The following is a 72,089-nucleotide window of genomic DNA, read 5'->3' as shown; positions in this document are numbered from 1 at the left end:
TCTGTCTAAACTCCAGCGGGTATAAGCCCAAACTGTTCAATCTCTCCTCATCCGTCAACCCTTTCATCCTGGATTCAGTCTGCTGAACCTCCTCTAAACTTCCTCTAATGCCACCACATCCTTCCTCAACTAAGGAGACCAAAACTGGACACAAAACTCCAGATGTGGTCTCAACAACATCCTATACAATGCAACAACACTTCTCTACTTTTATGCTCCACTCCTATTGCAATAAACACTGACATTCTATTTGCCTTTTTAATTACATGCTGTACCTGCCTATGGACCTTCTGTGATACATGAACAAAGACACCCAGATCCCTCTGCCCAGATACATTTTGAATCTGCTTTCCATTTAGATAATAATTTGCCTTTCTATTTTTTGAGTCAGTCTTTCAGTCGGTTTTTTTCAGTCAGAGTCTGACACTCTGAAAAATTATGGAAAAATTCTGCCTATTACTTTAGTGCGATGCATGCATTGTGCAAACACCTCCTTTTATATGTTGCCTTTATCCTATTAGTGTGTACCATGCACCTTGCATTCAAAGAACTTTAAAAACATTCCAACACTATAGATAGATTCTTAGCATCATATGACAATGGATATATATTTTAATGCAATACTGTGTATGGCAAAGATATCTATCTCTATGTAGAGCAGAAATAGCCAGACAAAACCTTTAACCTGTCTCTGGTTTTCAAAAGTGTGACAATTACTTACATTAAGGGAATCCTTATCCCTAAAATGTAATGCTTGATTTTTTTTATATTTCACCTAATTATATCTGCAATCTTTCTCAGTTGCTCATGAAAACACTCATACAATTGACAGCATTATTTATTCTCACAAGGGTAATTTCAGGGTAATTCAATCCGCAGCATTATAATTGGACTTGATGGAGTGTCTCCTGCTGGCAATGACGTGACTCTTCCAAATTCTCCTGCCAGCCAAATATTGGATTAGCATCAGTGTCACAATTGTTGAAAATATCCATTATTTCCTTATCTGTTATTCAACAGCAAAGTCAAGGTTATGATTATGTATCCCAATAGTAAACCCTTGTCATATTTTTAGGCTTGGTGTTTTAGTTTCAATCAAAGCCATAATATGGGAAGAATACAGGAAGTATGTGAATATATTGCGGCATACTGGCTAAAATTCTGCTCATTTTCCATGTGTCACTCAAGTTGTGGAATTCAAAACAGTAACCTCTGTAGCATAACACTATAAGAAAGCTTGCTTTAGTGTTGCCTTACATGGGCCAACAGAAACTCCCAGACAATATCAAAACACAAAGAGGATCCTTTGAGCATTATCAACATGTCATTAATAAAAACATTTATTTTGTCAGTAGCTGTGCTGCACAACAGACAATCTACAACAATTACAACAAGTTACATTTATATCACACTTCTGATGAAATAAAATTTAAAGTCCACCCATTCCTGACATTTGATGCCCTCAAAAAAAAACATTGGTTTGGACGCTAATTATTTTTACTGCAGCTCCAACAGGTCTGAGTGATTCTGTTCACTCTGCAGATGTTGAACTCTGTCGCATTTAGGAACATAAGGATATCTCTTGCTGGCGAGGTTGACAGGATTCTCCATCCCTACTGCTATTTTGAGAACACCAGCTGAAGTGGGTTTGGCTTCCGCCAATATTTTCCGTTATATCAACCTTTCTTTTAACCCATACAAAGCATCAAAGTCATATGTTCCAGCTTCATCAGTTTCGTCATGAACTGAGAAATATTTTCACCATTGCTTCGCCTCTTCTGTGTGTAGTTTAACCTTCCCCCAATAATGAGAGCCTTCATTATCTTTGACCCCTTGGACTAATCCTTATACGTTTTACATTTAGGTTGGACAGGAGGAATTAAATTCTTAATCAAAGCCTATCTTTCAGGCTTGCAGCTAGAAAGTAGAACTGTCCGTTTACATTCTGTTGTAATTTTATTTGCATCAAACTAAACAAAATAAAATTGAAGTCTCTCTAACTATTCACTCCATGTGGACCCCATTCAGCACTCTTTGATTTTTTTTTAACCATTGCTGACATGATTAAAAAATCAGTGATAGGTCGATAAATGCTTAATTAGCAAAGACATCCTATATTTCATTCCAAGGCCCATGAGAGTGTTCATGGAAGAGTACATGCCCTTCAAGTATGTAAAGGCCATTTGAATGCAGCTTACTGAGAAGGGGAGCGCAGTGAATCCTAAATTTTGTGAATCCAGAGGGGTTCCCTATGTTAATAAGGTAAGGGTATCAACAGAATTACATCAAATGGAATGTGAAGATATAAATGAGAACATTGTGCTGTAGCAAAATCTCATGGTGATGTATAAATTTGTGTGATTATTTACCCTGCTGGTGAGCTGAACCTTTGTTTCTATACATATTTCATTATCACCTAATGTGTCTTCCATTATCATCACTTTTCATTTAATCACTCTTACCCTACCGCCTATTGCAGACCACTCACTACCTGTTATTCTTAGGAGCATCTGCTGTGGGGACCAGGAAATTCTCTTGGTAGTTTTTTCTTCCAAACATTGACTGGCCAACTGAATCTTTCCAACATAGTTTGTAATTACAGGGGATCTGTGAGAAGAGTTGACTTGAAGGCTCCAAACAAAAAACTGTGCTGTGTTCATTTAACCACCTTTACTGCAGTCTCTCAGGACCTATGCTGAAGCATTGTGGTTTCATATCTGAATTCTTAAAAAAGTTTGCTTGTGAGTGAATCGATCAATCAGTGAGGTAGACTTTCTATTTACCAATCAAGAGAGTTAACACTGCTCTTTGATTTTTTAATGAAAGCAACCAATTTAGATTTAGTGATATCTGCGTTGGACTGAAAGATTCAATATTCATATATAGCTGTATAAGAACATTTTACAGAAATATTCTTAATCTAAACGAATTAACTCCAGGGAAATCTAAAGCTGTAGGACATTTATTAAAAAAAAACATTATTTTAGTACCACCGTGAGGATTTAATCATTATTAAGACCATAAGACGTAGGAGCAGAAGTAGGCCCATCGAGTCTGCTCCACCATTCAGTGAAATCATGGCTGATCTGATATAATCCTCAGGCCCACTCTCCCGTCTTATCCCCATAACCCTTTATTCCTTTACTGATTAAAAAAATTAAGAAATAGAGCACTGATATAAAGACAGCTATCAAATCTTTGACTATAATGCATTGATGGAGGTGGTCCTTTAAGAAAAAAAGATATCAAGAAAGAAAAATCATGCTGAGAGGTTGTCACATGACGTATAAAGAGATTTTTTAGCTCACGCCCCGACCTGTAAAGAAACCAATAGTCTGTTAGTGTTTCACCATGACTGCATTTTAGAGCCAGAGGAATGTGATCTTCTGCTAGGACTGCCTCTCACATTAGAAACACAAAACAGCATCTTTCTGCCTCTACAATTTTTATTTGGAGGCAAACGTAATTTTAAAAATTCTGTCCTCAGAGATATTTGAATTTGAATGTCCTGACAGCTCCAGGATTGCCACAGATGAATTGGGAATGATACCAATCATGCTCCTGTAATGAGGGCACTTTTTGACAGGCCTACCACATTCATCAACAGAGCAGCTTTCTCCCGCTTTGAAGCCTGTCGAAGCAGGTCTCCGGAAAAGTGCCAGCGTATCAACAGAATTAACAATTGATCTCTGCACATTGGAAAACAAATTAACTTTTCAACTTTTCTTTAATAAATCATATGAAGGAGTACAAAACAACGTCTTGGATTGGTTCAAAGCAACCAGAATTATTGATCCAAAAAATGGCCACAGAGAAAATAAACAACAATGTGTGACTTACACATTTGTAAAGACCCTGTCATAAACGGGGGAAATTTCATCCGCCCTGCAGTTCATCAGAGCTGAATGTGCCCTAGCTTCCTTTCAGCTTCTGATTATTTGAACAGGGAGACTATAAGAAAGAAATTCCAAATATTTCCACAGAGTTCAGAACATAGAATTTTACAATCATAGAATTTTAGAGCACAGAAAGAGGCCTTTCGGCCCATTGAGTCTGCATCGGCTCCCGAAAGAGCTAAAAGAACATATTTGATCCTTCAGCTAATCCACAACAAAATATCTTATAATTGAATGTAATTACCTTCTTTGGAATGTAAATGGTTTTGTTTGAGGTTTCTTTCATAGTTAAGTGAAAGAGGTCACAGGAAATGGAAGCTCTAAAGGGGGAATCAACAACAAAACATGCTCGACAGTCTTTGCAGCAACCATTTAAATCAAAACCTCAGGAATCAATCAACTATACCTGCTTTGCATTGGCAGATGCGTCTTTGCACAACATGTGTAGAAAACCTGTCTGCGATGTTTTGTTATGTTTCCTTTGTAACATAAGCGGCTTCCTTGTGTTGCATTTGTCAAGGAAGATCGAGACGTGTAAATAACTTCAACTCATTTATTTACACTATGTACACTTTTATAACTTGAGTTTGACACTACTGTTAATCCTATTGTAGCTACCTAAACTGACTGACCAGCTGCTGTCTTCCACGTGGTGGGTGTGATACTGAATCAACCCTGTGCCTCTCCTCACTGACTGTCTCCACTGGCCGAAGGGGGCTGATCATGTGAGTGGTGTCCTTTATGTATGGGTTGGTGTAATGTCCCCCTGTGGTCGTGCCACCTCCTTGTGTATCGTGAATGCCCATTGGTCGAGTGTGTGTGTGTGATGTTTCTGGTGCTCCCTCTAGTGTCTGTCTAGCTTACATGTATTTACAGTGATGCAAATCACCACATGCGGCACTCTGAAGAATAAATGTGCATTTCAGAGATATAGGGCAGAATATTATTGGGGGGGGGGGGTCGTGGATAGTCCCAAAAGCACCAATAATGCATTAGTGGGTGCTGTCAGGACTGTAACAGGGAATATTGGAACCCCAGAAAGTGGTAAGTCTGGGATTTTATTCCAGATGATTTGGGCAAGTTAGTGTTATAACCCCCACGGGACCCACAGGGATGTTTTGGAGATGTTTTAATTCCAACGCCGTATCTATTGTGCTTAGTGAGGGTTACGGTATGTAGGGTAAATAGAAGTAGCAGTGGTTGCTTAGTAACTGGGGTTCTTTCAAGGTAGAAAGGCTTTTAAGTTTTAATTTTTAGCTGAATTTGTTTGCAGTTGGAGACAGGACACTATGGAGTGAACTTCTCTCAACTCTGCCAGAAGACACAGTTAGCAGGACAAGGGAACTGCAAAGAGGCAGGCTTCCCAAAGAACCAGATGTGGTCCAGATAACCAGGGAATTGGGAGACAAAGACTGTCTGAAGAATTCTAAAGTTAAGAGAACAGTGAGCAGGATATTGTTCAGGAGAATTTAAGGAGTAAAGTAAACAAAGTATTCTGAGTTAAAGAGACAGTTGCAGTAGCCAGGTTTAAAAGTGGGAAAGCAGGCTTCAGGGGTAAATCAAAAGTTTGATGCCACTTTAATAGAGTCTGGGCATTGATAGTTAAAGCAATGGGAATAGTTTGTACAACAGTCAAGACAAAGAAGTCCTAAAGGAGAAGTGTTGAAACCTGGATACTGGATTCACTGTTAAAATTGGAGTGGAAGCTTAAAAAGGGTCATTTGGAAAACCTGAACTGGTTTTTGGAATGCAAACCACTAATGGAAAGCATTATTGTGAAAGAAGACTTTAAAGCATGTTTTTGGGAATTGGGTTTGGAACTCTCATGTGACAATAATCTGGGGGGAATTTGAGGAGAAATCCACAGACATTCACCTGAGGTTGAGAGTGAAGAGTGATTTGACCACAATCATCTCAGGTGTTTAAAGGGATGTTAAGGTATGTTAGCAGGCCAGTTCCAGAGGGAGGCAGCGGTAAAGGAAATTATTCAAGTGAGAGACAGGGCAGGGAAGTTGGTGGTGGCTCCGGATCTGATTAATAAGGTCTTTGAGGAATTCTATGAGAGGTTGTACAGATCAAAGCCACCTGGGGGAGACCGGGAGATGCAGGAATTTCTAGATGGGCTGGAGTACCCGAGGTTATGGGCGCGGGGGGGGGGGGGGGGGGGGGGCGGTACAGGGCTACATTACAAGGGGCTCTAGTGGAGCAGGAGATAAAAAATGCAATTGGGAGGTTGCTGTCGGGGAAGGTGGCAGGGCCGGATGGGTTTCCGGTGGAATATTATAAAAAATTCAAGGATAAGCTGGCACCCCTCTGCCACAAACTTTGGGGCAGGCATCGATTTCCCTGTTGCTTAAAAAAGATAAGGACCCGACGGAGTGTGGGTCGTATAGGCCCATATCACTTTGAAACGTGGACGCAAAAGTATTGGTGAAGGTATTGGCGGGTAGGCTGGAGGAGTGCCTCCCGAAGGTGATAGGTGAAGATCAGACGTGGTTCGTGAGAGGGAGTCAGCTCTTTTCAAACGTTAGAAGGGTATTGAACGTCATTATGGCACCGGCAGAGGGGAAGGAAACAGAGGTGGTTGTGGCATTGGATGCTGAGAAGGTGTTTGACCAGGTAGAATGGGGGTACTTGATGGCAGTTCTGGAGCGGTTTGGGATTGGACCAAGATTTGTGGACTGGGTAAAGCTACTATATAAGGAGCCGAGGGCGAGTGTCCGTACAAATAACATCAGCTCTTTCCTTTCCACCGTGGGATTAGGGAGGGATGTTCTATATCCCCCCTGCTGTTTGCACTCGCGATTGAGCCATTGGCCATCACATTAAGAAGTTTGGGGGTATTAAAAGGAATAGTGCGGGAGGCGGGGGGGGGGGGGAGACAGAGCATAGGACAGAGCATATGTGCCGATGACTTGCTGTTATACGTGTCGGAACCGAGTGTGTCGATAGGGGAAATATTGGAGCTGCTTCGGGTGTTTGGGTCTTTCTCAGGGTACAAACTAAATCAAGACAAGAGTGAGTATTTTGTGGTGTCTCAGCCGGGGTGGGGGCGGGGTTGGGGGGGATGCCATTCTGAAGGGCAGGGACTGACTTTAGATACTTGGAGGTGCAGGTTGCCCGGGGGGGCGGGGGGGGGGGGTGGGGGGGAGGGGGCTCCGCAGGTACTACATTTCTAGTTCGGTGGGGAGAGTGAAAGCTGATCTGACAAGGTGGGATGGTCTCCCTCTGTCACTGGCAGGTCGGGTAGATGCGGTTAAAATGAATGTGTTGCCGTGATTTCTGTTCCCGATGACCCAGGGGAAATACTCAGGGAGTCTGGTAATAATAGCTTAATTGAGAATTTGGAGGCAGTTTCGCCAACACTTCGGATTGGGGGCAGGGTCAAGGGAAATGCCGATTCGAGGAACCACAGATTGAACCAGGGAAGTGGGATGGAAATTTTCGGAAATGGGAGGAGAAGGGGATTAAGACACTGAAAGATTTGTTTCTTAGGGGTTGGTTTGCAGGATTGAAGGAGCTGGAAGCGAAGTATGTGCTGGAGCAGGGGGAAATGTTTAGATACATGCAGGTTCGGGATTTTGCCAGAAGGGTGATACAGAGCTTCCCAGTGGAGTCGGCCTCCACATTGCTGGAGGAGGTGCTGACGACAAGGGGACTGGAGAAGGGGGTAGTGTCGGCGGTTTATGGAGCTATTTTGGAAGAAGAGAAGGCACCACTGGAAGAGATCAAAGCAAAGTGGGAGGAAGAGTTGGGAGAGGATATGGATGAGGAGTTCTGGTGTGAGGTGCTCCGGAGAGTGAATGCCTCCACCTTGTGCGCGAGGTTGGGGCTGATACAGCTGAAGGTGGTATACAGAGCACACCTCATGAGGGTGAGGATGAGCCGATTCTTTGAAGGAGTAGAAGATGTGTGTGAACATTGCGGGGGGAGGGGGGTGGGGGGGCGCTAATCACGTTTATATATCTTGGTCCTGTCCAAAGCTGGAGGATTACTGGAAGGAGGTTTTTAGGGTAATCTCTAAAGTGGTGCACGTGAAACAGGACCCGGGTCCCCGGGAGGCATATTTGGGGTGTCGGACCAGCCGGGGTTGGAAATGTGTGCTGAGGCAGATGTTGTAGCCTTCGCCTCGTTGATCGCCCGAAGGCAGATCCTGATGGGTTGGAGAGCAACCTCTCCACCCTGTGCCCTGGTGTGGTGGGGGGACCTGTTGGAATTCTTGACTCTTGAGAAAGTTAAGTTTGAACCGAGGGGAAAGATGGAGGGGTTCTACAATTCATGGGCATTATTCATTATGCACTTTTAAGAACTGGATAACATGGAACATTAGTTGGGGAGGCAGGGGGGGGGAGGGTTGGGGGGAGGGGGGCAGTGTGTGTTAATGGTGACTATGGGTGATTCCTGATTCTTTTTTGTCATTTATTTGTGTGAACATGCGGGCTAATGTTTGGGTTTGGTGGGAGGATGGGATCGTTGTTATTGATATGGTAATTAACATATTTGTTACTGATTATTGTTTATTGTTGGTGGGTGTAAATTTGGGAGAAAATGTGAAAAAGGAGAATAAAAATATTTTAAAAAGGGATGTTGTGTTACCGAACCTGTTGTAGCTTAAGGTATACTTTGTAATCCATGTTCATCTTAAATTTTTTGTACATTTGTTAAACTAAAGGGGGTGTAAAGGAATATTGTGTCATAAACCAATCGTTTCATGATTAATAAGTGTTTTTTTCCTTCCTGTTAAAACTGCGTAGCAGTCCTTCGCCTCTTTTGCCTCAATTTTTATTAAAAATCGTAAAAGTTATGGGGCGGGATTCTCCATTTGCTGATGCCGAAATCGCGAAATGCGATTGGGCGGATAATGGGTTCCGACGCAAACATTGCGGTTGCCGCCAATTTGATGCCAATCGCAATTCTCCGTCACCTCGACAACGTCGCCAATGCATTCCGGAACGTACATACAGTAAACACCGTTTGTATATCATCAACAGGCCAGGTATTCTCCCTAACCTCTGCGATTGTCACCCTCCGATGTGCCGCGTTTCCGACGGTGAGGTTCACTTGTGCTTTTAAAAATTGTGAAACCGCCGTCGTGGCTGCTGAGGGAGAGAGAGGGGATACAGAAAGTGTCCAACATTGCAATAGTTTGCTGACAGTTGTGCTGCTGGCCGGAGGGGCTTCTACTTGGGCCAAGGGGGGCAGCGGGGCATGGTCAGGAGGTGAGCTGGGGGATTGGGGTTGACGGTTACGGAACATCATTGCCGCAGCCGGCAAGGCAGCTATGCAGCTGTACACGCCGCTAACAGCCCACTGTGAACTTTGGGCCACGGGCCGTATAGGTGTCCCTCTGGGGCACCCCCTAGGTGCCCTCTGGACCCAGCCGACCTATCAGCTGTATGGGTGTGCTCCACCACAAACAGTACCACCTTGCTGGTTGGGATGAGTGTGCATGGGGAGTGTAATGTGTATGTGCGGCTGCAGCTTGTCAGCCTCCCGAGTGTCAATCCCACACCATTTTTCATTGGAAATAATTGTGTTCCATCCGGTGCTAGCCCCTTAATAGTAGTGGAATCAATCCAGGTTCGGCGTCAGTTTTTCTATCGTGAAAGTCCACAAATTCTGTGTTGACATAAACACTTCGTCCCAGAAGCGGAGAATCCAGCCCATGATCTTTTGAGCCAGGGTATTCTGGAATCTTCTCATCCAGTTATAATATCAACTTGGATCGTAACATTAGCCATAATTACTTATGCTGTTCCTGTTGGTTAAAATGTTTCTGATCATACCTTTTATGCATTTGCAAAATAAATCTATATTTGAAAAATGCAGCCAGCAATTCCATTAATGTTGGAGTCTAAACGACAGCTGGCGTACCGAAAAAAGATTTTTGTCATTAGCATAAGGCATTTTGGCATCTTTCCTGGTCTTTCTTCATTTATCTCATACCATTCCTCCACATGCCTGATGATCTCAGCAATTGTTTCTCTTTTATTTCTCGTTATGATGCTGTCACTTAACTCTACTTTTGTTTCATTCATGCATATGCAACGCACAGCACATGTTTATGGGCCAATGCTTTCTGCATCTATTCTGTGGTGTGATAGTAATTTAACTTTTCAATCCTGTGCTAAAACTTACCACTGCATTTTGTTTCCTTCAGGTTAACCAAATATTTTCAAGGCAAAGCATGTGATTTCCTCAAAAGAGAAATTTAAAAGGCGGCACGGTGGCGCAGTGGTTGGCACTGCTGCTTCATGGGGCTGAGGACCCGGGTTCGATCCCGGTCCAGGGCCACTGTCCATGTGGAGTTTGCACATTCTCACTGTGTTTGCGTGGGGCTCACCCCCACAACCCATAGATGAATTTGCATTTTGTACTTATCAGGACTCATGCAAGAACACCTAGATCCCTCTGCACTTCGGAATTCGGTAATAGTTCTTCATTTAAGTAATACTCTGCTTTTTTATTCTTCCTGCCAAAGTGAACAACTTCACATTTTCCCACATTATACTTCATCTGACAGATTTTTGCCCACTAACTCAACCTATGTATATCCATCTGCAAACTCCTTTTGTTTTTTCACAACATACTTCCCTAACTAACTTTGTATTATCTGCAAATATGGTTGTATCTGCAAGTATAGTTATCATGCCTTTGCTTCCCTTATATATATATAATAATAATAATAATCTTTATTATTGTGGATTGGCCACGCTAAATTGCCCCTTAATTGAAAAAAAAGGATTGAGTACTTTAAATTTATAAAAAGATAAATTTAAAAATATTTGCACATCAATATACTTTCCTCATTACAGTGAATTGTGCGTAACCATCTCTTGTCGTAACATAACTTTAAAAATGTTGTTTTACATATATATGTATCTATCTATATATATACTATGTATGTTAGGATTCAGTAAGTTGAGGAAAGCAGAATAACTTGTTTTGGAATAGTGATCTACAATATATTGCATGCTGTTTCATAAATACCGTTATATGACCTGTTTCTCTGCTCCTTTGACAAGTTTATTAAGGACTGACATTGTGGTGATTTTCACAATTCTGGGGTATATCTTTGTATATGGTTAGTCAAATGATTTGTTCTTCATTGGTCTGTTTTTAAGTATGATGTGGAGATGCCAGCGTTGGACTGGGGTGAGCACAGTAAGAAGTCTTACAACACCTGAGGAAGGAGCAGTGCTCCGAAAGCTAGTGATTTGAAACAAACCTATTGGACTTTAATCTGGTGTTGTAAGACTTTACACTGTTTTTAAGCAGACTGAGCTTGGTTCAGGGAATAATACTCTTGCCCCTGAGACAACAGGTAAAAAATAATAATAATCTTTATTAGTGTCACAAGTAGGCTTACATTAACACTGCAATGAAGTTACTGTGAAACGCCCCGAGTCGCCACACTCCGGCGCCTGTTTGGGTCCACATAGGGAGAATTCAGAATGTCCAATTCACCTAACAAGTCTTTCGGGACTAGTGGGAGGACACCGGAGCACCCGGAGGAAACCCATGCAGACACGTGGAGAACGTGCAGACCACTCACAGACAGTAACCCAAGCGGGAATTGAACTTAGGTCCTTGGCGCTGTGAAGAAACAGTGCTAGCCACTGTGTTACCTTGCAGCCCGCATTACCGTCAAGCCCATTTCAAGTTCCCACATTCAGACATTTCAATGCAGCACTAATGATGTTAAATGTTTCTTTGGCTGGACAGAGAAAAACCCCGGGATACGATTCAAAAAAGAGCAAAAGCGTTCTTCTGCTGTACTGATCAATACATTCTTCAACCACTGCCATGAAACTAAATAAACTCGTTATTCATCTCAGTTGCTAGGTTTGAGACCTTGCAGTGCACAGGTTGGCTGCCATGTTTGCAGTCACTAATTGACTGATGGTGAAACAATGACATGAACCAATTGATGATATGAAGCCATTATATAAATGTAATTTCTTTCTTCTCTGTTTCCACATACCATGGAATCATTTGAATTAGGTATGAATTAATCTGGTTGTTCTTGCATTTTGTTGTTGTTTATTCAATGTAAAGCAATCATATATTATTTTAAATTCATGAAGTGCTGCCACGGTATTAACATAATTTTTATTTTTTGAAAGGGATTGATTAATGACCATTACCGCTGTTCACTTTATCTTAACATTTTTTTCCTTACCGAAAATATGATTGTTTGTTTTTATGTTTAGCTGCTGGGCTCCAACCTCAACCTGACCTTTCCTCACACTTCATATTACTTGTCTTGTTCCAAGCTGTGTTAACAGTTAAAGAGATTGATGTTATTATTTAGCTTGGGTCAGCCGTCTACAATTTTGCTATCTACAGAGATTTTGATGAAATTATATAGACTTGACTTGTAACTCCAAATACACCACTTTTAACAAAAAGATTATAGTGAATAAATAATTCATTCAAAAGGCTCTTCTGACATAAAGAGAAATGGTATGAAGGTCCTGCAAGATAAACTTTGAGTTCTGCTGAAAAAAAGACACATGCTGTTGAAGCTTTACATATTGCACTTATCAGGATAATTTGTAAGATTATTACATTAGAAAGGGAACAGGAATTTATACTGCAGGAGAAGAGATTGGTTGGCAAGTGTACTCTGATTGGTAGAGACATTGCCATGGAGAATGCACCAGTTAATTGATGCTGAAAGTTAATTGCCAATCTTTGTTTAAATTCAAACAATGCAGGTTGTCTCTGATTGCCCTGGGGAACGAAGCAGGTAATAGTTGTCACCTCTGACAGCATCTGTGGAGAGAGAAGGGAGCTACCATTTCAAGTCTGGATGACTCGTTGTCAAAGCTTTGACAAAGAGTCATCCAGCCTTGAAACATTAGCTCCCTTCTCTCTCCACAGATGCTGTGAGACCTGCTGCGATTGTCCAGTATTTTCTGTTTTTATTTCAGATTCCAGCATCCGCAGTAATTTGCTTTTCTATTATTATAATGGTTACATAGATACATAGAACATACAGTGCAGAAGGAGGCCATTCGGCCCATCGAGTCTGCACCAACCCATTTAAGCCCTCACTTCCACCTTACCCATTCACCATCCCAACCTTTTTGGACACTAAGGGCAATTTAGCATGGCCAATCCTCCTACCCTGCACGTCTTTGGGCTGTGGGAGGAAACCGGAGCACCCGGAGGAAACCCACGCAGACACGGGGAGAACGTGCAGACTCCGCACAGACAGTAACCCAGTGGGGAATCAAACCTGGGACCCTGGTGCTGTGAAACCACAGTGCTAGCCACATGTGCTACTGTGCTGCCCTTAGGTTGTCGCCTATTTTGTTTAGTTGAAAAAAGAACACTGTGTGTCCATGTTCTTTCTGTCTGCAATGGACAGGGCCCTCTGTATTAATATTAATTGCTTCTAGCACGACAGTGAAACCGTACTGCTAATGTTAGACATTATATTTTGAGTTTTGCAAGGGTTGGTTAGGTGCTTCGCCTGCTGTGAACATCCAAAGTGACAGGACCTGACAGTCTTTGGGAAGGACGGCTTACATACGTGCATCACACTGGCGCTGGAATTCATACACCATGTTCCTGATTTGTGTAGTAGGCCAAGATATTTCTTGATGGCAGCATTATGTTGGTGGTGAACACCACTTGTTTTGCTGCTGCATAGTAGCAGTGTGAATTGGCTTGCTTCACCTGGTATTCACATTTTTGAGATACCTTAACCTTCCAGGTTAATTTGAGGTAGACTGGGTACTTATCAGGACTATGAGCAATGCCTTTGGCACATTCAGTGCTTTACCAAGATACACCAAGCAATATTCTGATCAGGAGCTGCATGGTGATCAAATGCCTCAAGCCCTATTTACAAGGTTATAAATATGACCAATCCTATAAGCGTGTGCAACTCTAAGAATCCCAATGCATATATTGACCAATGAAGGTAAGCTTGTAGTAGAGAACCTCCTGGCAGATTTCTCAAGGATTCCAAAGTCACACAACCCTCTAAGAGGAAAGGTTTCTCCTCACCTCTATCCTAAAATGGCGACCCCTCATTTTAAAACAATGCCCCCATTTTTGGACTCATCCATGAGAGAATCATCCTTTCCACATCTACCTTAATAATAATAATAATATTATTATAATAATCTTTATTGTCACACGTAGGCTTACTTTAACACTACATTGAAGTTCCTGTGAAAAGCCCCTAGTTGCCACATTCCGGCACCTGTTCAGGTACACAGAGAGAGAATTCAGAATGTCCAATTCACCTAACAGCACGTCTTTCGGGACTTGTGGGAAGAAACTGGAGCACCCGGAGGAAACCCACGCAGACACAGGGAGAACGTGCAAACTCCACACAGACAATGACCCAAGCCGGGAATCGAACCTGAGACCCTGGAGCTGCGAAGCAACAATGCTACCCACTGTGCTACCATGTCAATACCATTCAGGATCTTATATACTCCAATCAAATTAGCCCTCACTCTTGTAAACTCCAGTGGCTATAAGTCCAATTTGTCCAACCTTTATTCATAAGACAACCCACTCATTCCAGGTATCAATTTAGTAAACCTCCTCTGAACCTCTACAATGCATTTACACCGTTCCTGAAATAAGGTGGTCAAAACTGTACACAGTATTTAAGATGGGGAGGCCCCATATACCTGACACATAACATACTTACTTTTATGTTCGACCCCTCTCACAATAAAGGATAGCAATCCATTAGCCTTTTTGGTTACATGCTGTGCCTACATACCTACGTTGTGTGACTCATGCAAGAACACCTAGATCCCTCTGCACTTCAGAATTCGGTAAAAGTTCTCCATTTATTCTTCCTGCCAATGTGAACAACTTCACATTTTCCCACATTATATTCCATCTGACAGATTTTTGCCCACTAACCCAGCCTATGTATATCCATCTGCAAACTCATTTTGACTTTTCACAACCTACTTCCCTAACTAACTTTGTATTATCTGCAAATATAGTTGCATCTGCAAATATAGTTATCATGCCTTTGCTTCCCTTATATATATAATAAGAAAAATCTTTAATATTGTGACAAGTAGGCTTACATTAACATTAACACTGCGAAGGAATTACTGTGAAAAGCCCCTAGTCGCCTGTTTGGGCACGCCGAGGAAGAATTCAGAATGTCTAATTCACCCTAACAAGAACGTATTTAAGGACTTGTGGGAGAAAACTGGAGCCCCCGGAGGAAACCCACAGAGGCACGGGGAAAACGTGCAGACTCCGCACAAACAGTCACCCAAGCGGGGATCAAACTGGGACCTTGGTGCTGTGAAGCAACAGTGCTAACCACTGTTCTACCGTGCCGCCCTGTGAATTGTAAAAGGTTGAGGTCCCAGCACAGGCCCATGTGGGGCTCCACTTGTCATATTCTACCAAGCAGAGAGGGACCTATTTATGCATACTCTCTGTTTTCTGCACCCAGTCAATCTTTTACCCAGGCTAATATGCCACCCTCTATACTATGATCTTTTAGTTTCCAAAATAACCTTTGATGTTTCAACTAATCACGGGCGTCATTCTCCGACCCCCCGCCAGGTCGGAGAATGGCCGTTAGCCACCGTGAATCCCGCCCCCGCCGAAGTCTCCGGTACCGGAGATTGGGTGGGGGCGGGAATCCGGCCGCGCCGGTTGGCGGGACCCCCCGCTGGATTCTCCGGCCCGGATGGGCCGAAGTCCCGCCCAGAAATTGCCTGTCCCGCCGGCGTAAATCAAAGCTGGTATTTACCGGCGGGACCAGGCGGCGTGTGCGGGCTCCGGGGTCCTGGGGGGGGCGCGGGGCGATCTGACACTGGGGTTGCCCCCACGGTGGCCTGGCCCGCGATCGGGGCCCACCGATCCGTGGGCGGGCCTGTGCCGTGGGGGCACTCTTTCCCTTCCGCCTCCGCCACGGTCTCCGCCATGGCGGAGGCGGAAGAGACTCTCCCCACTGTGCATGCGCGGGAAACTGTCGGCGGCCGTTGACGCTCCCACGCATGCGCCGCATTTCCGCGCCAGCTCGCGGGGCACCAAACGCCATTTCCGCCAGCTGGCAGGGCAACAAACACCATTTTCACCAGCTGGCGGGGCGGAAATCCCTCCGGCGCCGGCCTAGCCCCTCAATGTTGAGGCTCGGCCCCCAAAGATGCGGAGGAATCCGCACCTTTGGGCCGGCGCGATGCCCGTCTGATTGGCGCCGTTTTTGGCGCCAGTCGGCGGACATCGCGCCGTTGGGGGAGAATTTCGCCCCACATGCCTTCTGGAAATCTAAGTACAGCATATCTACAGGCTGCTCTTCACCCACAGCAACTTACTCATTCAAAAAACTCCAATAAACTGTTCAAACATAATGTGCCTTTAAGAAAACCATGCTGACTCTTCCCGCTACCTTTAGTTTTTCAAGTGTATATTCAAAATATTGAGTTTGATTTAAAAACAGCTTCTTCCTCGCTGTTATCAGACTCCTAAATGACCCTCTTATGGACTGACCTGATTAATACTACACTCCTGTATACTTCACCCGATGCCGGTGTCTATGCATTTACGTTGTGTACCTTGTGTTGCCCTGTTGTGTTTTTTCTTTTCTTTTCATGTACTAAATGATCTGTTTGAGCTGCTCGCAGAAAAATACTTTTTACTGTGCCTCGGTACATGTGACAATAAACAAATCCAAATCCAAATAGCTGTAACCTTGTTAATGATTGATTCTAACAACTTCCCCATGACAGATGTCAAACTAACTGGCCTATGGTTTCCTGCTTTCTGCCTCGCTACCTTTTTGAATAGAGGGGGTATATTTCTATTTTGCAATCCAAAGGAATCTTTCCAGAATCTAGTGAATTTTGGAACATTAACATTATGCCCTTATTTTGAGACCCTAGGATGGAGTCCATCAGGATCCGGAGTCTTGTCAGCCCACAGCTCCATCAATTTGTTCAGTCCCGCTTCCCTAGTGATTGCAATTTCAACAAATTCCACTCTCCCTTATAACTCCTGATTTACCGCTATTACTTTATCGTTTTTGTATCCTCGATAGTGAAAAGCAGAAGCAGAATTATTTCTTCATTTCCTCTTTCATTTCCTTATTATCTACTATTAACTCCCCATTCTCACTCTCCAGAGGAACAGCACTCGCTTTACTCACTCTTTTCCTTTTAAATAGCTGTAGAAACCCTTGCGATCCATTTTTATATTTCTAATCAGATTCTTCTTTATTCTGATTAACCTTCTAATCATTCTCTGCCATTCCTTAAATTCTGATCAGTCATTTCTCCTGTCACTCATCTTTGTGCATGATATGTTTTTTCCATACATTTGATGTTTTCCTTAACTTCTTCAGTGTTGCTGAAGCTGAACTCAACTGCATGAGTTGCTGAGTTAATATGTTCAATGAATACTAATTCACACAATGATGGTGGGTCTAGATTGCCATGATATAGTGCTGCAGTACAGAGGTCATTGGCTTTCTTGAGCGGTAGATTGATAAATAGGCTAACAATGTCAAATGAGTACATGATATAGCATTACTATTGATATGCAAGTCCTGTATGGTCTTTGCAAAGGTGAAGGAATCCTTTATCGTGTATGTGGAAAAACTGCTCAAAACGGGTTGTAGCAACTCACCCAACCAGTTAGCCAATTCATGCTGTGCAAAACCAATCATAGATAAGATAGGTTATAAAGAGACAAAACTTTTTGTGTATCTTTGGCAGCCCGTACATTTGCAGACACAATGAGCCGTGAGAATGAATCCTATCATACATATCACCCAGTAACTCATTGCTCTTACCCAAATGTTGAACTAGGCTGTCCAGTCACGCTGAGTAGCAGGTCCAATGAATGCAAATTTGGACCCATCATTAAGAATGGCATGCCTTTTGTTGAGATCGCCACTCTTGTTGAGGATGACTATTCCAGTCCCTTTGTAGTGTTTATGACATGCATGTCTGAGTTGGCCATGAGGTCTCACAATGCTACCGGACATTCACATTGCATGTGAAAATCGGCCAAGTGGTTTGGAATCCTAGATTATGTGTGTGCTAGATCAGCTGGGAATGCTTTCATGGATTCCGCATCTTCAGTGGACTCTGGCGGGATATCTTGGTGTAGAAGAGTTCGAACTGAGCAAATACCTTGTTCCTTTTTGATGTGGGTGAAAAGACATTAAAATGAAACCATCACCTTCAGAGAGTACAAGGCCAGAGAGATTAAGTACGTGTTTAGTGACGTCATTAATTCATTGCCAAACCGCTTCCACTTAAAGAAGGTCACAGTGCAGACATGTTTCAACTGAGTATTGCTTATGGTCATATATCGAGTTGATTTAGAGGTAAAAACAGGTCAAATCAAAAAATGAAAGACATTTACGCTTCTCAGACCAACAGTGTCAGGCAGGTAGGAATGAAACCCGGCACAACCTTGGGTCTAATACAACGTAAGAGAAAATTGTGAATGTGCCGAAGGCTGTGGGGTTTGGTCAAGAAAAGTGTGCAGTCTATCTCAGAGGACCCTGGAAGATTAAGGGACCTCAAAGATTTGACCACCAGCTGGAGCTAGCTATTTCACGCTGCTACTATGCAGAAGCAACACACATGGTTTTTGCCACTAACAGGATGCTGTCATCAAGCCAAAAAGATGTTCTGCCTATCACACAACTGAGCAATGTAGTGTATGACTTTCAGTGATGGTGTGATGCGAGGTAGGTAGGCTATATGTTCCAAAGACAGGAAGACCATATCAAAATGCATATCTGCAGGCTGTTTGCAACAGGCAAAGTGATGGATCATACTCAACCAGTACCTGCTTGCAAAATTGAATGTACATCTGGCTGCAGTCTCCCCGTGATTAGAAATTTGCACCCGAGGTCAACGGACCTTTAACTGGTCCATCAAATTGCCCGTCCTGTGCACAAGAATTCTTGTAGTGGGCAGGACAGAAAACTTTACTCCACAGTGTCCAATATTAGTTATGATTTCACAAATGGATAACATTTGCTGAATAATCCTCAGTGTGCTAGAATTACACTGACCAATTGAACATTACCAGCCAGGCTCAATGTGTGGCTCACTTACGCATGCTAGACGCTACATGTGTTACCAATTCTGGTGCAAAATATTAGATCACATGGGGTCAGGGGTGAACTAGCTGGATGGATCCAGAACTGGCTTGGCCATAGAAGACAGAGGGTAGCAATGGAAGGGTGTTTTTCCAAATGGAGATCTGTAACTAGTGGTGTTCCGCAGGGATCAGTTCTGGGACATCTGCTCTTTGTAATATATATAAATGACTTGGAAGAAAATGTAGCGGGTCTGATTAGCATGTTTGCGGATGATACTAAGGTTGCAGGAATTGCAAATAGATTGTCAGGGAATGCAACAGGATATGTATAAGCTGAAAAATTGGGTGGGTAGAGAAATGGCAGATGGAATTTAATCCGGTCAAATGCGAGGTGATGCATTTTAGTAGATGCTATTCAGGTCAGCAGCACGGTTCGATTCCCGTACCAGCCTCCCCGAACAGGCGCCGGAATGTGGCGACTAGGGGCTTTTCACAGTAACTTCACTGAAGCCTACTCGTGACAATAAGCAATTTTCATTTCATTCATTTCATTTTCATTTCATTTCATTTCATTTCAATAGCACCCCAGCCCCCAACTTGACTACTTCTTTACAGGGGACATTTTAGAACTGTTTTGTGGTTCATGAAGTATCAGAGGAGTTATGAACTCTGAGGGAAGCCTATTGTGAAGTTGGAAACCTTTCCGCAGGTAAGTTTGAAAGCTCTTGTCATTTTCAACTGTTATTGTTCGATGCTGTATAATAAGTTAAACATCTTAATGCAGTGATAGATCATGGAGCTCTGAAAAGTAAGTGACTGTTGGTGTAAACTTTCTGCGTTGGCAATGTCTGGTGGGATACTTGGCTATATGAATTAATACTTGCTTTTAAGTTGCTATATGGGTTTTTTCTGCTGAGACAGTGAACTTTGGACTAAGAGTGACTCTAACAGATGTATCCTCCAAAAACAATGGGTCAGTAATGACCAGTGCTCCATGGACTGCAGGAGCTGTTATTCTAAGCTGTCACAACAGCTGCGAGAGGTCCGGGGTTCAAATCCAGGACTGGCAACTCATGGACTTATGATTGGCGACTCATATCCTTATGACCTTATGTAATCACGCATGCAACATACTGATTGGATGAATGTAACATACTGTGTAAAGAATTGATAACCATATATGGAATTAATTGCGAAACTAAGAGAATTGGGCAGCACAGTGGTTGGCACAGTTGCTTCACAGTGCCAGGGCCCCAGGTTCAATTCCCGGCTTGGGACACTGTCTGTGCGGAGTCTGCACATTCTCCCTGTGTCTGTGTGGGTTTCCTCCGGGTGCTCCAAGGGCCGGTACAGACTCGATGGGCCGAATGGCCTCCTTCTGCACTGTAAACTTTATGATTTTATGATTGGCTGTATGCAAACGAGAATACCAACTAATTCTGCTTCTGAACGTGTATATTAAGTCAGTTTAAGCCACAACTCAGCGAGAAAGTGTGCCGGCAAGACTGCGGGGTCTAGGACCTTTCTCCCAGAGCTCTGCAACAATAAATTGCTTCTTTTGCTCACGTTAATGTCTACTTGTGAATATTTTCACCCAACAGTGACCATTAAATTTATTCGCATTGTGTAAGTCTTCACGCATGTTAGAATACAGTATTCAATGGATAGAGGGCTCTTCTGCATTGACAATTACAAATCCGACTTTAATGTGTCATCTGGGGCAGGAATCCCCATTTGGGAGATTATGTCCTTCTGCAGGAGTAGAATCTCTCCTGGTATGTGCTGGTGCTCAGGAGTGATTTACCCTCCCTTGCCTTGAAAATGCATGCATGGCGGGCACCATGGATACATATGTTCAGACTTGCTGCTACCGAGCTGCCATTTTGAATTTTACCCGATATCGAGTTGCGGCAGCTAGCCCCCCTCCTCTCCACAACACAAATCATGTCCCCCATTGATAAGTCAGGGCATTCTACCCCTCTCCCCCCACTATCACCATGGGAATTACGGGTCAGCCCCCCACCACAGCAGACATGCATGAGAGTGAACCGAACTCCCCACCAACATCAGGCCCCTAACAGCCACCCCCATCAGAGACCCTCATATCAGAGGCCCCCATATCAGAGACCCCCATATCAGAGAGCCCCCTTCAGAAACCCCCGATATCTGCGACCCTCTTATTCAAGACACCCCCATCAGTCACCCCTACCTGGAAGCTAAGTCGAAGTCCAGGCAGAAACAGTGAAAAATCACCATTTTTTTTACTTTCCAGTGCCTTGTACCTGCTGCCTCAGACGTAAATGGTGTGTTACAACTATTGTGCAATCAATTCCAGCCCTACAGGCCCCGGAGTCACAACACATGTGAATTAACCAATGATTCTTTTTAAAATTCCCAAAATCTTTGGCCCTTGGCTGGCCAATAATTACAGTCACCCAGGTTTGTAAGAGCACTTATAACATGATTAATGGTGAAATATGCAACTGAATAACAACAAGCTAACCTACTACCCCCTTTAACTGTCCCACCCTCTACCAAGACAGACAAATATTTTGTGTGTGTGGTGGGGGGGGGGGGTGATAATAATAAGGGTGAAGGTCAAAAGATAAGAGTCCTTGTTTCAAATGGTGGTTCGCAGCATGCTTTCCTCACAGCATGCCGGTTGATCAAGGCCTCCGATTTACAGCTGGTGATGGTCTCCCTTGCAGAGTCATTCATCCGGTATTTACCAGCAGCATGCTTTCTTCAGGAGAGACACTTCAGTTTTGTTAAACTGGGCCTTCAAATCGAAGGTTCACATTCAGGCCGATTTCTTTCCTGAAGCACTCCGTCTCACATCAAACCTTTCCCTCAGCTCATGATTTGATTTCAAGCCTTTAGAGTGTCGAGAGAATGGCACTCAGTCTTGCTGGAGGGAAAATCGGTCCTCACAGTGGCCTTATGGAGAGAGTTTAGCTGAACCTTTTGAAATCCTCCACCCAGACTGCAGAACCAAAGGTGAAACTAAAATGGAACCTTGTGGCTTTGAGAAGCAATCCAGAAGGATAATATCCAATCACCACCTCTTACCTGGCAGATTACAGCATTTTGAGCCAATTAATTTGCCACCAGCCACATCAATCTGACCTAGTCATCACTGGGATCAGCCAATCTTTAATCAGCAGTCGAAGAAAGCACAGCCTGCTGCATGAAATGAAAAATTGAAATGAAAATCGCTTATTGTCACAAGTCGGATTCAAATGAAGTTACTGTGAAAAGCCCCTAGTCGCCATATTCCGGCGCCTGTTCGGGGAGGCTGCTACAAGAATTGAACCGTGCTGCTGGCCTGCCTTGGTCTGCTTTAAAAGCCAGCTCTTTAGCCCTGTGCTAAACCAGCCCCTGGTAATATGCTTGTTTGAATTAAAGGCTGCTTTGCCTTAAAGTCTCAGATCCATTAAACATCTGTGGATCAAAAATGCAACAGCAAAATAAAAGAAAGGGGAAATAAGGGAATGAACAGTAAGGACACTTACAATTGAAAGCAGCAGCTGCAACATCATAGAATGTCAAAACATATCACAAGGCCTTAAACCCCTTCAGATCCTACGAGGCTTCTATTCACTTTCAAAGAGAAATAGCTTTTAGTAGGCTGTAATTGACCAGGTGATAGCTTCCAGACAGCCAGGTGTCTTTTTATTTTCATTTCCCTTCATGTTTGAATGCATTTCAAATACCCTGCCGCGAAGCTAACTACAATGTTTATAAACATTTCAGAGATAAGTGCTTTCACTTCTTTTTCTCAGCAGAAAGCACTTAACTGCTTTTGATGTGATGAGCGCCTGTTAGTCATAGCTGCATGCCCCGCGCTGACGGGGGACGGGAACATCTGATCCTGATTTTAGCCCGATGCTTGATTCTACACTACATTTGGAACCCCGCTACTACTAATAATAATAATCTTTATTAATGTCACAAGTAGGCTTACATTAACACTGCAATGAAATTACTGTGAAAAGTGGCGGTCGGCAGAGAATTCACCTCTTTTTAGCATTTCAAGAATTCTTTCAGTATCTAGTATGGGGAGAATTCATGCCCTTATAATAACACTGAGAAGTTTTTGAAATGTTCATTAAACGATCAAAATAAATAAAGATCCATTCAAAAATCATTTTAAAGAAACATAATTCTCCTGGCATGTTCAGCATGCTTCTAATACTAAAATGTGTTTAGCTTTGGTGGCTTTATTGGCACAGTTTTGCAATGAAATTCCTTTCTGAAGGCTTAGCTGAGTTCAAGATCCATAAATTGACTCCCCTCTGTCGGGCATTGTTTACACATCTATCAAGTGGACCTTTAGCTTTGCTTAACTGACAGTTTTCTGAACTTGTAATAACATGATTCTTCTTTAAAGTGAATTTTCAATGCCTGTTTGTTTTATTTGGAGAAGGCTAAGAGGTGTTACAAGTTTTAAGGTTCTTTTTCAATAAGAGTATGACTGAATGTATTTGATTGACTGTTTGAGAGTGACTGAGACGTTTCTATCTTTGAAAAAGCTTTTAATCAATGCTTGTTTATTTTGCTGGTTTTATGAGCATTGCAAAGGGTTCCAAGTATTATTATTAGATTCATTGGGCGGGACACTCCAAAGCCCATAGCCGAAATCAGGCGGAGAATGGCTTCCGACACAGGAATTGGGGCAGGCAGCAGTTTGACGCAGGCTCATGATGCGCCGCCCCCTCCAAATTGGCGTCATCGGGATGCGTACCGCGCACAGCCGCAATGCCGTTGGTGTGTCATCAGTCGGCCCAATCGCGACACTCCGCCTCCGATGGGCCGAGTTCCCGATGCTGCGGGCCACGTGTGGTCCCAACGGTCATGAGACTGGCGTGTTGGTTGTGGACAGTGTCCAGTGCCGCCACACTGGGCCGAGATTCGTGCTGGCACCCGGGGGCTTCTGCAAGGGCAGGGAGGTGGGGTGGGGAGTGGGCCGTGGGGTCAGGTAGGCAGTTACACGGTCCAGCACGGCTACTGCCTTGTTTCCTGGTGTGACCGGTGGGGGTGTAGGCGTGCGCGGCTGCAGCTTGTCAGCCCTGCGCATGCGCGGCCCAGGACACGGCGATTCACCGGCCGTATTCCCGTGTGACTTGTGGCTGTTCCATGCAGTGCTGGTGCTAACCCCTCACCAGTATCGGAATTGTTGAGGGATTCGCGGCAATTGTCCCATCGTGGAACACCACGGATTCTCTATTGGCGCCGGCACCTAGCCTCAGAAACGGAAAATGCAGTCCTTTGTTTCTGTACCTAATGGATACTGGAAGACTGGGAATAGAGGATGCATAGGGGTGGGGGGGGTGGGGGGAGTTGGAATAGCCATAGATGGTATGGAGGGAGCATGGGATTTGAAGAGAAGGTGAGGGGCAAGTTCTTGGTGGCTGACAATCACAATGGAAACTGGATGAATGTCCGAGCAGGTAGAGCTAGATCTTCAAACATGCCTGCTTCAAGATTTACCCATCAACCTTGCCACCTTGGGCCTGCTTTGGAAGCCTGTGGGCCACATCCATTGGGTGCCCATATCCTCATGATAAAATACAGCAGGTGGGCACAGCCAGGACAGAGGCCAGATTGTGGAGTGTGGAAAATTGCTGAGTCCCGATTGCAATCTCAAAGATGAAAATCTAGCCTATGACATAAATGGAATGGATTCTGATTACTGGTACAGTATGACCAATTCTTGGACACTGTGTCTGTACAGTGTTGATGGGTTTCACTTGTAGTGAATCATGGCCAGTGTCTTTACTGAAAGAGTTCCTGGCGCTTCAGGAATGAAAAAGAAAAAGCAGAAACAAAATGAAAAGGCAAAATGAAAACGAAAGGGGAATTAATAACAGAAAGAAAAAAAGTTGAATGTTGTAAAAACATCTCTTTTTAAATGTCCTCGATTAATTTCCAAAAGCTAACTGAAAATTGAAGGCTGAGCTGTGGAGAGATGGACCTTCCCAATTTCTAATCTAAATTATGAAAGCTGAAGTAACAGGGTAAGAAGTAAATAAAAAGACAATATAATAGGAACTTACTCTCTATTATTGCCTGAGCAACCTCACATCAGTGCTGAAATATTGCACTGAATATTGAAATAACTGAGACCCGTAATCAAAATAGGTTACAATTTGGAAAGTCGTGACACATTCCTTCTAAATGATCTCTTCTAAAAATTTATACTTGTCTCGATAGGAGCAAGTTAATCCTTTTGGCAATGCCTTAAAATGTAACACTTTAAATCTTTGTGTACCGTTTGAGACACCTTTCACCATCACCTTTATGGGGTGGATAGCAATTTTAAAAGAAATATTAATATTATTCAAAGAGATGGATAGTAAGGCATACATTTTGGCATTTTAATATTTGCATGTTATGATCATTCTCGATACTCCTTAGAAATTCAATGTATAGTTGAGGAGAATAATCTGACGACGTGGAATTTTTAGATTTCATGTTGTCTTCATTCATTATCAGGAAAGTAAGCACAGAATAGACTGAAGATAGATTAAAACTATCAAGATTTCCAAACAGCTCAAGATTGGTTTGCTTTGTTTACGTGTCAAACTCCACAATAAACCTCCAGAATCCTATCAAAGCGTTTACATTTAAATCACTTGACTGAAAAATTCTGTGCCATTTAATGGTGGGGTTTGGTTTTAGTAAGGACTAATGTGTCTTGATCCATGCCATTTAGGATGATCCTAAAATCACCTGTGTTGGTTCCTAATTTCCAACATGCAAACAAATCTTCACTCTGCACTGTGGTGTTGGGTGCTCTGGTGCACAGATGAGCCAACACAGTTGTATGTGGTACAACTCTATTTTATTTTAACTCTTATAATACAGTTCGTTCTGGATACTCTGCACGTGCTGTCTCCCTGAGTGTGTTTGGTAGCAGATCTGTCCTGGTCCTCCTCTGCAGCTAATACTGACCACCGGCGGTCGTGTCTGTGCTTTTATATCTTTCTGTCCTTGGTTGTGGTGTTGTGTGTTCTGATTTGTCTGTTGGTGTGTCTATCATGATGTGTGTGTTTGAATATCATGACATCCCCCTTTTTTACAAAGATATGTGCCTACGTGGTTATAAATATAATTGTGTCGTGAGTGCATCTAAGAGTGTGTGTGTGTGTTGTGTACAGCGTGTGTATATGACGTAACTATTTACATGGGGCGATGTCGGGTGCGTCACACTAACAAGGTTGTACCATAACAAAACATGGATGCGAGAGAGAAAAAAAAACTTGAACTGTGGTCCGGTCAGACGATATCTGGAACAATAAACAACAACAGGTTATAATACAGAAGTGTTTGACTTTTTGAACGTATGAACAGCGTTATAAGTCCAGTCTAATGGGTGACCGCCTCAAGAATGGGCTGGTCCTCAAGCCGGTTCAGCTGTGGAGATTTGTGGTCACACTGGTTCACCTTGGACTGTTGGAGGTGATGCTGTTGCCGAAGTCTCTACTTTACCATTTGTTGTACTTTGTGCAGTGCTTGGTTTTTTCATTCGTGTAAATATAACATTCAACATCTTTGTTAGTGTTGCCTTGGCTGTGGTTTGGTTCTGGTGGCGATGGAAGGGGCATGATCCGTGGCATCTCCACGAAGTCATCCTTGGGAACCAGTGGAGGATCCGGCGTGTGCGTACGGTTCAGTTGCGAGCGTGGAAGGCGGCGCAAAGCTCGCTGATTGCGCCTACGCACCAATCCATCCGCCCTGCATGCCAGGAACAAGGTGGAGTCTTTTTTCTTTTTATGTTTGTGGTGGACGGCATCTTGTAGCCGATGGGTCGTTGCCATCGAAGTAGCACCATCACTAATATCATGCAAGGCGATGACTGTGCCAGATGTGGAAGTTGGCCGAGACCGTGCACGCTGGTTCCGGCCACCTGCTGTGCCGGAAGGGCGACTCCGCAGAGAAACGTCGAAGCATGTCGCCTTGGAGAGAGAATTGTTGCTCGCATCAACGTCTGGCGATGGCGCGAATTGGTGTGTCCATCTTGGACCGCCGGTGCTGGTTGCCACTGCCGACCCAGTGGGACTGCCACGCGATCCATTCCCTGTCGCCGTGGCATCCGCCGTCACCCTGAGCGTGCCATCACCGAGGCCGCGACACCGCCCGTCCGGAGCAAGGTCTGGCGTGCGCGAATCAGAGTCGGCGCTTGGCTGCTCCCCATCTGGAGTCCGGTCTGCCTTCTGTCGATGCCCCCCGTCCGGAGTCCCAACAGGTTCACTGGAGGCAGCCGAGATTCCCTGAAGCTGCACTTCTGGAGTCGGAACATGCAGGAATGCACCAACCAGTGGAGAGGCTCGAGCCATCGAGGGTGGAAGCGGTGCGCCACCACCGCAGTCGTCAGTCGTCCCACTGTGATCGTCGAGTGCCTCGGTACGCACTAGGCGAGGTCTGTCACCTTGCACCTTTTGCATGGGAAGTGGGATGCTGTCGTCACTCGTCTCACATCCCGTGGATAGATCCTCATTAGCAGCTTGCTGTTCACTAGGGTTGGGTAAATTGTCAGAGTTTTCATCTGGTGGTGCACACCATGTCGGTGGACTGTCATTGTCTTGCCGTTGTCCTTCATTTGGGCTTTTCTTCTTTGGAATTTTAAATCTTCCCCCAGACATTGCAGAACCTTGTTTATTATCCCCACATTCTCCCATATGTATGGTCTCGAACATAGGATCCAATGTTTCTATCGACATTGTACTATTTTCCAAAGAACATTCCGTTTCACTTTTCTTCTCAGGTACCTCATATGTATCTTTGTCTAATGTACATGCCTTCATGGTCTCTGGGTCTGATTTTGCTGGGACTGGCATGGTCACAGTCTCTCTTTTACTGTTCTCAATTGCCCACATTATACTCCCCATACATAACTGCTTAATCACTGGGGTTAGTGTGGTACAATGGATAATCGGGTCGACCTTATCTGCATCTTCACCATTAGTGGAAAGCACACTTGGTTCACTTGAAACTGCTGTGGGTTTTAAATTCGTTATCTGGCTACTCGATGTCGGTGTCCTCAGGATTCTTGCTCCAATGTTCTGCTCATTTATCAGTGGAGTGTGTATAGGTTCAATGCAATTAATGTTCCCCTCAAGGTTTGAAGAGTCATTACTGACTAACTGCTGGTCTTCGAAGTTGGGACTTTGCGGCGTTGTGTTGAAGGGAGACATTTGTCCCTGCTGTAGATATGATTCAGGTTGTGTTATCTCCATTAACTGAGGATCAATGTCTTGTCCATTTTTTCGATCCGTACTAAAACACTGGCAATTCTCAGTCTGCTCCTTGCAAGTTAAACATTCAATTAATTTCTTTAGCAAATCCTCAGCATCCTTCTGTGACCGTGCAGCATTATTCATCTCTGTTCGGCTATAATGATCCTGAAGGTCAGCGCATAAACCTTTTTTCTTCGGACTTGGACGAGGCGATTCCTTTGGCTTGTCTTCAGTTGGGCTTGAACAGTCTTCAGCGCTGTGCCCTTCATTGTAGCATGAGAGACCGTCATGGTCATGCTGCTGTGTAGTGGAGCATGGTAGGCTGTTATAGCCTTCTTGCTGTTCACGTGAGCATGGCAGACTTGCATCGTCTGCCGCTGGTTGGTCAGGAGAGGTTGCTAGACCCTCATGGTCGTGTTCCTGCAAGGACTGCACTCTGGAGTCTTGCGTTGCTTCTATCGTGGAGGCTGTCCACGAGCTCCCTGTGGAGGCTTGTGACTCTGGAGTCACTTCTTGTTCATGCAAGGACTGCGCTCTGGAGTCTTGCGTTGCTTCTATAGTGGAGGCTGTCCACGAGCTCTCTGTGGAGGCTTGTGACACTGGAGTCACTTCTTGTTCGTGCAAGGACTGCGCTCTGGAGTCTTGCATGTCTTCTTTCATAGAGTCGGGAACGTTGAGCGGGACGTGGACCACGCTCTGTGTGGCAGCAGGGCGCTCTCCGTGTGCTTGCAGCGCTCCCTGTCTGTTAATGTCAGGCTGCAGCATCATCCGGTACTGATAAGTTGGGACGTCATATCTGCTGGATTGAAGATCCTCAAATCCGAAAAATGAATCCGCATCTGCGTCGGATTCAATGTGGGGGCCGCCAATGTGCAACACGAAAGGTTCGTCCGAGTCATAGTCGTATAGGACCACGGAGCTATCATTGGGCTCGCAAGGTCCGGAAACACTGTAAAGATCATCATCGAAGTATTCGAGGTCGGAATCATCGGCTTGTGCGTAGGTAACTGCTTGTCGGAGGGTTCTTCGGAGGTCAAATTCATCTCCTGGGTCAATTTGCGGCAATGTGCTGTCATTCCAGATGAGGGAAGGTTGTTTTACAGCTTTAACAGATTTTTGTTTTTTTTGATTTGGGACGTTTCCCTTTTAAATTGGATTTGGGACGTTTCCCCTTTAAATTGGTGCAGTCTGGGGCCTCTGACATCCTGACGCTCGGTATGTAGCACGTAGGAAGCGACTGCGCATGCTCAGATCGCTGTTCCTTTACCGATGGCCGTTTTCTTGACTGCGCATGCGCAGCATCTCGCGCATGCTCAAACGAAACTTCCGGTTCTGCGCACTGCTCGCGCAACTGTGCTAGCGTGATACCTTTAGCAAGATGGCCGCCGACCTCGACCCAGCCCTCTCTCAGGCCCGGGATTTCGGCCTCTGGGAATTCGGGCTCCGGGATCCCAGCCATGAGGTGAGTACTGCAGCTTTTCTTACCTTTACTTGCCGATTGGATTGCGTTTTCTTCACAGTACTTGGAGAATTTGTCCAGGACTGCCTGGTAATCGTACCTTTGCTGCCTCCTGAAGAACCTGAACCTTGTGAATATTTCTCTTGCCCTTGCACCGGCGATGGTGAGGAGAAATTCAATTTTTTCGCTATCATCCAGGTCTTGGAGTTCAGCTGCCACCAGGAACAATTCAAACCATTGCCGGAATCGCCGCCAGTTTTCGCGGAGATCGCCGTAGCACTGGAGCGGCTGCGGAACCGGGAGCTCTATCATTTTGCCTGGGCACTGCTGGTTGTCTGTGTACACTGAGGTATGCCGGCAGGTATCGATCCACTCCTGTACCATCTGGTGTTGGGTGCTCTGGTGCACAGATGAGCCAACACAGTTGTATGTGGTACAACTCTATTTTATTTTAACTCTTATAATACAGTTCGTTCTGGATACTCTGCACGTGCTGTCTCCCTGAGTGTGTTTGGTAGCAGATCTGTCCTGGTCCTCCTGTGCAGCTAATACTGACCACCGGGGGTCGTGTCTGTGCTTTTATATCTTTCTGTCCTTGGTTGTGGTGTTGTGTGTTCTGATTTGTCTGTTGGTGTGTCTATCATGATGTGTGTGTTTGAATATCATGACATGCACTATTCCAAAAGAAACAATGAAATAACGAAATGCTGCAAATCAAGTTGTGACCAATCATTCTGTTTGATTGACTGGTAGATTTCATGGCATATAAAAAGGTAACTAGGGCTGCCAGACCGTATATTAGTCTTAGAAAAATCTGCGGCTTCGACTTTAGTACATCAGTTTAATGTTTCCATGCCCTCAACAATCACTGGGGTCAAACCCATAAGATATCTGTTCTCATTATAGTTTCCTCAGGCTACATTTTGTTCCGTGCAATGCACAGCAGGAGAAACAAATAGCGAGTTCCATTATTGCCAATGGTTTTGAGGAGGTTTTTAAAAAATCTCTCCTCAAGACTCGGGAGTACAAAATCTCTGTATCACTCAGGGCAAGGGTATGATATGACCAGGACCACATTTTTATTTTCCAGCTCAACAAGCTTGCCATTATGAGGTAAATATTCAATTAATCACTCAAATATAAAATTTAAGGATCACTGGCTAGGTTGTTCAATACCTGATACAAGTAGGTGAAATGTGCAAGGTTCACATTTCACCCATTTGCAGCTGAATTTTGCATTAGGATTCGTGTTGCAGACTATTTAAGGAATTGTTTCTGGTGGACACCTGTGATGACTGAAAATCACCCAAGCCATTATCCAACTGTTGATGAGGAGCAGAAATCAACACCAACTTAATGTCTTAATAACAGGTGTCAGAGAGTTAAATTTCTCTCCCTTGGTTTCAATGCCTGCTGTTCAATTTTTAATGACTCAGAGGAGGTTGGGGGTAAACTAACATAGATTTGTTTACACTATTTACAAAGGTCTGCATTACACTCCGAATCCAATCCTAGTTGAGAGGACTAACCACACCAGGCCCTGTTTTGGGCCTGCTTTTATGTTAGCTCATAACGAGGCCCAGAGGGCCTCCACCACCTACCTGGGAAGTTCGTACTCACCAAGTTGCACAGGGAGATCAGTCATGGTTCCCCTGTGGTCCTTGTGGGGATTATGACACCTCTCCCCCTGCCCATAGACCCGCTTCAGCTACCAATTGTGGAGGCCTTCTGCGCTATTTTGCCCATGGCTGCGTTTCCACCTGTGACGGCTCTGGGTCGGGTGGAGTGTATCGATTGGCCGATCGCCGTTTCCTGGCTGACCGCCAAAGAGTTGCTGTGGGGACTTTGGTTCCAGACATGCCATCGCCCGCTGGCATGGACTCCTCTACAACCAGCTCAGATCCTGCACTAGTTGAACCAGGCATTGTGACCAGGATGGCCGGGCCCCCAGAATGTTGGAGCACTTCCTGTAGGTTTGTCATGTGTTCATTCTATGAAGATCCCGTAATAAGCATGCGTCCAAATAGACAGTCCCCTCCGGTAGGTCCTGCGCTATACCTGCAGGTAGGCATGGCTCATGTCCAGCTTTGTGAAGGAGAATCCCCCAGCCAATTTGGCGTACAAATCCTCAACCTGGGGCATCCGGTATCAGTCCAGACACAAATGCCTGTTCATGGTGAGCTTGAAATCACCGCAGAGCCGAACGGTTTTATTGGGCTTCATTATCGGCACCTCAGGCGCAGTCCATTCCGTAAACTGAACAGGGCGCATGACCCTCAGATCCTGCAGGGGCCATAGTTCTGTGTCAGCTTTTGAAAGGAGTTCGTAATGAACAGGCCTCTCCCTAAAGTATCGGAGCTGAGCAGCAGGATCCACGTAGATATCCACCTTGGCCCCCTTTATCCTGCTCAGACTCTCCTGGAACACCTCGGGATATTTACCCAGCACATCATAGAGATTCCTGCTGCCCATCCAGTTGATCTGTTGCCAGAGGACTCTTAACCAGTCTCGCCCCAAGTATGGACCTGGCTCCTGCACCAAAGGAAGGCTGCCCAACATCTGCCCGTACATTACCGGAGTCATGGTGGTCCCCACGATCTTCAAAGGGTTCCTCCATGTAAGTTTCCAACCTCACTGTGGTGTCATGCATAGCCAGTGGCATGATTCCTGTACGAAGCCACCAAACTGTGTGAAGATCAACACTGGAACTGGCGGCCCCAGTGCCCATTTCCATCAGCACAGGATGGCCATTGACCTGCAAGGTTATCTGGATTGGTGCAACTCCCGGAGCGGAGACACAGTTTCATTGCATTAAACAGTCATCCTCATCCAGAGCGTCCACGTGCAAGGTCCTGGTTTGCAGTGAACTCGGTGATTGTTGCGGATGCCGCTCCCAGTCCTTCAACCACAATGTGGCTAGCTCTCTCCTTCATCCTCGGGCGAAGTATCCCACTGCAGAGTGGCAGTGCCCGAGATCTGAACTCTACTACAGATTTACCCCGGGGGCTGATCTTTCAGAGGAAGTCTGGCTGGACCTGCGCCATCTCGTGACCTAAAGGGAGGTCAAAAAGGTGAGTGGCCCAAGCTATGGACGTCAAAGTCCATGGAACTCTACAGCTCCTACACAGCTTTCTCCATGTGTTCATGAGAGAGGGAAAACTCAAAGGCCCGTTTCTGCCAACAGCTTCCTCTGCCTGGCTGTTTTATTAATACCACACAAGCTGTTTCCTCAATATCTCAGAGAAGGAAGACCCAAATTCGCAGTGTTCAGCTAGACGCCGCAGGTGGGTAAGTCAAACTCTGTATAATCCCATACATCTGGGTTCCACAGGCAGCCAGGAGGAGAGCTTTCTGTTGATCTCACGCCAAAATCCCGTTCACCTTGAAAAAGTACCTGTTACAGGTTCCAATCTTCCAAACCTGCATCAAATGCTTCCAACTTTCTGAATAATGGAATCTTAACCAACATGATATGACTTCCCCATACAGTGAACTTCCAGTGTCTAGGCGAATCACTGAGTGAATCCAGAGTTTCCTTTAATCCTCATCGCCAGTTTACTGACTCAGAGGAGGTTGGTGGAAAACAAACTTGGATTTATTTACATTATTTGCAAACACAGCATGTCGCTCCCAATACAATCCTCGATGGGAGGATTAGCCACACCAGGCCCTGTTTTGGGCCTGCTTTTATGTTAGCTCATAATGAGACCCAGTTGGTTGGCCTCCGCCCCCTAACTATGAAGCTCGTGTTCCACGGGTCCCACAGGGAGATCAATCATGGTTGCCCCGTGGGCCTCACTGGAGTTATGAGAGAATTGTTTTCTCATATTTGCTGCTCAAGATCACCGTGTTATTCATTACTTTTTCATAATTGACATTGACTGATTGTTGTCTGAGCTGTTCTTTAAAAAAATTAAATTTTGATGTAATTGCCCATATTTCCTTTGCACATCATAGCCAGGTACAGTGAAATGTCTGCTTGACCAATAATCATTGATGTGGCTCACACAGCATTGCAAACTCACACCTCTTGCAAAATTGCAATGCTCGAAACGCCTCACGAGAATTAACTGACTCTCGTGATCAGGATCTCACCCTCACTGGACGTGATCCAGATCTGCATATTTAAATGAACCATTAGGCTCATTGAAGTATCTGTTTGCGGGTTTCTCCTGGAACCTAACAGCTGCACCTGGGAGATTGTGCCAAGGCGCCATTTAGTACTGGTTTCCACAAAAGTGGACCAGTCGTAATGGTACCTGGAGAGGTCTACAAGGTCATTAGAGATCCCTGTGTGGTTGGGGACAGGACAGGGTGGCAACCTAGCATTCCCTCTGGTATCCGGGCACCTTAGCACTGCCAGAGTGCAAGGCCAGAGTCAAAAATGGGTGGAGGGCTGAAAGGTTGGGGGGAAGATCGGGGCAGCCAGACAAAACGCCAGCAGGAAATGAGTCTCATTGCGGTCTTGATGGAGAGAAATTTCCCGAGGCCAAAACCACTGGCAAAGTGCAGTTGAATAGCTGGGTGTTTCTTGGTTCTGCAGCTGTCGAGAAACAGCCCACGAAATGCACCAAAAATGGGACATAGGTTTGTTTCCAGTTAAATCGCGGCCTTAATATTGAATTAAATAAGACCTATTGTCAAAATAGGATATATTTGGAAAGGCGCGGTGCATACTCTTTGTATGCAAAGACATTCTAAATGATCTGTCCTGTATGTCGATACTTGTCTCTCTTGGAGCAAGTTAATAATGGTGGTGACGTTTTAATACGTATCACTGTGAATCTTTGTGTACCGTTTGAAATACCTTTCACCATCACTTTAACAGAGTGGTTGGTATTATAAAAGAAACATTCATATTATTCAAAGAGATGGATATTAAGGCATTGGTGTTTTAATATTTATAAGTATTTGATAACTCAAACTCCTTATGATTCAATGTATAGTTCAGAATAATGTAATGACAGATTCTCCATTCCTGAGTCTAAGTGTTGACACCGGGGCAGGATTAATGGACTTCCACGACAGCAAAACTGACGCCTCACCTGGACCAATTCAGCACGCCTTTCGGGACTAGCATTTGAGCCACGTGGAGCACAATCGATTCCAATGGGAAATGGTGCCGGATTTGCCTGGTCCGTGATTGACACTCAGAAGACTGAAAAGCTGGGGGTGGCGTGGGGGACACCCATGCGACCCGTGGCGCAAGGTTCACAGTGGACAGTCAGCGGCATGCGCAATGGTGTTCCTTGCCCAACCAGCCTGACCCCATGGCCCACCTCCTGGCTGTGTTACTCCCCCTCAGCCCTGGCAGAAGCCCCCAGCCAGGGGCACAACTAGCAGCACACTATGGTGATTTTGGACACGTTCCATCCCCCTTCTGTCCCCCTCAGCAGCCATGGCACCTGTTTCACGATTTTTGAAAGCACACGTGAACCTTGCCACCGGGTATTCCCCCCAGTGGAGGCGGAGAATCGCGGATGTCCCGGAGAATACTGGGTCAGGCCCGCTAATGATAAGCGTTTACTGTACTGTGTGGAGTGGAATGCATTGACGCTGCTGTCGAAGCACCCGAGAAATGTGATTTGGCGTGAACCCAGTGCCCGCCATAATTTCGGCATCAAAACCGATTGTCCGGCCAACCACCTTTTCCAATTTCAGCATCGGCCAATGGAGACTCTGCCCATTGATTTTTTATTTATTTAATGTTGACTTCATTCATTATTTGCTCTTGAACAGTGTTGTTAAGTACAGTTAGAGATAATCCTGTTCTATAACACTTCAAACAAACTTGAATGTAATTGAAACTGGAAAAAAGTAGACCATTCTTTTTTGTTACCTGCTCTTATTATGGTGAATAAAAGAAAGATTTGCATTTATGTAGAATCTTTCATGACCTTGGATCATGCCAAGCACTTTTCAGCCAATTAAGTACTTTTTGAATTGTAGCCACTGTGGTAACGCAAGAAAGAATTTACAATTTGTCCATAGCTAGCTCCCGCAAACAACAATATGATCATGAACAGATAAATCGATTTTTGCTTTTAGTGATTTTAGAATGAAGAATAAACAATGGCCAAGACACGAGGGATAATACCACTCTCTTCTTCAAAATAGTGTCATATCCACACTAAGGAACAGACAAGAGAGCGGTTTAGTATCTTACCCATATAATGTTACATTTGACGGTACTGTGTTGGGATGGCAGCCTTGATATTTGTGCTCAAATTCCTGGAGTGGGACTGTTTCCTTCTTGTTGGGCTAAAAACACACTTATCTAGAATGCAGTCCAAATCACATTATAGCACTAAGAACATAGAACAGTACAGCACAGTACAGGCCCTTCGGCCCACAATGTTGTGCCGACCATTTATCCTAATATAAGATCAACCAAACCTACACCCCCTCAATTTACTGCTGCCTATGTGCCTGTCCAAGAGTCACTTAAATGGCCCTAATGACTCTGACTCCACCACCTCTGCTGGCAGTGCATTCCATGCACCCACCAACCTCTGTGTAAAGAACCCACCTCTGACATCTTCCCTACACCTTCCTTCTATCACTTTAAAGTTATTTCCCCTCGTGACCGCCATTTCCGCCTGGGGAGAAGTCTCTAGTTATCCATTCTATCCATGCCTCTCATCACCTTCTACACCTCTATCAAGTCACCTCTCTTCCTTCTTCGCTCCAGTGAGAAAAGCCCGAGCTCCCTCAACCATTCTTCATAAGACATGCCCTCCAGTCCAGACAGCATCCTGGTAAATCTCCTCTGTACCCTCTCCAAAGCATCCATATCCTTCCTATAATGAGGCGACCAGAACTGGACACAATATTCCAAGTATGGTCTAACCAGGGTTTCATAAAGCTGCAGCAAAACCTCGCGGCTCTTAAACTCAATCCCCCTGTTAATGAAAGCCAACACACCATACGTGTTCTTAACAACCCTATCAACCTGGGTGGCAACTTTGAGGGATCTATGTGGACTCCAAGATCTCTCAGTTCCTCCACACTTCCAAGAATCCTGCCTTTAACCCTGTATTCAGCATTCAAATTCGAACTTCCAAAATTAATCACTTCACATTCATCCAGGTTGAACTCCATCTGCCACTTCTCAGCCCAGCTTTGCATCCTGTCAATGTCCTGCTATAAGCTGCAACAGGCATCGCCACTATCTACAAATCCACCAACCTTCGGCAAACGTACTAACCCACCCTTCCACTTCCTCATCCAAATCATTTATAAAAACCACAAAGAGCAGAGGTCCCAGAACAGATCCCTGGGGGACACCACTGGTCACCGTCCTCAGGCGGAATATTTTCCATCCACTACCACTAGTTGTCTTCTTTCGGCCAGCCAATTCCGAATCCAGACAGCCAAATTTCCCTGTATCCCATAGCCCCTGACTTTCTGAATGAGCCTACCATGGGGAACCTTATCAAATGCCTTACTGAGATCCATATACACCACATCCACTGCCGGACCTTCATCAAGGTGTCTTGTCACATCCTCAAAGAATTCTACGAGGCTTGTGTGGCATGATCTGCCCTTCAAAAAGCCATGCTGACTATCTTTAATCAAACTATGTTTTTCTAAATAATCATAAACCCTATCTCTCAGAATCCTTTCCAATATTTTGCTCACCACAGCAGTAAGACTGACTGATCTGTAATTCCCAAGGATTTCCCTATTCCCTTTCTTGAACAGGGGAACAACATTCACCTCCCTCCAGTCATCCGGTACTACTCCAGTGGAGAGTGAGGATGAGAAGATCATCGGCAATGGCGCAGCAATCTCCTCCCTCGCTTCCAGTAGTAACCTTAGGTATATCCCATCTGGCCCAGGGGACTTATCGATCCTGATTCTTTTCAAAAGTTCCAGCACATCCTCCTTCTTAATATCAACCTGTTCAAGCCTATTAACTTGGTTCACGCTGTTCTCACGAGCAACAAGCTACCTCTTTCCAGTGAATACTGAAGCAAAATATTCATTTAGGCATCCCCTACCTCCTCATACTCTGGGCACAAGTTCTCTTCACTATCCCTGATTGGCCCTACTCTCACTCTGATCTACTCTTATTTCTCACATAAGTGTAGAATGCCTTGGGTTTTTCCCTAATCCTTCCCACCAGGGCTTTTTCATGCCCCCTTCTAGCTCTCCTAAGTCCATTTTTTAGTTCCTTCCTGGCTACCTTGTAACCCTCTAATGCCAGATCCATGCTTCCTCAACCTAATGTGAGCTTCCTTTTTCCTCTTGACTAGAAGCTCCACTTCTCTTGTCATCCAAGGCTCCTTTACCTTACCATTTCTTCCTTGTCTCAGTGGAACAAAACTATCCAGCACTCGCAGCAAGTACGCCTTAAACAACCCCACATTACTGTTGTGCATTTCCCTGAGAACATCTGTTCCCAATTTATGTTCCTCAGCTTCTGTCTAATACCAGTATAATTTTGCCTCGCCCAATTAAATACCTTCCCATACTGTTTGTTCCTCTCTCCCTCCATGACTATGGTAAAGATCAAGGAGTTGTGGTCACTGTCACCAAAATGCTCTCCCACCGAGACATCTGACACCTGGCCTGATTCATTGCCAAGCACCAAATCCCATATGACCTTCCCCCTAGCCGGCCTATCTATATATTGAGTCAGGAATCCTTCCTGTACACATCTGCCAAAATCTGCTCCATCCAACCCATTTGCACTAAGGAGGTTCCAGCCAACATTAGGGAAGTTGAGGTCACCCATGACAACAACTCTTGTTACTCTGCCGCCCAATCTGTTCTTCCATCTCTCTGTTGCTATTGGAGGGTCTATCTCCCAACAAAGTGACTGCTCCTTTCTTGTTTCTGACGCCCACTCATACTGACTCAGGTGACAAACTTTCCTTGACTACCTTCTTTTCTGCAGCTGTGATGCACTCTCGAATTAACAGTGCTACTCCCCCTCCTCTTTTAAATCCCTCCCGATTCTTCTTAAAACATCTAAACCCGGAACATCTAACAACCATTCATGCCCCTGTGAAATCCATGTCTCCGTAATGGCCACAACATCACTTATTTACCTCCTTGCCATTTAAATTATTTTAACCAAATCTTTCTTTAAGTAATTGAAATCATCAATTATTATGGCTCTGTTGTCTCTTACTTGTAGTTTTCTATCTCTTTCTGACGTAGAAATGTCTGTATGCTTCTCAGTAGGATTATCTTTTGCACCATATCCTACATTCTAACACTATAATAGAATATTTGACTGACATGGTGATAATCCTCTATGTTCTCTTATTTTACTCCTCCTGAATATTTTATATTAGAACCTGGTGTCCACAGCCACCTCTAGGCCCTGGTAACCCTATCTACCCTAGCGCTGAATGGTAAGGCCTTTCAGGTGCTTGTAATGTCAGGAATCTCAGCCTGAACAATTAACCTAGAAGAGAAGGGTTAGAATTGTTCTGCATATTGAAATGGAAATTGTAAAATGCAACAAAAATTAATTCAATTTTATCGAAAAGTGTCATTATTTATCTTCTATAGAGTCTTGGAACTTGGATTTTCATTCTCAAAATGGGTAACGTGAGTTGGAAAATTCCTGGCTGGCCCACCCACCTCAGGGCAGAGAGCCTGCAAGAACAGAATTGTCATTGTGGGAGGTTGTGTTATGTATATGTGTCATGAGAATGTCACTTTAAGAAATGTTTGAATGCTCATGTTACTGCAGTAATGTCAGAGTGTGGGTGGAGCTGAGCTCTGGTTCTGCTTTTTAGATTCACTTTGAGAAAAGCTTTGGTGTGTCTGTGTTTTTTTTTGGTTTCGTTTTCAGTGTTGGAGCTGAAGCCAGACAAAGCAGGTGTGCTGCTGTTCTCTCAGCAATGAAAAGACTATCTCTTGATCATTTGGGGAATTCAGAATTATAAATGTTTCCAGTAGAGAATGTAAACCTGATGTGCTTCTGTTAAAAGGTGTTTCTTTTGTCTTCTGGATGTTGTTTGGGAAGTTATTAAGGATTACTTAGTGTTGTATTCATTGGGGGTTATATTTGAATTGATGGTTGCCAAGATGTTCACTATGTTTTAAAAAGGTTAACTTGAGTTCATAGAATAAACATTGTTTTGCTTTAAAAAATACTTTTCCATTTCTGCTGTATCACATCTATAGAGTGCGCTATGTGCTCCCCATACCACAATCTATTAAAAGTTGTGAGTCAGGTGAACTCCATGATACACTTTTGGGTTCTCTAAACCCTGGGCCAGAACACATTGGGGGCTTTTCCGGGATAAAAGTCTATCTATTAGATTGGCTTAGTGAACTTAAAGACAGTGAGGGGCGAGCATGTTGTGGCTGCTTTTCAGGTGCGGTATTCTAGTTTAAGCAGGGAGTGTGTTGTGGACAATGGCTCTTTCAGAGGCTCAGAACTTTTTGGAGGTGGAGACGGTCACACGCAGTACCTTACGGACAGAGACTAAAAGCAGACTGTTAGATTTGGCAAAAACATTGCAAACATTTACCTGTCAAAATGCGAAAAGATGAAGTAATTATGGTGGTGTCTAAGCATTTAAAGTTGCCTGAGATACAGTTTGACTCATTGGAAATGGCAAAAATACAGTTCCAAATTAAACAAATGGAACATGAGCAAGAATTAAAGCAGCTTGAATACGAAAGATAGAGAGAGGAAAAAGAAAAGGAGAGAGAAGAAAGGAGAAAAGAAAGAATAGCCCTAGCAGAACAAAAAGAAAGAGAAAGGGAGATACAGATCATGGAAAAAGATAAAGAGAGAGAGTTTGAACTTTAGAAAATGGCCATGAAACATGACAGTCAGTTAAAATTGGCAGACGTAAAGGGAAACGTACAGTTGGATGATAGTGATGAGGATAGTGAGAAAAAGCGTCATAGTTGAAGTCGTGGTGGGGATCTATTTAAATATGTCCAAGCATTGCCACGGTTTGATGAGAAGGAGGTAGAAGCCTTTTTCATTTCATTTGAGAAGGTAGCTAAACAAATGAAATGGCCCGAGGACATGTGGGTGTTACTGATTCAAACAAAGCTGATAGGTAGGGCTAGTGAAGTGTTTGCATCACTACCGGAGGAGGTATCTGGGACGTATGAGAAAGTGAAAAAATTAATCTTAGGTGCATATGAACTAGTACCTGAAGCCTACAGACAAAGGTTTAGAAATTTAAGGAAAGAATTTGGTCAAACAGACATGGAGTTTGAAAGGACCCAACAGAGTAATTTTGAGAGGTGGATAAGGGCTTTGAAAATAGACCAAACATATGAAGCTCTCAGAGAAATTATACTTTTGGAAGAGTTTAAAAATTCAATTCCTGATGTAGTGAGAAATCATGTGGAAGAGCAGAGGGTTAAAACTGTGAGATTACCAGCAGAAATGGCAGATGATTATGAATTAGTTCATAAATCAAAGCTTGGATTCTGACATCAGTTTCAGCCTGTGAGGGATAGAAACTGGGGACATGAGAAATACTCAAGTGGTAAAGGTAAAGGTGATCTGATGGGAGATAATAAGGAGAGTGTACCTCAGATTAAAAAGGAAATCCAGGAGGATGGAAAAGAAATGAAAAGTTTCAAATGTTTTCACTGTAATAAACTAGGCCATGTAAAGTCACAGTGATGGTGGTTGAAGAAAAGCATTGGGAAGGCTGATGTGGTAAAACAGGACAAGACAGTGGGGTTTGTTAAAGTGGTAAAGGAAAGCCCAAGTGAAGCGAAGGAGGTACAAAAGATTGTACAGCCTGAACAAGAGGTGATTGATAAGAAGGTGCCAGATCTCTTTAAAGAATTTATTTGCATGGGTAATGTTTACTCATGTGTATCAGGATGAGCAGGTAAAGAAGTCACAATTTTAAGAGATACGGGAGCTAGTCAATCTTTAATGGTAAGATACGAGGAGTTATGTAGTTTGGGAAGAATGTTGCCAGAAAAGGTGGTAATATGTGGAATTCAGGGTGAGAGGAGTAGTGTTCTATTATATAAGGTAAGGTTGGAAAGTCCAGTGAAGAATGGTGAAGTGGTAATAGGAATAATAGAGAAATTATCTTGTCCAGGATTACAGTTTATCTTGGACAATGATATAGCTGGATCGCAGATGGGAGTGATGCTACTGTGGTTGATAAGCCAGTGGAAAATCAGACAACTGAAGTGTCGAAGGACGAATATCCTGGGATTTTTCCGGATCGTGTAGTAACAAGGTCGCAAAGTCACAGGTTAAGACAAGAGGAAAAATCAAAGAGTGAAGATGAAGTTGAAGTGCAATTATCAGAAACGATTTTTGATCAGATAGTTGAAAAAGAACAAGAACAGGTGGAGGATGAGGCGGATATTTTTAGTTCAGGAAAATTGGCGGAGTTACAACAAAAACATGTGGAAATAAAACGGATGTATCAGAAAGGATACACGGAAGAGGAATCTGTGTGTATGCCAGTGTTGTTACTGTAAAAGTGATGTCTTAATGAGAAAATGGAGACCTTTACATATGTAGGCGGATGAAAAGTGGGCAGAAGTTCAAGTCGTATTGCTGGTAGGGTATAGAAAAGAGGTGTTGCGAGTTGCACTTGAGATACCAGTGGGAGGTCATTTGGGAATAAGGAAAGCTCAAGCTAAAATCCAGAAACATTTTTCTTGGCCTGGACTACATAAAGATGTAGTTACATTTTGTCAATCATGTCAACATGTCAAGTGATAGGTAAACCTCAACCATTGATAAAACCAAGGCCCTTAATACCCATTCCAGCATTTGAGGAACCTTTTACAAGGGTCCTAATTGATTGCGTAGGACCACTTCCTAAAACAAAAAGTGGGAATCAATATATTTTGACTATAATGGATGTGTCTACAAGGTTTCCAGAAGCCATTCCAGTACGTAATATTACAGCTAAAAAGATTGTGGAGGAGTTACTTAAATTCTTTACTAGATATGGCCTACCCACAGAAATACAATCGGATCAAGCATCAAATTTTACCTCAAGGTTATTCAAAGAGGTTATGGATAGCTTAGGAATAAAACAATTTAAATCAACTGCGTACCATCCGGAATCGCAGGGAGCGTTAGAAAGGTGGCATCAGACATTAAGGACAATGTTGAGGGCTTATTGTCATGACTATCCAGAGGATTGAGATAAAGGAGCTCCATTCATACTGTTTGCAATTAGGGATGCACCTAATGAGTCAACCAAATTCAGTCCTTTCCAACTAATTGTTGGTCATGAGGTAAGAGGCCACTTAAATTGATTAAATTGGTGAGTGAGAGATCAGAAATTACATTATTGGATTACGTGTCAAATTTTAAGGAATGATTAAATAGAGCATGTGAATTGGCTAGACAAAATTTAAAAGTTGCACAAAATGTGATGAAACGGATCGCGACAAGAAATCCAAAGTTTGTTGTTTTGCCAGTGGAGATAAAGTTTTCGTGTTGTTACCAGTGGTAGGTGAACCTTTAAAAGCTCGGTTTTGTGGACCTTATTAGAGTGAAAAAAAATTAAGTGAGATGAATTATGTGGTACAAACACCAGATGGAAGGAAAACTCACCGAGTGTGTCATGTGAATATGCTTAAAAGGCACTTTGAAAGGGAAGGAGAGAAAAAGGAGGAGATTTTAATGATTCTAACTCAAAGTCACAAACCAAATCCCGCTGACTGTGAATTTGACATACCTCAAATTAAATTGGAAAATGAGGATGTTCTTAAAAATTGGGATAAATTGTTGAGTTACCTTCCATATTGATATCACATAGGCAAGTTTTTAGAGATAAATTGGGAAGTACTAAAATGGCTGTACATGATGTCGATGTGGGAAATGCTGTTCCAATCAAACAACATCCATACAGACTTAACCCTTTAAAATTGGCACAGGTTAACAAAGAGACTGTCAATCGAGAAGGATTCCAGTTGGAGGAAGAAGAAAAAAACTGGACTATCTTATTATACCTGTTTGCGGGTGTTGTTTTTTGAAACGAAAAAGTATATTTACTGTGTGCATTTCTTAAAGGATAGTGAGAAGGTGAATAATGAAATCATCTTGAAGTTGATGGTTTATTTTTTTTTCTTGGGGGGAGGTGTCATGAGAATGTCACTTTAAGAAATGTTTGAATGCTCATGTTACTGCAGTGATGTCAGAGTGTGGGAGGAGCTGAGCTCTGGCTCTGCTTTTTAGTTTCACTTTGAGAAAAGCTTGGATGCGTCTGTGTTTTTTTTTGTTTCGTTTTCAGTGTTTGAGCTGAAGCAAGAAAAAGCAGGTGTACTGCTGTTCTCTCTGCCATCCCTTGATCATTTGGTGAATTCAGAATTATAAATGTTTTCAGTAGTGAATGTAAACCTGATGTGCTTCTGTTAAAAGGTATTTCTTTTGTTTTCTGGATGTTGTTTGGGAAGTTATTAAGGATTACTTAGTGTTGTATTCTTTGGGGGTTGTATTTTAATTGATGGTTGCTAAGATGTTCACTGTATGTTTTAAAAAGGTGAACTTAAGTTCATAGAATAAACATTGTTTCGCTTTAAAAAATACTTTTCCATTTCTGCTGTACCACACCTGAAGAGTGGGCCGTGTGCTCCCCATACCACAATCTATTAAAAGTTGTGGGTCAGGTGAACTCCATGGTACACTTTGGGGTTCTCTGAACCCTGACCCATAACAATCTGCATGCCATTGTAATGGAGAGAAAGGATTAACATGGAACTGGAGAATAGCACCACCCATGGTATGATGTACAGTGTCACATTGTAATAGACTCTGAGTGAACACGCTGGAAGCAGCCTTCCTACATGGGGCAGCACGGTGTGTAAACAGTAACCTGGGATCAGTAAATAGTAAAGATTAACAACAAATGGTTCATGTTTAAACATGCAAGTATCACAATCTCATCATTGAGATATCTTAAGAAACCACATTACAACAGGTGGGTGGGTTGGAATCGAGACAGTTGAACTGGGAAAAAGTTTGGTGGTAGCCACAAGGGCAACTAGGTGACAAGGTGAGCTGTTTAAAGGCCTTAACTCAGTGATGTGGGAGTTTGCCTGAATTAAAATAAAAGCAAGGAAGGTCTCCAAGCCCTCACCTCGCACACCCCTCAAGGTGGAGGGCTGTTGTTGTAGGCTGCAAAGAGTAATTGATAGGATGCAGAGATGGGCCAACAAATGGCAGATAGTGTTTAACCCTGATAAGTGCGAGGTGATTCATTTTGGTAGGACAAATTTGAATGCGGATTACAGGGTCAACGGCAGGGTTCTGAGGAATGTGGAGGAACAGAGAGATCTTGGGGTTCATGTCCACAGATCTCTGAAGGTTGCCACTCAAGTGGATAGAGCTGTGAAGAAGGCCTATAGTGTGTTAGCGTTTATTAACAGGGGGCTTGAGTTTAAGAGCCGTGGGGTTATGCTGCAACTCTACTGGACCCTGGTGAGACCACATTTGGAGTATTGTGTGCAGTTCTGGTCACCTCACTGTAGGAGGGATGTTGAAGCGTCGGAAACTGTGCAAAGGAGATTCACCAGGATGCTGCCTGGTTTGGAGGGTAGGTCTTATGAGGAAAGGTTGAGGCTTTTCTCTGTGGAGCGAAGGAGGATGAGAGGCGACTTAATAGAGGTTTATAAGATGATGAGGGGGTTAGATAGAGTGGACATTCAGAGACTATTTCCTCGGGTGGATGTAGCTGTTACAAGGGCGCGTAACTATAAGGTTTGGGGTGGAAGATATAGGAGGGATGTCCGAGGTAGGTTCTTTACTCAGAGAGTGGTTAGGGTGTGGAATGGACTGCCTGCTGTGATAGTGGAGCCGGACACTTTAGGAACTTTCAAGCGGTTATTCGATAGGCACATGGAGCACACCATAATGACAGGGAGTGGGATAGCTTGATCTTGGTTTTGGACAATGCTCGGCATAACATCGAGGGCCGAAGGGCCTGTTCTGTGCTGTACTGTTCTATGTTCTATGTTCAACACCATCCTCACCCCCCCCCCCACCCCCCTCCACAGACTACCCATCCCCCATCCTTGCCACCTAATGCCCACAAATACCCCTATAGACCCTCATGTTCCCACCCTATGACAAGCTATGCCCCCAAAGAGCCCCAGGGTCCCGCATGCCAGCATGTTGCTATGCCCCTCTGCCCATCTACATGGCCCTTCATGGCCCAGAGAAAACATTGCTTGATTGACAGCTCTGGTTCTCTGATCTCTTTTGCCTAAATTCAGTAACCCCAGTGCTTGTAACCTCAACTGATGGATACAGCTGTTCTGTGTCGACTATTTAAATATATTAAAATCCTATACACTGCTATCAAATCTCTCCTCATTATCCTTTGCTTCAAGGGGAACAGATCCCTCCTTCTCCAACTTAAACTTGTCACTAACATTTCTGGAACCCTTCAGGTAAATTTTCTCAGCATCCTGTTACGCCACTCTGGGCAGATGTGTGGTCAATTCCAGCCCCACATGTCCCGGAGTCACAACACAGGTGAATTGACGAATAATTGTTATAGAAATTTCCAAAGTCTTTGGCCCTTGGCTGCCCAATAATTACAGTTACCAGATTTGTAAGTTGAAGTGCAATTACTGTTTAGTAATAATAAATTGAATAATAATTCAATATGTTGTAAATAAAACTGGACAAGAAGCTAATCTACTAGATCATAGAATCTACAGTGCAGAAGGAGGCCATTTGGCCAACTGAGTATGCACAGGCCCTTGGAAAGAGCACTCTACTTAAACCCATGCTTCCACCCTATCCCTGTAACCCCACCTAACCTTCTGGACACTATGGAGCAATTTAGCATGGCCAATCCACCTAACCTGCACATTTTTGGACTGTTGCAGGAAACCAGAGCTCGCAGTGGAAACCCACGCCCTTTACCCACTACCCCCTTTAACTGTCCCACTCTCTACCCAGCACACAAGACAGACAAACACAGAGAGGGGTGAAAATAATAAGGATGAAATTCAAAATAAGAGTCTTTGCTTTGAAGGTCTTTTGCATGCTTTCTTCACGGCATGCTGGTTTATCAACATCCTAGGTTTGCAGCATGTAATGGTATTCTCTGTGGTTTAGAAATGTATTACTCACAGCCTTTCCTGGAGAGGCCCCTATGCTTCATATCAAACTCTACTTTCAGTTCATGGTTTATTTCCAGTCCTCTGACTTTTTTGTAGAGAGAGAGTTGGTCGGTTATGGCACAGTCTTTAATGGTTCCCCTGTACACAGGTTCATCCAGGCTCTCTGCCAGTTCAGAAACTCAGCCTTTCTGGAGAAAAACAGAGAGAGGGAAGAGGAGAGAAGTCTTTTTTCTGAGCAGCCAGGAGTCAAATTGAAACCAAAACTCAACTCTTAAAGCTGAAACATTTTAGTGGGATCAGATCCAATCACCATCAGTTACCAGGCAGAGCACAGTATTTTGGGCCAGTTCATTAGCCACAGCAAAATCAATCAAATCAAGTCACCACTGATGTCAGCCAGTCTAAAACAACACAGCATTCTGGACCCTGCTGTTTGAATTCAACACACAGACTGATTTGCCTTAAAGTCACAGGTCCATTAAACATCCATGAATCAAAAAATTAATGGTGAAAATAAAAGAAAGGGTAAATAAAGGAATAAACAGGAGCAAATTGGAAGGACCCTTACAATCCTCTCAAGGGCCCCAATATTTTTTCCAAAATGTGGTGAGCAGAAGTGAATGTGATGCTCTAGCTGTGGCCTTACCAGAGCTTTATAAAGGTTCAGGATAACTTACCTGCTTTTGTACTCAATACCTCAATTTTGGAATCCAAAGACCTCATATGCTTTGCAAACCACTTTTGCCATATATCTAGCCACCTTCAAAGATCTATGCACAGGATCCTTCTATCCCTGTACAATCTTTAGAACTGCACTATTTAGTCCACATTGCCTCTCCCTATCCCTTCCACTAAAATGTACCAATTCACACTTCTCTACATTAAATCCCATCTGTCATGTGTCTGCCCATTCTGCTAGCCTAGTTGCAGTTGATTGGCAACATGCTCACAGTTTGCCAGATCTCTAACTTTGGTAGCATTGGTATTTTTGGAAATTATACTGCATATCAAGATTTTTTTCATCAGACATATTGAAATTTCAAACAGACACAGCAGGTCATTTTTTAAATAAGGGGCTTGGGCATTTAAACGCTTTGTCAGCTTAACAATCCCAATGAGTTTATCTACTTTCTTTGCAATCATGCCTACTTTTGACAGTCCCAAAGGACACTGTCCCTGACACAAGTGGCACTTGACCTCTCTCAGAGTGTGAATGGGGGCACCTTACCTCCTCCCAAAGGAGTATCTGGACCTATCCGAAAGAGTGCCCTCGCTTTCCAACTGATTCCAGCAGCTTTAGATCTTTGCTCATATATCTAATGTCCACGTGACATGTTGTTCACATCTCACTCAGGATAAATGTAATTTGTTGAAAGCGGCTGCACTTTTACACATGCAGTTCCAACGTGAACCATGGATGTGCAAACCCTTCCCCATTCCCCCCCCCCACCACCACCACCACCCGTCAACTCCCACTCCCGAGTAAAATGACGGCTGCTGAGTTTGAGGCATGATTTCTGGGATTGGGACTCGAGCATCATGTTGACTCAGTTGATGACCCCTTCCATCATCATGAAAATCAGGCCTGATTCCCTAATCAATAAGCTTCAATTTGGTTAACCAGACTTTTATGTGATACTTTGTCAAACACTTTCTCAAAATCCATCAAGACAACATTCATTGCATTCCTTTCATCAGCTCCTTCATCAAAAAAGTTCATTCAATTAGACAAGCATAATTTTCCTTTTACAAACTTGTGCTGGCTCTCCTTAATTAACTCAAACCTCTCTCAGTGCATGTTGATATTTCCCCCCCCTGCTTATTGTCTCTAAAATCTTACCCACCACTGTCATTAATGATCACTCTGTAGGAATGTCCTCATCCCCTTGCTTGAATAATTGCCAATCCTTTGGCACCACCCCCTTAAGGAAGGAAGATTAGAAGATTAAGACAAGCCCTTCTGCTTTAGCAACCTGGGATACAAGCCATGCAGACCAGGTAACCCATTCACTTTAAGCATAGCCTCAGCCTTTCCAATTCATCCTTCCCGTCAATCTTCACATCATCCATTACCTCTATCATCTTCACTTCCTCCAGCAATGTGTCAGCATCCTGTTTTTAGTATGCACCAAAACAAATAACTCATTAAGTATTTCAGCCTTATCCCTCTGCCTCTCAGCCTCTAAAATTCTGGCTTGAATGTTCCCGGCCGTTCCTGCCGGCAGAACCTTCTAGTTCTGTCGACGGCTAAACCCTGCTGCATGTTCCCACCAGCAGGGTGGGTGGATACAATGGGAAACCTTGTTGATAACTGCTGGACCAGAAGAATTCACCACCAGCCAATGGCAGGCCAACTCTGGCATCACAAAACATGTAGCGGGAGCTGCAGAAAATCCCGCTTGGACCTAACCCACTTCTTACATTTACATGCCAGTAGAAGATAATGGGTCTCCTCTTATGTTCATACCATCCTGTTCTCATGTGCCCCCTTTGCCATTCTTATTTTCCTCTTCATTTCCTCTCACAGCTTATTCCATTTGACCTGGTTCTCACTTTCTACAAATAAATTATTTCTCATTTAATATAAAATATTGCTCTCCCACTACAAATGATGATCTGTTGCAAGGAGAAAACATTTTTTTAAATGCCTATTACATTGTAAGGGAATCAGAGCCAGTCGTTACAGTATTAATTATAGAGAGGGTTGACTGCTCTAATTATGGAATTGCCACTCTTGACCAGATGCTGCCCGAAACCCCATCTATATTTCCAGAGATGTTTGCGAGAATGATTCTTCGAAAAACAAAAATGCATTTTACATTAAAATACTGATTAATTTTATAGACATTTAGCTTTTCAACAGATGCACTGGACCCTGCTTCCCCACAAAACTCTACCAGTACTCCTCCATCTGATCACTTCCCAAACTTCTGGCTTCTGCGGGCTTCTTTTCTTCCTCCACATTACCGTGCTTGCTTTTCGTTCTCTTTGCTTCATCTAGATACTCCACGTATTCCCAGATTTTCTCCCTCTCTTTTCCTGAGGAAAATGTTGACTTTGACAAGAGTGTAAAATAGTTGACATCAGATTGACTCTCACTGTACATTTCTCCCTGTTTTTGTTCCAATTGACTACAGTGGAAGTTAAACTGCCCCCCTCCACCTTCACACACAAACACACCCTCTGCCCCACATTTGACTGGCTTCCCTTTTCGCCGCCTAAAATCTTATTGCTGTCTTTTGTATCTCCCCGTTGCTGGAAGAGTTCTCATTCCCCACCCAATGTGATTCTGCTGATGCCTTCCCCGCGCCATCCACCTGCACGTCTGCCCCCACCCCAACAAATGCTGCTGACTTCTGCTCCTGCTGATTTTGTATCCTTCTGATATCCAAGTACTGCTTCTATCTTGCATTTCTTTCTCTCAAAGCCCTTGAACCTGCTGCCTACTCTCAGTGCTGTTTCTGTTTTCTCGCTATCCTCACTCGTGTTGCATCTTAGTTTTTCCCTTTCCTCCAATTTTAAGACTGCTGCCGGCTTTCTCTTTTCACCTGGATACTGATATTAGCCAAATGTAATCCTGCAAACTGCATCAAGAAGCCCGTGTGGTATTGTGGAGCTCACCGGCCCATTGTAACCGAGACCGGCCCTCAACGTTTTGGTTGCTTCTTCATTGCAGGCTATGACAACGAAGAAAGCTGTAAGTTCAATTATTTCCTCTGGCTTTCAAATTCTGAAAGAGAGCATGATTGTGGGCTTGCAAATTCCTACATGTCTTCAGGCAAAGCAAATGAAGTACTGGAACCCAATGAGAATGGCAGAGGGCCCACGGAAGAAGTACATACTTTCCTTCCTTAGACACCTCTGGCCTGGAAGAGTGCTGGACATCAGCTATATTAGATGCTTTCATACCTGTTATCTACCTGTAAAATGGATATGGATTCCATGCTCTTTGTCGTGTTGGGTGTTCTGATGCACAAATGATCCAACACGGCTGTAGATGGTACAACTCTGTTTTATTATCTTTGCAACGGTTACAACTAACTGCTGGCTTGGCTACGTGCTTCACCAGCTAACCTGTGGACCCAGCCCGATCACTATCTTAGTGAGGCACTCAGCACGTGGACTATGTCTGAGTGGCGCGCTGTGAGCTCTGTGCTCTGAGCTATCTCCTGGTAGAATGAACGGGAACTGTGGTGTTCCCTGTTTTATAGTGCGTGTGCTCTCACTGGTGATTGGCTTCGATGTTATGTGTGTGCTGGTTGGTCCAACTGCCTGTCCATCAGTGTGTGTGTGATTGCACCATGATATGCTGATGTGGATATCATGACACTCTTCTCGGCCATTTTTGTTGCAACCTATTCAAGTGATAGGCTCAGAAACTCTTTCATCAATGCTTACATCGATCTTGAAGTACATATTCATGATGAAATCCAAGATTTGGGCATGTATTCCCATGGCTTCTTCATGAGGGCTGAATGAAGCACTTAAAAGCCTTTTGAAAATCAATGAAAGCAATGTAAGTGTGTTTCCCTTGAGCATCATGACACTATAAAATGTCATATGAATCATTTAAAACTAAAAGCTAAACCATACCTTCATTCAATGCAAATTTCAGCTTGTTCTTTTCTGATGTGATTGTTCTCCCAAAGGATCTATTGCCTGTCACAACAACACATAAAATCACCTTAAGATCTATTATTATCAGCAAGTTTCGGAGCAGTGTTCAGGCACAATGGGATATTCCCATTTGCAATTATAATTACAGTTAAAGGCGGGAACCCCAAAAGTAAACAGAAACGTATTACAGTGCAGCCTGACGCAGCGTCAATAGTTCCTGTTAGTGCTCTCTCAGGCCATTGTCATTTCCCTTCCATGGATATAGCAGCAGTTACCACTGATGTGTCATATGTAGATTTGAGCTCCTAAATTATCATTCCCTTTCCAGCAGACTGGCGGAAAAATGCTGACTGTAGGTGAGAAAGAGGAAGACTGGCATATTGGATATATTGATAGTATTTTGATTGTTACTGCACTAGCAATTCAGATGCTGACCAATAACCCAAAGCTCAAATTCCACCATGATAATTTGTAAATATGAAATCAATTAGCTAAATAAATTAGGAATAAAAAGCCGGTTTCATTAATGGTAATATTGAAACTATGGCCACGTTGCGCCCAAAGGACGGTGCCGGGAGATCCATCTTTCGGGATTTACCTGGTTCGTCGCGATCTGAATACCGCCCATTGTGGGCGGAGATCACTATCTGGCAAATGTGCATATTCGTGCGAGATAGCTAGTCTCACTGTAATATGCACTTGTCGCAACTACCAAGTCTCTGGGATCTGACGTCTTTGCCTCGGAGTCCTTGGGTGAGCGCCATTCAGTGCTGGTCCCAACAAATGGAGACAGAGGATTGGAGGCGCCCAGGTGCTTGACCTTTGGCAAGGGTGGCTGTCTATCAAACTGGCACCCTGGCAATGCCACCTGTGTGCCAGCATGACACTGACCAGGTGGCACTGGCAGGGGCACTGCCAGGGTGCTGGGCTGGTATATTTCCTGTGGCAGCAATCGGGCCCTAGGGGTGCCCGGCGTATGTGAGGTGGGGTGTGAGGGGCCCGACGATCCCCTTCTAGGTGAGCTGGGGCTTTGGGGGAGTTCAGGGATCACGTTGGGGTGAACGAGAGATCGGGATTATATTTAAAAATGACACCCCGGTCTCTTCCTGCATTGAAGTGTTCTGGCAAGCGGAGCTCCTCAGTGCAGGAAATGGCAGGCATTCCTCGCTGAGACCCCAAATTGATACAGAACCCTAATAGATAGCGTGGTGCTTCCTGGCTCTGTGAGTGCCGGGAAACATCCAGCAAAATGTGTTCATTACGGGACTCTGTTCCAATTTGTTTAGATCGCGCTCTTTGTCTCTCTCTCTTCATATAGTGTCCTCATTGCCAAAGGTGGCTAATCATCGTTCAATGATGCCATAATATCACAATGGAGCAAGTAAAATGTGCCAAGAACTACCTCAGCTGGTATGGGGATTGAACACACACCATCGCCGTTACTGAAAACTACACTCAAACCAACTGAGACGGCGAGACCTTTGAGGCTATCAATTGCTATCAAAATCAAAATGATATCCCAATGTCCTTCAGAAGCTGTCCTTATCTGATCTGTCTATATATGTGTTATAACCTGCCTGCTTACCATTGGCTGGGGACTAATGACAACCCCACAATCCTGTGGGAGTATGAGCTTCCCCAATGAGGGGGGCGGAGAAATCATTAGCAGACTCCCTGTATAAATAAAGCTGGCCAGTTTTTCATTTCATTTCAAGTACGCCGCACACAAGAACGGCAGGGACATGGTTTCTCTCGGCATCGGCCGATTTGGCAGTTTGTGCCCAGTGACCCAGTGTTCATTCGGAATTTTGCTGGTGGTGCCCAGTGGGTCCCTGGCATAATGTTTCACCAAACGGGCCCTATATCTTACCAGGTGCAAGCCCAGGGTCGTCTCCAGTGCAAACATGTAGACCACGTTCGGTCCAGAAGACTATCCCCTCAAAAGATTCCCCGCCCCCAGAGCTCATTTCTACAGCCACAGAGACCAGAGACAATGGAAAGTAGTCCTCACAATCTTCCTCTGGTGCCTCACTCAAAGCCTGCACAGGTCATTACAGAACCGCGTGGAGATAGAGACGCCGAGATGACGGAGGCAGCAGACTCTGACTCTGAGATGGAGACACAGGACGCATCGGAGGGGGAATCCTCGGGCCCACGGACCGTGGATGTACAACTGTTACGCCGTTCATCGCGGAAGCGCCGGTCTCCGTCTCGTTACACGCCGCCCGATCCAGCGCCTCGTGCAAATGGTGTCCGGCCTGCGGCAAAATGAGTCCGACGCCCTCCTTCGCCAGGGTCTTCAGTGGATTCCTTGGACTTTGGGGGGGAGGGATGTTATAACCTGCCTGCTTACCATTGGCTGGGGACTAATGATAATCCCACAATCCTGTGGGAGTATGAGCTTCCCCAATGAGGGGGGGCGGCTCCCTGTATACATAAAGCTGGCCAGTTTGGAACCAGCAGGAAGGAGTGAGCAGCAAGCGAAGTTGCTGCTGCTGCTGCTGTTGTATATATATGTTATTGTAAATAAATGTTATTTCCTTGTCTCCTTAAAACTCGTGCTGGATTCTTCGTGGTCCTCACAAAAATATGTTTCCAAGCCAGAAGAAATATGGTTAACTGACCTCTGAAATGGCCCTACAAATCGCTCAGTTGTATTAATCCGCTACAAAGAAGGAAAATAAATATGAAACAGGATTGGCCACTCATCGGTGACAGAGACATTGCCCACAGATATAATAAGTGAACATGTACTTCAGTTTTTTTTTAATTCAAAAAAATATACTTTATTCATAAAATTTATCATAAGCATTACAGAGCATTTTGAATTGTCTTGACTGTACATTTCCGTCAGAGCTACATATTATCTTGACTTTCTTCCATTCAATTTTGATATTATTATGCACATATCACTCTTTACATTACAATTCCTTCTTAAATATTTACATTGTCATGTTTGTTTTATACATTGGAGTGTTGGTGGCCCAGACCGAGGGGGCTTTACACTGTTACCCGCCCCTCGGTGTACATTTGCTGGAAAGACCTTACACAGTGGTCTTTCCCCATCGCGCCTTGGCGGCAGCTGCCCCAAGCTTGAGTGCGTCCCTCAGCACGTAGTCCTGGACCTTGGAATGTGCCAGTCTGCAACACTCGGTCGAGGACAATTCTTTGCACTGGAAGATCAGCAAGTTTCGGGCAGACCAAAGAGCGTCTTTCACCGAGTTGATGACCTTCCAGCAGCAGTTGATATTTGTCTCGGTGTGTGTCCCTGGAAACAGTCCGTAGAGCACAGAGTCCTGTGTCACAGATCTATTCGGGATAAACCTTGACAAATACCACTGTATCTCTCTCCAGACCTTGTACTTCAGTTGGTGCAACAACAGCTTACATTTATGTAGCACCTTTAACATAATGGAGCCTCCCAAGATGTTTCACAGGAGGATGATACAGAACCACCTATTGGGTCAGATGACCAAATGCTTGGTCAAGGAAGTAGGTTTTAAGAAGGCAAATGAATTAGCAAGGAAGAGGGAGGGAATTCCTGAGCTTTAGGTCTAAGCAACTGAAGGCATGGCCACCAATGGTGGAAAATAAGAGAGAATTGAATAATATCTGTGATGATATGCATAAGCAATCATGCAAATAGTAATGTTTATGACCCACAACCAGCAGGTGGCAGTAGAGAACAACCACATGACCTGTTACCTCAGGCCATCTGGAGATAGTCGTCATAGTGGATAGTCATATTTGTAGTAGCTCTTAGACAATTTATAATAGTTGGTAGTTTTTGATATTTTTCTCATGGTTACCTGACCCACGTAATTATTTTGACAATAAGCATTTAACTAGTCAGGAATTAGATGTTCTCTAGTGCATGATTCCTACTGGCCAAGCACCAGAACGTAACAACATTCCCATAACATTCAGTGGCAATGCTGTTGTCAAATTCCTAACCCTTAACATTCTGGGGCACCATTGACCAAAAACTTAAATAATTGCCACATTAATGCTGCTGCTATAAGGGCAGGTCAGAGATTGGGTATTCTGTGGTGAGAGACACCACTCCAGACTCCTCAAAGTGTCTTCCTCACTTACAAGGCGCAATACAAGAGTCTGACAGAATAATAATATAATATACTTTTATTGTCACAAGAATGAAGTTACTGTGAAAAGCCCCTAGTCGCCACAATTCCGGCGCCTGTTCGGGTAAGCTGGTACAGGAATTTAACCCATGCTGCCTGTCTTGTTCTGCATTACAAACCAGCTGTCTAGCTCACTGAGCTAAACAAGCCCTTGCCTGAAAGAATACAATTCAACAACGCTCAAGACGCTTGACGCCATCCGGGACAAAGTAATCCGTGTGATCACCATTCAATCCATCACATTGACCACCAGTACAATGTAACTGCAATGTGTAACACCTGGAAGATGGACTGCACCAAATCTCCTTTGCCTTTTTTACAGAATCACCCAAAGCTACAATACCAACCAGAATGAACAGGGCAGCAGATGCATGAGAGGACCAGCACCTCCCAGCTCCCCTCCAAGCCACACACCATTCTGTCTTGGAACTATGGGGCAGTTCCTTCATTACTGCTGGCTCAAAATCCTCCATAACAGCACTCTGGGTGTACCTGCACAACATGGACTGCAGCGGCTCAAACATAATTCTCACCACCACCTTCTCAAGGGCAATTAGGGGTGAACATAAATGCTGCACTTTACAACAATGCCCACCTCCCTTAAAGGGTTGGAAAAGAAAGCGTGCAAAAAGCCACAAAAGAAAAACAAAAAAGGAGATTGGCACAAAATACAGAATATATGAAAAGCATTCTCACATCCATCTTCTGGAGATTTATTTTGAATTTCAAAATAAATCAGACCTCATGCTGCACATTCACTTTTTCTTGCCTGAATGCTAATTCCATTTTCTTTCCTCTAAAAACCAATAAATTTTATTAAAATGTCAGAAGACGTTGGCCTAATACCAGAGATCATGTAGATTTACATAAAGCACCGCATTGTAATATAAATCTACAAATTGCTCTACACATTCCCGATGATATCAAAATCCAGCTTATTTATTTCTAACATATTCACCTCGAAAGCACCTGACATGCTTGTCTCACCAACCTGAAGAACTGTCTTACAAAAGAGCATACAAACAAAATTTAAACCTCTTTGTCTCCACAGATGTGAATGACGTTGCTGAATGTTTGCAGCTTTTTCAGGTTTTGTTTCAATCACCAATACTTGCAGTTTTGCTTTCATTTACATTTTTCATGGACATGGATGTCCATCAGTCTTCAGACCCAGCCACTGGCCGTGACCCTGTATGCACAATACACAGGGACTGCACACATGCCCACACCAAAGCACTTACTGAGAATGCAATCGAGAGAGCTCAGCTGTAGATTGATGGAGGCAAACTTTGATCTTCATGAATGACCAAGGCTCCTTTTGGAGTTTAAATAGCTAAGGCCATGCAGCGTGTCAGCACAGACAATGAGCGAGTATTCTCAATGCTTGTCTTGAAGGTAGCAAACCCATGAGACAGTTAGCTTGCATGGTTACCCAGAATAGCAAGAATTCCAGCTCCTTGTGATAGATCTGGGGCGGGATTCTCTGCGAACCGGCGGTGCCGTCAACTCCGGCGTGAAGGAGTGGCGTGAACCACTCCAGCGTCGGGCCGCCCCGAAAGTGCGAAATCCTCCGCACCTTCAGGGGCTAGGCCGGTGCCGGAGTGGTTTGTGCCATGCCGGCCGGTGCGGACGGGGCTTGGCGCCACGGCAACTGCCGCCGAAGGGCCTCCGCTGGCCGGCGCGAGTTGGCGCATGTGCGGGGGCGCCAGCGTGTGCTGGCGTCATCCCAGCGCATGTGCAGGGGGGTTCATCTCCGCGTCGGCCAACGCTGACTGTTACAGCCATCTCGGCGTCTCTATCTCCACGCGGTTCTGTAATGACCTGCGCAGGCTTTGAGTGAGGCACCAGAGGAATAGAGTGCCCCCACAGCACAGGCCCACCCGCGGATCGGTGGGCTCCGATTGCGGGCCAGGCCACCGTGGTGGGACCTCCCGGGGCCAGATCCCCCCGCGCACTTCCGAGGACCCCGGAGTCTGCCCGTGGAGCCAGGCCCCACCAGTAAGTACCTGTTGTAATTTACACCGGCTTAACCAGCCGTAAACTGGCGGCCACTCAGCCCATCGCAGGCTGGAGAATCGCCGGGGGGGGCCGCTGCTAGCGGCCGCCGACGGGCGGGGCGCGATTCCCGCCCCCCTCAAAACCTCGGCACCGGAAAATTCGACAGCCGAGTATTGCCTTTTCAATGTCAGCCTTTGATGAAAGGGCTGCATCGCAACAATTGTAGACCAGGGGCAGGATTCTCTGACCCCCCCCCCCCCCCAACCGGGTCGGAGAATCGCCAGGGGGGCAGCGTGAATCCCGCCCCTGCCGGCTGTCGAATTTTCCGGGGTTTGAGAGTGTTCGACTGACCCGACATCTGTGCTGACACCAAGATTCTTGCATACAAATCGTCATCCCAACTCTTCTATATGACTTAAAAACTTAGACTCTGTAGAGACGCCACCTCAAGGTACCTTCGAGAGGTACCATCAACACTGTCTGAGATGGATTCTCCGCATCAGTTGGGAGGACAGGCATACTAACATCAGCATCCTTGAAAGGGCCAAGAACACCAGCATCAAGACCATGATCATCGAGAACCAACTCTCTTGGTCTGGCCACCTGCTTAGGATGCCAGAGTACGACAGTCAAAGCATATCTTCTTCACCAAGCTCAAGGAAGGTTTCCGAACAAGAAGAGGACAGGGGAAGCACTTCAAAGACACTCTCAAGGCTTACCTAAAGAAATGAAACATAGTCATCAATGCCTGGGAGACCCTTGCTCAGAAGAGAACTTAGAAGAACCCTCTGATTGAAGGGACACTGTAGGAGCGTTTCCAAGGACTGAGTATTGAGCTAGCTTTTATGTGAGGCCCCTCCCTCTTAGTTACAGCCCAGCTGAACACACTGACTGCAGACACATCAACTCTGGTTAAGACACATATGTGAGAGAGTGATCTGGATAAATGCCAAAATCACTCTGCCTGACACTGGTGCAGACGCCCCAATTGTACAGTTTTCCAAAAATCAATAGCCCATCCCAGTTGGACCTGATCCAATCCTTGGAGCTGTCAATTTTATATTGACCAGTGAAATTTACTTTAAGCAACCCGATGACTGTGATCAGCCCGTGATTTAACCCCACCCTGCCACCTGTTGTTTACTAGGATACTGTATCCATTAAAAAGTTGTTTTTCGTCCATTCCCATCTTACTTATCACAGCCAGTTGCTGCCTACCTCATTGTTCATCTCGGGGCAGAATGCCAACGTTGGTTCCTCTTTACACCCTGGATTATCTAAGACAGGATATTGGGGGCACTGATAAGAACTGCTTACTGTGTTATTGCTGACCACACAATTTCTGTCTAATCCTGTTTGTCTCAAAAACATGGGCAAGTTAGCTAGCTTAAATCCCAGCATGCATTGTGGCCACTGCTTGTAGAAATAGTTTGAATGCTTATTACTACTGTGTCCTAAAAATACATGAAATGAAAATCGCTTATTGTCACAAGTAGGCTTCAAATGAAGTTACTGTGAAAAGCCCCTAGTCGCCATATTCCGGCGCCTGTTCGGAGAGGCTGGTACGGGAATCGAACCGTGCTGCTAGCCTGCCTTGGTCTGCTTTAAAAGCCAGCGATTTAGCCCAGTGTGCTAAAATTGCCCCTTGTTTAATGGTTAATAATGATTAGGGTATACTTTCTTTGATTAATCTCAATCCTTAATAAGCTAACTTATATAGAATATTCTAGTGTTATCCTAGCTATTCAATTTTGAGGGGTTTCATCTCAGGACACCCCACTTCAGACACAATTCTTTAAGAACACCCGATGGTAAGATGAAGTCCGGAAAAGGAACCTGAGAAAGAAATACCAGCGATCTCGAGTCCAAGGACTCAGACCTCCCGGAAGCACCTGTCAAGTGTGCAGTTGGTAATGCGGCTCTAGGATCGGGCTCATCAGTCATACATGGACCCACAGAACCCATGACAAGTGGCACAGAGTTTCTTAGGTGGACAATCATACTCATTAGCGGGTGATTGTCGAAGATTATTCAACCAGACTGACTGGTACATCATCAAAAGTTCCTTGAAATACTGAAGTTATAGTTGTCACAGGTCAGTATTAGTAAGTTTGCAACAGCAAGTCAGAACTCAGATAGCCAGATGATGAAGGAGAACATTGTAGTCAAGTTTTTGTTCAATGCCTGAAAGGGTGGTGGAGGCAGACTCATAACATTTAAGAATTATTTTGATGTGCACTTGTGGTGCCAAGGCATACAAGGCTATGGGCCAAGTGCTGGAAAATGGGATTAGATGTCTTAGGTGGTTGCTTTTGATCAGCGCAGACGAGATAGACCTCGATGATACTATGATTCTATGATTAATTTATTTGTAGAAATTCATATTATACACCATGCACTCCAAAGGCTCAACCCTCTTTCATCTTGCTCATAGATATGAGTACACGTGAGTCCCTAATTATATCCTTACCTGAATATAGTTTACACCCAATTGATAGACAATTAAAATGGAGAATTCATTCAGTTTCCATTGCCAGGTATACATCTTGTAGCCAAAAGGATCTTTCCCCAAACCTTTGGAGGAAAGATGTAAGTTGTCCATTAAACAGCAACATTTTCCTTGTTTTATCCTATATTGCCATTGATTGAAGTGCATGTTTCTATGATCATTTTCGTTCAGTGTTTCCCTTTCATCTATGGTCCTGGTCTTGATCTGATGTGTTTTTTTTTACTTGGTTGTGTATTATTACTACGTGAACAGATGAAAATTGTATACTGGCGAATGCAGAACGGAAAACCTGGACAATAAACTGTAAAGCACATTCTCAGTTATGCTCTGCAGTGTGACATTTGGCATTTCTTGAATATTTTGTCATATACATTACATTTTAATCCTGTCAACCCCGATGCAATTTATTCATATGGGGTGTGGTTCAACTTCTTCTTGTTGAAGCAGATAAATTATTTCTATTGCAGACAACTCAGCCAGAAAAATCCATCGCTGGCTTACTAGGGAAGTTAAGGATAGTATTCGGTTAAAAATGAAGTTTGTAATGTTAAAAGAATAGTAGTGCCAGGGGGCTGAAAGGGGCAAAATAAATAATAATTTAAAACAGGCCACATAAAGTGCTGGTAACCACAAAGCCTTGAGAGACTTTCTTTTTAATATACTCTGTTATCTTGTAAAAAGAAACTGGAGGTTGGTACAGCTGTCCCAGTTGACTAGTATAACGGAATTGGCTCCTCATCACTCCAGCGACATGTGACCTTCACAAGGAGAGTATATGCAAACCTGTGATTGGATGCCAGACCAATATAATCATTGTTGATTGGATCATGCAAAGAAGTGTCATTCAATACTCCAAATAATGTCTTGCTTGTGCTGTAATCTGTGGGTTTTCACAACAGCATGACTAAAGTGCATCCTCCCATGCACATGCTTGACAGTTATAAATAATCTGAGTCCTGCCTAATATGTGGGGTTGGGGAAGGACAAAGCTCCTCTATCACCATCCAATTAACGAGAAACTGGAAAGGTACTGATCTCTGGATTGTCCACTGTAACAACTGACATAGTCGACAGGGTTTGTCCGGTATCATGAAGATGGAGTCATGATTTCTTGAATATTGCTCCAATTGATGATACTCTACCAGCCCTCTATGTTCTCTGTTTCAAATGATTATTATTTATTTTCTGGACTGAGACCTCACTCTATATTTTCATAAAACTATATATATATATATTATATATTATGTATATGTCATGGGAAATTTTTAAAAACAGTATTACAAATTTTCAATTTGCTGAAGCCATGGCTGGCTATGGCTCAAACAAAATTAATTTGTCGGCATTGAGAGAGGCTGACAGCTCATTATCGTTGGAGAGACACGAATGATCCCTGTGACTGCAGAGACCAAGAGCGGGATTCTCTGACCCCCTGCCGGGTGGAGAATCCCCGGGGGAAGGCGCGAATCCCGCCCCACAGCCCCGACGCCAGCTGCAGTATTCTCCGGCGCCGTGTTTTCGACGGGATTCCGCCACACCGGTCGGGGGCCACTGGCAGCGGCCCCACCGGCGATTCTCCAGGCCGCGATGTGCCGAGCTGCCGTCACTTTTTAGCCAGTCCCGCCGGCATGAATCACTCAACTCACGCACCAGTGGGACCTGGCAGGTGAGCGTTCGTGGGTGGTCATCGGGGAGGCGCGGGGGTCCAACCCCGGGGGGTGTCCCCACAGTGGCAGGAATTCCCACCACGCCGGTCGGGGGCCGTTAGTTCCGCGATTCTTCAGGCCCCGATGGGCCAAGCGGCCGTCTATTTTTGGCTAGTCCCGCCCGACGTGAATCACTCAACTCACATGCCGGCGGGACCTGGCAGGGTAAGTTGGCAGGGGCGGTCCTCGGGGGGGGGGGGGGGGGCACGGGAGGATCCGACCGTGGGGGTTGGCCCCACAGTGGCCTGGCCCGCGATCAGGGCCCACCGATCTACGGGAGGGCTTGTTCTGTGTGGGCACTTCTTCCTTCCACGCCGGCTCCTGTAGGGCTCCGCCATGGCCGGCGTGGAGAAGAGAACGCCCCGCACATGCGGCAAAATACGCCGGCCGGTCTGCACCATGCATGGAACTATGCCGGCCCTTCGGCGCATGCGCGAACTCGCGCCATCCCTTAGCCGCCGGCTGGAGCGGTGCCAATCCCTCTGCCGTCCAGCTAGCCCCCAAAAATGCAGGGCATTCTGCACTTTGGGGGGTTCTTGACGCCGGAGTGGTTGGTGCCGGTTTTCCTGCCGCCATGGGGACTTTTGTGGATGGGTGGTGAGAGGAGGAATCTGGGCTGTTTAAATTAACCCCTCCTGTCCATACCAATAGTAAACCTAGAAAGATGTCTTACGACACCAGGTTTAAAGTCCAACGTCCCATGCCAGACCATCAACATGGTACCACCATTACATGTGAGAACACCACCCACCAGGTACGCGGTACATACTCGTGCGACTCGGGCAACGTTGTCTACCTCATACGCTGCAGGAAGGATGTCCCGAAGCATGGTACATTGGCGACACCATGCTGACGCTGCAACACCGGATGAACGGACAACACGCGACAATCGCCAGGCAGGAATGTTCCCTTCCAGTCGTGGAACACTTCAGCAGTCAAGGGTATTCAGCCTCTGACCTCCAGGTAAGTGTTCACCAAGGCGGTCTTCAGGACACGCGACAACGCAAAATCGCCGAGCAGAAACGTATAGCTAAATTCTGATCACATGAGTACGGCCTCAACTGGGACCTGGGATTCATGTCGCATTACATTCACCCCCCACCATCGAACCTGGGCTTGCAAAATCCTACCAACTGTCCTGTCTTGAGACAATTCACACTTCTGTAACCTGGGGTTACCCCTATCTCTGGATCTGTAAAGACTTAATTACCTGAAAATGCTCACATTCAAAGCACCGTCTTGCATATTTGACTTTGTCTATATATATGTTTCTGGAACCTATCTCTTCATTCACCTGAGGAAGGAGCAGTGCTCCGAAAGCTAAAGATTTGAAACAAACCTGTTGGACTTTAACCTGGTGTTGTAAGACTTCTTACTATGTGATGCACGATCAAGGACCACTAAAGTGAGGTTGTAGTCCAACTGAAGGCTTTAATAAGTTAGATGTTTCCCCCAGCAGCTCAGGTACAGAAAGAAGGCTGCTGGGGTGGCACGGGCTCTTATACCCCGCCTTTCAGGGCGGAGCTACCATACAGCTTGACCAATAGGAAACATACAATATCTACCAATGGTGTTCCAGCATTACCAGGTACCGTAATACCTCTACACAGACTACCACATTCACCCCCTGTCTGGCGGGGGTGGTGGCTTGATATTACAAAATGGTAACGTGGTAGAAATTATAGTTATGGAGGTACTGTAATACCTCCATACAGCGTTTTTGTCTTATTGTCATAACTATTTACAGATTCACAATTAACTATATACACTTTAAAATGAAGCAATCAGTCGATCGGGGGCCCTGGTCATCCTCTGTGATCGTCTAAGCTCCGGTGGTGACGCCGGTGGAGGCTTGGGCGTCTGTAACTCCGGGAGCATGGCCTCGATCTCTGTGGCAGCTTCGACACCCCAAGACGGTGCTGGTGGGGAAAACAGTTGACCTGGGAAGAGAGTGTCTGCGGGGTGCGTCAGTGGGTGGGGGGGCCTAGACGGGCCGGCGGAAGGACCGATCCTCCTGGGAAGGGGTCGGCTGGAAGGTGCACCAGTGGGAGGGAGGGTGGGACTGGTGGCTGGGGTGTGCGTGGGGATCCAGCGGGCGCTAGGTCTCGTAGGGAGACCGTATCTTGCCATCCGTCGGGGTATGCCACGTAAGCGTACTGGGGTTTAGTGTGGAGAAGATGGACCCTCTCAACCAACGGGTCCGACTTGTGCGCCCGCACGTGTTTTCGGAGCAGGATGCGTCCGGGAGTTGCCAGCCAGGTCGGGAGCGAGGTCCCAGAGGAGGACTTCCTGGGGAAGACAAGGAGACGTTCGTGAGGTGTTTGGTTGGTCGTGGTACAAAGCAGTGACCGGATGGAGTAGAGGGCATCCGGGAGGACTTCCTGCCAGCGGAAGACTGGGAGATTCCTGGACCATAGGGCCAGTAGGACGGTCTTCCAGACCGTTCCGATCTCCCTCTCTACCTGTCCGTTACCCCGGGGGTTGTAACTGGTCGTCCTGTTCGAGGCGATGCCCTTGCTGAGCAGGAATTGACGCAGTTCGTCGCTCATAAAGGAGGACCCCCTGATGTGTTGGGTGCTCTGGATCCATGGAACACATACAGGCCACCAACACTTAAAATAGTGCAGCATTATTTTATTAAGTCAGAAACTGTTTGACATACTTTCACTGTGGGTTAACACGATATTAGATTGAACTAAAGACCTATGCCTTGTCATAACCAGTCTATGCATTCAGCACATGGTGAAGATCTGTGCTGCAGGCTGTGAGCTCTGTCCTACTAGGAGGCTGCAACTCGAATGTGCGGGAACTCTGATGCCCCCTGTCTTTATAGTGCTTGTGCTCTCACTGGTGATTGGCTGTGGTGTTGTGTATTGATTGGTCCCGCTGTGTGTCCATCAGTGTGTGTGTATCTGCACCATGATATACTGGTGTATATGACATCCCCCCTTTTATAAAAGAATGTATATGTGTGGCAATAAATAATGTGTGGTGAGAATGTTCCTAATTACGTGTGGGGTGCGAAGACATATTTACAGGACTCCGTACATGAGAACTAAGCTATTTACATGGGAAGGTGCCTGGTGCAGAGAAGCAGTATGCAACAAGAATAACAAGATGAACACTATCTACAAACCAGGTAAACGATCAAGAAAAACAACGAAACAATTCAGAAAGTCTATGAGTCCGTAAAGTTCATAAATTAAGTCTCTGAGGTGGGCGGCGAATTCTGGTTGATCGCCTGAAGGGTAGGTCGAGAGCCGTCGGTTCAGGAGCGGGCTGGACTGCATCATAGCCGGGGGATGCAGAGTGACAGGGATTTCTGCATAGTCCATGGCAGGGTCAGCAGGAGGGCGAGGCGACAATGGAGGATCACGTAGCGAGCACGGAACGAGACAAAGGACGCGTCGATTGTGGCGCCGAATGGAGCCATCTGGTAGACGAACCAGGAACGAGTGGGGCGCCACCTACCGAAGGACAACAGCGGTTGCAAACCAGCCACCATCCGGAAGATGGATGCGGACGTTGTCATCTGGAGCCAGAGCAGGGAGATCAGCTGGATCCCTTCTCCGCTTTGCCGTTGGATTGGGGGTACAGGGGGCTGGATGTCACATGGGCAAAATTGTACCACCTGGCAAAGTTGGACCATTCCTGGCTGGCGAAGCAGGGGCCATTGTCCGACATAACCGTGAGTGGGATGCCGTGTCGAGCAAAGGTTTCCTTACAGGCACGAATGACTGCAGACGAGGTGATATCGTGCAACCGTATCACCTCCGGGTAATTCGAAAAGTAGTCCACGATCAGGACATAGTCTCTACACAGCGCGTGGAACAGGTCGATGCCCATCTTGTTCCATGGTCACGTGACCAACTCATGGGAGTGCAGGGTCTCATGTGGTTGGGCCGGCTGGAAGCGCTGACAAGTGGGGCAGTTGTGTTGGCTATGTCCTCATGAATGCCGGGCCAGTACACTGCCTCTCGGGCCCATCGGTGGCACTTTTCCACGCCAAGGTGGCCCTTGTGTAGTTGTTCCAGGACGAACTGGCGCATCCTATGCGGGATGACGATGCGGTCCAGTTTTAGAAGAACCCTGTCTACTACCGCCAGATCATCTCTGACATTATAGAACTGAGGGCATTGCCCCTTGAGCCACCCGTCTGTTAGGTGGCGCATGACACGCTGTAGCAAAGGGTCAGCCGCCGTCTTGTGGCGAATTTGGACGAGGCGTTGATCCGTGGCAGGTAGATTGGAGGCCGCGGATGCCACATGGGCGTCAACCTGGCAGACAAATCCCGCTGGGTCACATGGAGTGCTAACTGCCCTGGAGAGAGCGGCAGCAATGATGAGGTCTTTGCCTGGGGTGTATACCAGCTGGAAGTCATATCGCCAGAGCTTGAGAAGAATACACTGGAGTCGAGGCGTCATGTCGTTCAAGTATTTCTGTATTGTATTGACCAGCGGGCGATGGTCGGTCTCGACGGTGAATTGAGGAAGTCCATAGACATAATCGTGAAACTTAACCACACCGGTCAAAAGGCCCAGACTCTCCTTTTCTATCTGCGCGTAGCGCTGCTCCGTGGGGGTCATGGCACGTGACGCATATGCAACGGGGGCCCCTGATGAGGCCTCGTCACGTTGAAGGAGCGCTGCCCCAATGTCGGATTGACTGGCATCGGTCGAAATTCCGGTCTCCTTTGCTGGATCAAAGAAGGTTAAGACCAGGGCCGTGGTGAGTTTTGTTTTGAGTTCTCTGCATTGGCGCTCGTGGGCAGGGAGCCATTGGAAGTCTGTCATCTTCCTGACCAGGTTCCTGAGAGCCGTGGTTATGAGAGGCGAGGTTCGGGATGAACTTCCCTAAAAAATTGACCATGCCCAGAAATCGGAGGACCGCCTTCTTGTCCTCTGGTGTTTTCATAGCTGTGATAGCAGCTACCTTGTCCGCATCCGGCTGCACACCCAACCGGGAGATGTGGTCCCCGAAGAACTTGAGTTCTGTCTGACCAAAAGAGCATTTGGCCCTGTTGAGGGGGAGGCCATGCTCACGTATGTCATGATATCCATATTAACATATCATGGTGCAATCACACACACACTCTGATGGACAGGTAGATGGACCAACCAACACACACACAATATCGCAGCCAATCTCCAGTGAGAGCACACGCACTAGAAAACAGGGAACACCACAGTTCCCGCTCATTCTACCAGGAGATAGCTCAGAGCACAGAGCTCACAGCGTGCCACTCAGACATACACCATGTGCTGAGTGCCTCACTAAGATAGTGCTAGGGCTGGGTCCACAGGTTAGCTGATGAAGTACGAACCACACCAGAAGTTAATAGTTATTATTGTACAGAATAATAAAACAGAGTTGTACCATCTGCAACTGTGTTGGTTCGTTTGCGTATCGGAACACCCAACACGGCAACGTATACGAGGCGACTAACATGCTCCTGCGGGGTGGTGGACCAAATGATTATGTCGTCGACATAGACGTGAACACCTTCAATGCCTTGCATCATTTGTTCCGTGATCCTATGGAATACTTCTGAAGCAGATATGATCCCAAACGGCATCCTGTTGTAACAATATATGCCAAAAGGGGTATTAAATGTGCAAAGTTTCCTGCTGGATTTGTCGAGCTGGATTTGCCAGAATTCTTTTGAGGCGACGAGTTTGGTGAAGAGCTTGGCACGAGCCATCTCACATGTGAGCTCTTAGCGCTTGGGAATTGGATAATGCTCCCTCATGATATTGCGATTTAGATCCTTGGGATCAATGCAAATTCTCAATTCGCCGGAAGGCTTTTTTTACACATACCATGGAACTGACTCAGTCGGTTGGTTCCGTGACTTTGGAAATCACTCCTTGGTTCTGGAGGTCCTGCAGCTGCTGCTTGAAGCGGTCCTTAAGGGGTGCTGCGATCCTGCGAGGTGTGTGCACCAAAGGCGTAGCATTCGGTTTTAATAAGATCTTGTTGGTGTATGGGAGCGAGCACATGCCCTCAAAGACGTTGTGGTGCTGGTTGATAATGGCGTCGAGTTGCACCCTGAACTCAGTGTCCGAAAAGGCAGATGTGTCATCAGGAGAGAGAGAGTGAACTCTCTGTACTAGGTTCAACAGCTTGCATGCCTGCGCGCCAAGCAGGAAGGCATTCGAGGAGTCCACGATTTCAAAAGGAAGGATGGCTTTGCGTGACCTGTGCGTCACTTCAAGTTGGCACGAGCCGCTGGCATCAATGGCATTACCATTGTAATCTAATAGCTGGCAGGCAAATGGAAGGATGGCTGGTTTGACACAAAGGGTTTGGAGGTCAGACTGCGCAATGAGATTGGCGGAGACACCAGTGTCCAGGCGGAATCGTATTTGGGACCGGTTGACCGTCAGGGTGGCACACCACTCATCGTCAGGATCGATGCTGTATACCAATAGAGGCTGGAGACTTTGCTTTTGGGACACCCTGTTTTTTGTCACGATGCCGACTCGAAAAGGTGTCTTTGGGTCCTCGGTGTCAATGTTGGGTGGTCGGTCCGCATCGGACACGGTGACCATGGGTTGAATGGCCCGGACATTCCTACGAGGCTGGCTGAAGCGATATGAGTTGGCAGGCTGAGCTGCTCTGCATAAGGCAGCATAGTGGCCAAGTCTGCCACATCTCAGGCATTGTCGGGATTTGGCAGGGCATTGCCGCTTTAAATGGGCGGAGCCACAGTTGTCGCACGTCGTAGCGTCAGTACGTTCGCTGCGCCACGGCGCATGCGTGGTGCGGTCGTACGTGGTGCGCACCTGCACATTACGTTCGTCGACGTCGCCGTCCCCTCGTTTGGTGCGCACAAGCGTGGGAGTCCGTGAAAAGCGTGCGAAATGGCCGCCCTCATCCAGGCTGAGGCCCTGAAATTGCTCGATTGCTTGGACCCGTACTGCCTCGTGGGGACCTTGCCATGCTGTTTCAGCCGCTTGGATTTGGGAATACCGACTCGTGGCGTTTTTGTGTAGCACGCAGGTCTCGATGGCGGTCGCTAGGGTGAGCTGCTTTACCTTGAGGAGCTGCTGTCGTAGGGGGTCCGACTGAACACTCAAAACGATCTGGTCGCGTATCATAGAGTCGGAGGTGGGCCCATAGCTATAGGACTGCGCAAGGATGCGGAGGTGGGTGAGAAAGGATTGGAAAGGTTCATCCTTACCCTACAAACGCTGTTGGAATACATAGCGCTCAAAACTTTCATTCACCTCTACGCTGCAGTGAGTGTCAAACATGAAGAGGACCGTCTTGAACTTTATTTTATCTTCATCATCCGCAAAGGTGAGAGAATTGAAAATGTGGATGGGACCCTGCGAGGTGCGTGCACCAAAGGCGTGACATTCGGTTTTATCCCGGCCATGGATAGGAAGAGAGCAATGTTCCTGGCATCCGAGGCATCCTCCCGGTCTGTGGCCTCAAGGTAGAGCTGGAAGCATTGTTTGAATATCTTCCAGTGGGCCACCAGGTTACCGGCGATGCTGAGCGGCGGCGGCGGGCAGTCGCTGTCCATTTTGCAGGATGACGGTATGTTGGTGGAAGGCAGATCACTTGCAGGTAGGTCTAAGAAGTTCTAATATCCCTCAACTCCTGGTATCATGATGTGTTGAGTGCTCTGGATCCGTGGAACACATACAGGCCACCAACACTTAAAATAGTGCAACATTATTTTATCAAGTCAGAAACTGTTGAACATACTTTCACTGTGGGTTAACACGATATTAGATTGAACTAACGACCTATGCCTTGTCCTAACCAGTCTATCCACTCAGCACATGGTGAAGATCTGTGCTGCAGGCTGTGAGCTCTGTCCTACTAGGAGGCTGCAACTCGAATGAGCGGGAACTCTGATGCCCCCTGTCTTTATAGTGCGTGTGCTCTAACTGGTGATTGGCTGCGGTGTTGTGTGTATTGATTGGTGCCGTTGTGTGTCCATCAGTGTGTGTGTATCTGCACCATGATATACTGGTGTATATTATGACACCCCCTATCACTACGTGTGTAAGCGGGGAACCCGAACAGTGTAAAGATACCCTGGAGGGCCTTGATGACGGGGGTTGCGTTCATGTCGGGGCAGGAGATGGCGAATAGGAACCGGGAGTACTCATCAATCACGTTCAGGAAGTACATGTTGCGGTCGGTGGAGGGGAGGGGGCCTTTGAAGTCCATACTGAGGCGTTCAAAGGGACGGGAAGCCTTTATCAGGTGCGCTTTCTCTGGCCTGTAGAAGTGCGGTTGGCACTCCGCGCAGATTTGGCAATTCCTGGTGGCTGTCCTGACCTCCTCGATGGAGTTGGGCACGTTTTGGATCTTGATAAAGTGGAAGAAGCGAGTGACCCCCGGGTGGCAGAGGTCCTCGTGGAGGGCTCGGAGGCGATCCACTTGTGCGTTGGCACATGTGATGCGGGACAGGGCATCAGGAGGCTCGTTTAGCTTCCTAGGACGATATAAGATCTCGTAGTTGTAGGTGGAGAGTTCGATACTCCACCGCAAGATCTTATCGTTTTTTTATCTTGCCCCGCTGTGCATTATCGAACATGAAAGCAACCGACCGTTGGTCAGTGAGGAGTGTGAATCTTCTGCCGGCCAGGTAATGCCTCCAATGTCACACAGCTTCTACTATGGCCTGGGCATCCTTTTCGACTGAGGAGTGGCGGATTTCGGAAGCATGGAGGGTACGTGAGACGAAGGCCACGGGTCTGCCCGCTTGGTTGAGGGTGGCCGCCAGAGCTACGTCAGACGCATCGCTCTCGACCTGGAAGGGGAGGGATTTGTCGATGGCGTGCATCGTCTCCTTTGCAATGTCTGCTTTGATGCGGCTGAAAGCCTGGCGGGCCTCTCTCAACAGGGGAAAAATTGTGGATTGGATCAGGGGATGGGCCTTGTCCGCATAGTTGGTGACCCACTGGGCATAGTAAGAGAAAAACCCTAGGCAGCACTTCAGGGCCTTGGGGCAGTGAGGGAGGGGGAACTCCATAAGGGGACGCATGCATTCAGGGTCGGGGTCTATAACTCTATTTCGCACTACGTAGCCGAGGATGGCTAGGCGGTTGGTGCTAAACACGTATTTATCCTCTTTCCGTAAGGTTAAGGATCTTTGCGGTCTAGAGGAATTTTCGGAGGTTGGTGTCGTGGTCCTGCTGGTCGTGGCCTCAGATGGTGACATTATCGAGATACGGGAATGTTGCCCGTAAACCGTACCGGTCAACCATTCGGTCCATCTCGTGCTGGAACTAGCCAGGAATATTAAAGCATATAAAAGCAAGAGTTGGTACATTTAAATTTTTTTAAATAATCTTATTGTCACACTAGGGGCTGGTTTAGCACAGGGCTAATTAGCTGGCTTTTAAAGCAGACCAAGGCAGGCCAGCAGCACAGTTCAATTCCCGTACCAGCACCCCCCCCCGAACAGGAATGTGGTGACTAGGGACTTTTCACAGTAACTTAATTTGAAGCCTACTTGTGACAATAAGCGATTTTCAAATGGAGATACTGTGAAAAGACCCTAGTCGCCACATTCCGGCGCCTGGTCGGGTATAGATGGAAAATTCAGAATGTCCCATTCACCTAACAGCACGTCTTTGGGACTTGTGGGAGGAAACCGGAGCACCCAGACGAAACCCACGCAGACACGGGGAGAGGTGCAGACTCCACACAGACAGTAACCCAAACCAGGAATCGAACTGGAGCTGTGAAGCAACAGTACTAATCACTGTGCTACCATGCTGCCCACGGTTTCTAGAAAGGAGAGTAGCTCAGGTAAAAATGGTCCTTCAGAGGCAGAGGCAGGAAACAATTGGGGAATGAGGGAATGGTAGAGACGTTGAACACACATTTTGTGGATGTCTTCTCAGAAGATGACGCAAATTCCACACAGTCCAAAGATGTGTGGGTTAGGTGGATTGGCCATGCTAAATTGTCCTTCTTGTACCAAAAGGTAAAGTGGGGTTACGGGAATAGGGTGGAGGCGTGGGCTTGAGTAAGATGCTCTTTCCAAAGGCCGGTGCAGACTCGATGGGCCGAATAGCCTCCTTCTGCACTGTAAATTCTATAATTCTATATATAATTACATACCAGAAAAAGAGCGTAGAAAGGGTGTAATAAGAGTGAAACCAAATTACTGCGGATGCTGGAATCTGAAGCCAAAGAGAAAATGCTGGAAAATCACAGCAGGTCTGGCAGCATCTGTAGGGAGAGAAAAGACCTACCACTTCGAGTCCAGATGACCCTTTGTCAAAGCTGCTTTAATGGCCTTGTGGGGCATACCCATGCCATCGAGAAACCCCCAGGTTGCCGGCAAAACGGAGCATCCGCCGGCGGAGAATCCAGCCTCAGAGCTTTGACCCTCCAGCTTCTTGATCAAACCAAAACCAAAAACGAGACAAATCCTTCT

The sequence above is a fragment of the Scyliorhinus torazame genome, chromosome 14 (assembly GCF_047496885.1).
Source record: "Scyliorhinus torazame isolate Kashiwa2021f chromosome 14, sScyTor2.1, whole genome shotgun sequence".
In the NCBI taxonomy this organism is placed as follows: Eukaryota; Metazoa; Chordata; class Chondrichthyes; order Carcharhiniformes; family Scyliorhinidae; genus Scyliorhinus; species Scyliorhinus torazame.
The sequence above is the reverse complement of the archived record's forward strand: the minus strand, read 5'-3'. Positions refer to the sequence as shown.